Genomic DNA, 70302 nt, shown 5'->3' on the forward strand with positions numbered 1-70302 from the left:
GAGGCTCACTCCTGAGCTGTACATATATGAGCAGACCTAAAAGGATAGCAGTGGCTTTGAAAAGGGAATGGACCTCTGGGGTACCTGAGTGGCTCAGTCGGTTGAGTGTCCGACTTCAGCCCAGGTCATGATCTCACAGTTCCTGAGTTTGAGCCCCGCATTGGGCTCTGTGCTGACAGCCTGTTTTGGGTTCTGTCTACCTCTCTCTCTGCCCCTCCCCTGCTCATGCTCTGTCTTTCTCTCTCAAAAATAAAAAAAAGTTAAAAAAAATTTTTTTTAAGAAAATGGACCGGACCTCAAAACTACTGTCCACAGGAGGTGAAGCAAAATTTGTGGTTTGAACCTAAACAAATTGATTGCCTAATAAAACAAATAAATTATTATTTTCGGAAACTTAACAATAGCTAGAGTCTAAGGAACAGAGCATTCAAAGTGTTCAGGGTAAAACCTAAAGTTACTATACATACAAAGAACCAGGAAAATGGAATTCTCAAGAGAATTCTCAAGGGAGGAGACAACAGATACTAACATAAAATGACTCCATGTTAGAATTTTCAACGTCTTTTTAGAAGACTGGAAAAAAATATGCCAATCATATTTCATGAAACAAAGGTAAACGCAACTGAAAGGAACAGTAGGATAGATGTTTTCAGCAGAAAAATATAATTAAAAACTATAGAGTTTTAAATACTCTTTAGAGTATATAAAGACAATAGAGAAACTATCAAAAAGAACCAGTTGGTGGGGTGTCTGGCTGGCTCAGTCGGTGGAGCATGCAACTCATGAATCGGGGTTGTGGGTTCAAGCCTCATGTTGGGCAGAGAGATTACTTTTAAAAATTAAAACACTGTTTTTTTAAAATAATTTTTTAAAAAGTATTTGAGAGAGAGAGAGAATCTTTTTTTTTATTTAAAAAAAATTTTTTTTTTCAACGTTTATTTATTTTTGGGACAGAGAGAGACAGAGCATGAACGGGGGAGTGGCAGAGAGAGAGGGAGACACAGAATTGGAAACAGGCTACAGGCTCTGAGCCATCAGCCCAGAGCCTGACGCGGGGCTCGAACTCATGGACGGCGAGATCGTGACCTGGCTGAAGTCGGACGCTTAACCGACTGTGCCACCCAGGCGCCCCGAGAGAGAGAATCTTGAACAGGTTCCATGCTGACAGCAGGGCTCAATCTCATGACCCTGGGATTATGACCTGAGCCAAAATCAAGAGTGGGATTTTTAAAAAAAAAAATTTTTTTTACATTTTATTTATTTTTGAGAAACAGAGTGAGACAAAGTGTGAGTGGGGGAGGGGCAGAGAGAGAAGGAGACACAGAATCTGAAGCAGGCTCCAGGCTCTGAGCAAGCAGTCAGCACAGAGCCCGGTGCAGGGCTTGAACCCACAAACTGTGAGATCATGACCTGAGCCAAAGTCTGATGCTCAACTGACTGAGCCACCCAGGCACCCCAAGAGTGGGATGTTCAACTGACTGAGCCATCCACGTGCCCCAATACTGTTTTTTTTTTTAATTTTTTTTTCAACGTTTATTTATTTTTTGGGACAGAGAGAGACAGAGCATGAACAGGGGAGGGGCAGAGAGAGAGGGAGACACAGAATCGGAAACAGGCTCCAGGCTCTGACCTGGCTGAAGTCGGACGCTTAACCGACTGCGCCACCCAGGCGCCCCAATACTGTTTTTTTTTAAAGAACCAATTGGAAATTCTAGGATCCAAAAATATAACATAACATTTGAATTAAAAATTGTGTGGATAGGCTCAATAGCAGAATGACAGAAGAAAGAATCAGTGAGCTGGAAGATAGATCAATAGAAGCTATTTAACTTGAACAAAAAAAATACTGAAAAATGTGAGGAGAGTTTCAGGGGATCTATGGGACAATATTAAAAGTCTAAGGGGCCCCTGTGTGGCTCAGTCAGTTAAGCGTTTGACTTCAGCTCAGGTCATGATCTCACAGTTCATGAGTTTGAGCCCCACATGGGGCTGTCTGCTGTCAGCACGGAGCCCGTTTCAGAGCTTTAGTTCCCCTCTATCTCTGCCCCTTCCCTCCCCCCATCTCTCTCTCAAAAATAAATAACCATTTTGGGGCGCCTGGGTGGCGCAGTCGGTTAAGCGTCCGACTTCAGCCAGGTCACGATCTCGCGGTCCGTGAGTTCGAGCCCCGCGTCAGGCTCAGGGCTGATGGCTCAGAGCCTGGAGCCTGTTTCCGATTCTGTGTCTCCCTCTCTCTCTGCCCCTCCCCCGTTCATGCTCTGTCTCTCTCTGTCCCAAAAATAAATAAACGTTGAAAAAAAAAATTAAAAAATAAATAAATAAATAAATAACCATTTTAAAAAGGACTAATATTTATACTATTGGAGTCTCAGAAAGAGAGGATGATATTGCCATGGGAAAAAACTGAAATAATGACCAAACCTCCCCCAAACTTGAGAGAAAGGCATAAATTAACAGACTCAAGAAATGCAGTGATCCCCAAGCAGCATAAACTCAAAGAAAATCATGCCAAGAAATATCATAATCAAATTGCCAAAAAAGCACAACATATTATTCATAGTAGAAAAACAATACATATCACACAGATTTCACTTCAGAAATATAGTGGCTGGAAGACAGGGGAACAACATCTTTAAAATGCTGAGAGTAACTAACTGTCAACCCAGAATTTCAATCAGTGAAAATGACTTTCAGAAATGAATGAAAATTAAAGACATTCTCAGATAATGGATAATTAAGAGAATTTGTCAACAGCAGATATGTTGTACAAGAAATGATAAAGAAAAATAATACCAGAGGGGGAGTGCCTGGTGGCTCAGTTGGGTGAGCGTCCAACTCTTGGTTTCGGCTCTGGTCATGATCAGGGAGTCGTGGGATTGGGCTCCATGCTGAGCGTAGAGCTGCGTGGGAGTCTCTCCTTCTCTCCTACTGCCCCTTGCCCCTGCTCATGCTCTCTCTAAAAAAAATAAAAATAAAATAATAATAATAATAAGTTATTATTATTTTATTTTTATATTTTATGTTTATGTTTATAAAAACAGAGGTAAACTTGGAACTTCAAGAATGAGGGAAGAGCAACGGAAATGGTAAATATCTGGGTAAATATAAAAGACTAATTTTCTCCTCTTAAATTCTTTAAAATGTGATGACTGCTCTAAGCAAAAATGTTATCATTGTGTGTTAATGTTTTAATTGTATGAAGATGTAATACATACAACAACCATGACGAAAGGGGGTAGGGCAAAGGGGGTTATATGTTTGCAAGGCTTCTCCATTTTACTTGAAGTGGTAAAATATCAACTCTAAAAAGACTGTTAAAGATTATATGTTTTATAATCCCTAGAGCAACCACTAAAAACTACTACAAATAAATACACCCAAAAATCAAATAGCTAAATTAAAATGAAACACTAAAGAATATCCAAACAATCCAGAAGAAAACAAGAAAGGGGAACAGTGGAACAAAAGAGAAAGAGGGGGTGCCTGGGTGGCTCAGTTGGTTAAACGTCTGACTTTGGCTGAGGTCATGATCTCAGTATGTGGGTTCAAGCCCCTTGTCGGGCTCTCTGCTGACAACTGGAGCCTGGAGACTGCTTCAGATTCTGTGTCTCAGTCTCTCTGTGCCCTTCTCCCACTCACACTTTGTTTCTCTCTCTCTCTCAAAAATAAATAAACATTTAAAAAATTTTTTTGAAAAGAGAAAGGTGTAAACAGAAAACAAATAAAATGGTAATCCTAAATGTAGCCATATCAATAATAACGTTAAATGTAAATGATCCACACCAGGGGTCAGCAAAGTTTTGCTTACAGGGCCAGAGAAGTAAACATTTTAGGCCAGTGGGCCATATAGTCTCTGTCAATTACTCAACTCTGCTTTTGTAGTGCAAATGCAACTGTGGACCATTGTAAATGGATACGTGTTTTCTGTGTTCCAATAAAATGTTATTTACAAAAACAGCTGATCAGCTTGCAGGCTATAGTTCATGACTCCTGGCTTGAACTCATCAATTCAAAGACAGAGGTTGTCTGATTATAAATACATGTTTTAAAACAATATCCAACTATATACTTTCTATAATAAACCCACTTTTAAAAGTTTTTTAACGTTTATTTATTTTTGAGACAGAGAGAGACAGAGCATGAACGGGGGAGGGTCAGAGAGAGGGAGACACAGAATCTGAAACAGGCTCCAGGCTCTGAGCTGTCAGCACAGAGCCCGACACGGGGCTCGAACTCACGAACTGCGAGATCATGACCTGAGCCAAAGTCGGCCGCTTAACCGACTGAGCCACCCAGGCACCCCAACCCACTTTTAAAAGTAGGCTCCACGCATAGCATGGAGCCCAATGTGGAGCTTGAACTCATGACCGTGAGATCCAGACCTGAGCTGAGATTAAGAGTCAGATGCTTAATTAACCAACTGAGCCAGCCAGGCACCACTAAACCCACTTTAAATATAAAGGTATAGATAAGTGAAAAGTAAAAGGATGGAAAAAAGATGGAGAGACAAACAAAGTAAACATCACGACAAGAAAATTAGCAGGGATAAAGAGGGAAATTATGTAAAAACAAAGTGCTCAATTCACCAAGAAGATAAAACGATCTTAAATATACATGTACTTAACAAGTCTTCAAAATATGTGAAGCAAAAACTGATAGAACTGTAAGGAGAATCACGACAATTCTTTTTAAAAATACATTTCTTAATGTTTATTTATTTTTGAGGGGGAGAGAGGGTGAGCAGGGGAGGGGTTGGGGGGGGGCGGTGGGGAAGAAGATCTGAAGCAGGCTCAGAGCTAACAGCAGCCACTGGCAAATTCAATTATTGTTGGAGATGTCAATGTTTGTCATCTAGTAATATAGTAATAAGAAGTAGGCAGAAAATCAGTAAGGATATAGAAGACTTGAACAATATTATCAAACAATTTGACCTAGCTGACATTTATTGAGCATTTTAACCAACAAGAGCAGAATATGAATTCTTCTCAAATGCACATGGAACATTCATCAAAATAGACCATATTCTGTGCCATGAAATGATTTTTAAAAACCCCTATATTAAAAAAAACCAATATAATTGAAATCACAGAAAACATGTTCTCTGACCATAATGGAATTAAGCTAAAAACCAACAACAGATATATATACATATATAAAATCTCAAAATATTTGAAATATGTATATATACATATATATAAAATCTCAAAATATTTGAAAACTAAATAACACACTTCTAAATAATCTGTGAATCAGGGGCACCTGGGTGGGTCAATTGGTTGAGCATCCAGCTCTTGATTTTGGCTCAGATCATGATTCCAGGGTCATGGGACTGAGCCCTGAGTTGGGCTCCATGCTGAGTGTGGAGGCTGCTTGGGATTCTCTCTCAACCTCCCTCTGCCACTCACCTGCTTGCTCTCTCTCTCAAATAAGTAAATAAATAAATAATCACTGAATCAAAGAGGAAATCTGAAGGGAAATAAGAAATTATTGTGAATTGGATAAAAATAAAAATACAACAAATTAAAATTGGTGGGATGCAGCTAACGTGGTGACAAGAGGGAAATTAATAGCAATAAGATGCCTATAAGAGGAAAGAAGAAAGGTATCAAATAAATTATCTAAATTTCCAATGCAGGAAACTAGAAAAATTATCCTGAAGGAAGGAAATAATAAAGATACAAACAGCAATCAGTAAAACTGAAAACAAAAAAACAATAGAGAAAAATCAATGGAACCAAATGCAAGTTCTTGGAAAACATCAATAGAATTGAAAGTTGCTACGGCACAAAAACACACTCAGATCAATGGAACAGAATAGAGAACCCAGAAATGGACCCACGAACGTATGGCCAACTAATCTTTGACAAAGCAGGAAAGAATATCCAATGGAATAGACAGTCTCTTCAGCAAGTGGTGCTGGGAAAACTGAACAGCAACATGCAGAAAAATGAACCTGGACCACTTTCTTACACCATACACAAAAATAAACTCAAAATGGATGAAAGACCTAAAGGTAAGACAGGAAGCCACCAAAATCCTTGAGGAGAAAGCAGGCAAAAACCTCTTTGACCTTGGCCACAGCAACTTCTTACTCAACACATCTCCAGAGGCAGGGAAACAAAAGCTAAAATGAACTACCGGGACCTCATCAAAATAAAAAGTTTCTGCACAGCGAAGGAAACAATCAGCAAAACCAAAAGGCAACCGACAGAATGGGAGAAGATATTTGCAAATGACATATCAGATAAAGGGTTAGTATCCAAAATCTATAAAGAACTTATCAAACTCAACACCCAAAAAACAAATACTCCAGTGAAGAAATGGGCAAAAGACATGAATAGACACTTCTCCAAAGAAGACATCTAGATGGCCAACCAGCATCTCTCAACGTCGCTCACCATCAGGGAAATACAAATCAAAACCACAATGAGATACCACCTCACACCTGTCAGAATGGCTAACATTAACAACTCAGGCAACGACAGATGTTGGCAAGGATGCGGAGAAAGAGGATCTCTTTTGCATTGTTGATGGCAATGCAAGCTGGTGCAGCTACTCTGGAAAACGATATGGAGGTTCCTCAAAAAACTAAAAATAGAACTACCCTATGATATAGCAATTGCACTACCAGGTATTGATTCAAGGGATACAGGTGTGCTGTTTTGAAGAGGCACATGCACCCCCATGTTTATAGCAGCACTATCAACAATAGCCAAAGTATGGAAAGAGCCATTGATGGATGAATGGATAAAGATGTGGTATATGTATGTATAATGGAGTATTACTCAGCAATCCAAAAGAATGAAATCTTGCCATTTGGAACTACATGGGTGGAACTAGAAGGTATTATGCTAAGCGAAATTAGTCCATTAGAGAAAGATAAATATTATATGACTTCACTCATATGAGGACTTTAAGATACAGAACAGATGAACATAAGGGAAAGGAAGCAAAAATAATATAAAAACAGGGAGGGGGACAAGCCATAAGAGACTCTTAAATATGGAGAACAAACAGAGGGTTACTGGAGGGGTTGTGGGAGGGGGGATGGGCTAAATGGGTAAGGGGAATTAAGGAATCTACTCCTGAAATCATTGTTGCACTATATGCTAACTAACTTGGATGTAAATTAAAAAATGAATTAAATAAAAATAATTGTAACAGCAAAAAAAAAAATTGGAAGTCTCTAGCACTGAAAACAGTACAATTTTTTTTCCTTAACTTCTAAATCAATAAGAGAGTCTCCGTAACAATTTTCTATTGTTTCTGAAGTCTTGGCTAAAAGGGATTTTACTCAAAACAGCCTAATTAGCAAGCCTTTTTCATGCAAAAAAAAAATATTGTATAAGCAAAGGAATTTTTTTCTTTGAATTGTTATTACTTGCACTCACAGTGCAGTGATTACTTGCACTCATAAAAGATGAGGCATTTAGATCTTTCATAGTATTTGTAATAGTAAGTGGAACTGTTACATTTTTTTACTATTGCAGTAGATTTCATCCTGGCACTTAAAAGTTAGCTTGCGGGGCGCCTGGGTGGCGCAGTCGGTTAAGCGTCCGACTTCAGCCAGGTCACGATCTCACGCTCCGTGAGTTCGAGCCCCGCGTCAGGCTCTGGGCTGATGGCTCAGAGCCTGGAGCCTGTTTCCAATTCTGTGTCTCCCTCTCTCTCTGCCCCTCCCCCGTTCATGCTCTGTCTCTCTCTGTCCCAAAAATAAATAAACGTTGAAAAAAAATTTAAAAAAAAAAGTTAGCTTGCAGTTTGGGGGGCACCTGGGTGGCTCAGTTGGTTGGGTATCCGACTCAGTCTCGGCTCAGGTCATGATCTCAGGGTTCGTGGGATCAAGCCCAAAGTTGGGCTCTGCACTGACAGTGCGGAGCTTGCTTGGGATTCTCTCCACCCCTGTTTCCCCCTCCCCCAGTCGTGTGCGTGCATGCACGTGCTCTATCTCTCTCAAATAAATACATAAACTTAAAAAAGAAGTTAGCTTGCAATTTTGGAATCAAAAAATACTGTGGTAGTAGTAAGTTCATGCAGTCATTTGAGCTGAAAATTAATGATGATAGTATGGAAAGCCATTACAACTTCTGCTGTGATTCATTTATCTTATTTAGCTGAATATCTTTTTTTCTTTCTTTTAACGTTTATTCATTTTTGAGAGACAGAGAAACAGAGCGCAAGCAGGGGAGGGTCAGAGAGAGAGGGAGACAAAGAATCTGAAGCAGGCTCCAGGCTCTGAGCTGTCAGCGCAGAGCCTGACTCAAGGATTGAAGTCACGAACCATGAGATCACGACCTGAGCGGAAATCGAGAGTCAGATACTTAACCGACTGAGCCACCCAGATGCCCCTTCAGCTGAATATCTCAACAAAAATGTTAGTCTTTTATCAGTTTCTTTGGTACAAGTTGAGGAAATCATACATCTCTCATGCTTAGCTGTACTATGCTGGTTTATATCTGACTTCCTACCATTTTTTTAAATTTTTTTAAATGTTTATTTATTTTTGAGACAGAGACAGAGCATGAAGGGGGGAGGGGCAGAGAGAGAGGGAGACACAGAATCGGAAGCAGGCTCCAGGCTCTGAGCCATCAGCCCAGAGCCTGACGCGGGGCTCGAAATCACGAACCGTGAGATCGTGACCTGAGCTGAAGTCGGACGTTCAACCGACTGAGCCACCCAGGCGCCCCTTCCTACCATTTTTGATATTGAAGAAGGATCGCTACTGCTCAAAGAACTTCAAAAAGACGTTTCCTCATTTAATAAATGTCTACTGTTTAGTAAATTTACCACAAAATTTGCATGTTAACATTTGGGAGTTTAAACAAAAATTTAAAAATATATATATAATAGTAACCACCACAATTATAATTGGATTTGATCATCTCACAGTACATCAGTTACACATCAAATGCATAACAAACTGTGAAAGGCCTGTGAACTTGTGAACTAACAATAAATTGTAGTCGATATCTGCTGTAAATAAGGTAAACTTCATGTTTACCTGTAAGGGTGAACTGTACTTGTACCTTTTCCAGAACAAAGCCAGAGCTTTGGGAAGGTTTTGGGGAACCACATGTGCAGGGAAGGATTGATGGATATAGATAAGTGGGAGTGTAAAGCACTGAAGGACTTTCAGGGTGTTCCTACTCTCACTGGAGTAAGGCTGCTGTGAAGCCTCAACTTTCAGAATTGGCGGCTGGAGTGAGCACAGGCTGATTGGATGTCTTCTAGAAGCATGGGATTGTCACTGATTGGCTGACTTTTCAGGAGGGCTTATCATTGATTGGCTGGATTTGAGGACTGGGCATTTATCACCCAGTGACAATTGGATGTACTCCACAGTGTGTTTATTCATTCTCTAGTTGTGCCTAGAGAATGTGGAATTTCTGGATTACAAAAGATGCATATCTTTAAACTGTCTTAAATAATTCCAAATGATTTCCAAAGCTGCTGGATCATTTTTTAAAATATATTTTAAGAGTAATCTCTACCCCTGACATGGGGCTGGAACTCACGACCCCAAGATCAAAGTCACCCGCTCCATTGACTGAGACAGCCAGGCGGCCCTAAGGGTGGAATCATTTTACACTCTGACCAGCTGTGCATGAAGAAATCTCTTAAAAATATTTTTCATTATGGGGTGCCTGGGTGGCTGATCGGTTAAGCCACCAACTCTTGATTTCCGCTAGGGTCATGGTCTTATACTTCATGGGTTCCAATCCCGCATCAGGCTCTGTGCGGACAGTGTGGAGTCTGCTTCAGATTCTCTCTCTCCTTCTCTCTCTGCCCCTCCCCTGATTGCCCTATCTCTCTCTTTCTCTCTCTCAAAAAAAATAAACATTTAAAAATATTTTTTGTTACCATTCTGATATTATGTGGTGTTCTTTATAGTGATTTTAATTTGCTTTTCCTCAGTGAAAAATGAGGCTGAATGTCTTCACATTTTTTAAAGTTTTTTTTAATTTTAGTTTTTATTTTATCTTTTTTAATTTTTTTTTAACGTTTATTTATTTTTGAGACAGAGAGAGACAGAGCATGAACAGGGGAGGGGCAGAGAGAGAGGGAGGCACAGAATCGGAAGCAGGCTCCAGGCTCTGAGCCATCAGCCCAGAGCCTGACGCGGGGCTCGAACCCACAGACCGTGAGATCGTGACCTGAGCTGAAGTCGGACGCTCAACCGACTGAGCCACCCAGGCGCCCCATATTATTTTTTATTTTAGAGAGAGATAGAGAATCTTAAGCAGGTTCCATGCTCAGTGCAGAGTTGTGGGATCATGACCTGAGCAGATATCAAGAGTAAGATGCTCAACTGACTGAGTCACCCAAGCTCCCCAGATATTTTATTTTGCATTTGTTTTTGTTTTTAAGCAATCTCTACACCCAGCGTGGAGCTAAAACTCACAACCTCGAGATCAAGAGTTTCATGCCCTACCCACCAAGCCAGCCAGGTGCCCTGTCTCTTTCATTTATTGAACATTTGTCTATCCTCATCTGTAACTTGCCTGTTCAACTCTTTTGCCCATTTGTCCATGGAATTTCACAAGCTTCAGCTTGTGGTTGATTTGTAAACCCTCAGAAGTGTGGTCACTGCAGTGAGGCTATCACCGATTGGCTGATTTCCCGAGCACGTGTACAGATCCAAAGTTATTTCTAAACCGTGATTACTTGTTCACAACTTGGGAATTTGGCCACAAAACAGACTTTTCCTTTCTTCAATATGTATTTTTAATTCTCAGTCACCCCTTTTGGTTTTCTCTCAACCAAACTTACAGGAGACATCATAAGAGATGTTCCATATCTTTGTTTAAAGAGGTATGATTTTAAGGGACACCTGGGTGGCTCAGTTGGTTAAGTGTCCGACCTCAGCTCAGGTCATGATTTCATGGTTTATGGGTTCAAGCCCTGCATCCGGCTCTGTGCTGACAGCTCAAAGTCTAGAGCCTGCTTCGGATTCTGCGTCTCCCCTTCTCTCTGCCCCTCCCCCACTTGCACTCTGTCTTTCTTTCTCAAAAATAAACATTATAAAACAATATTTAAATTTTTTTTAACATTTATTCATTTTTGAGAGACATAGACAGAATGTGAATGGGGGAAGGGCAGAAAGAGAGGGACACACAGAATCCAAAGCAGGATCCAGGCTCTAAGCTGTCAGCACAAAGCCTGACGTGGGGCTGGAACTCACCAACCGTGAGATCATGACCCGAGCCGATGTCAGACCCTTAACTGACTAAGCCACCCAGGTGACTCTATAAAACAATTTTTAATAAAAAAGGAGGTATGATTTTTTTTAATTTTTTAATGTTTATTTATTTTTGAGAGAGAGAGAGAGAGACAGAGCTCGAGATAGGAAGGGCCAGAGAGAGAGGGAGACACAGAATCCCAAGTAGGCTCCAGGCTCTGAGCTGTCAGCACAGAGCCGGATGCAGGGCTCGAACTCACGAACCGCGAGATCATGACCTGAGCCGAAGTCGGACGCTTAACCGACTGAGCCACCCAGGCGCCCCAAAAGGAGGTATGATTTTAAGTAATGTTGCCATTTTAGTGATTTAAGAACCAATTACTGTGGCAAAAAAGTAGCTCCAGCTGTCAAATTTTTGCAATTCATTGAAAAATCTAAATACAAGATTTGGGGGCATCCTGACAAAGGTAATGCATTTCCTAGCACAAACTAATTAAACACAGGAAATGCCCTCTATATATAGGACACCTGGCAATCCTATTTTGGTCCCAGAGGCCACACACACAAATGTGTTTCATAGAATTGATGTACTATAGTATAAAGCGAACACCAACCAAACTGCCTGTCAGGTGAAGAAATAGAATAGAAGATGTGAGCAAACCTTTTCTGTAAGGGGCAGATAGTAAATATTTTAGGCTTTGGGAGACACCATAAAGTTGCTTTTCTTTTTTAATTTTTTTAAGTCTATTTATTTATTTTGTGAGAGAGACAGAGAGCGAATGAGGGGAGGGGTAGACAGAAAGGGAGAGAGAGAATCCCAAGCAGGCTCCACGCTGTCAGCGCAGAGCCTGACACGGGGCATGAACTCATGCACCGTGAGATCATGACCTGAGCCAAAATCAAGAGTCAGACACGTAACTGACCGAGCCACCCAGGTGCCCCATTCTCTCTTTTTTTTAATGTTTATATTCAAGAGAGCATGCATGAGCAGGGGAGGGGGACAGAGGATGTGAAGCAAGCTCCCCACTGACAGCAGAGAGCCCAATACGGGGCTCGAACTCACAGATCATGAGATCATGAGATCATGACCAGAGCCAAAGTCGGATGCTCAACCAACTGAGCCACCCAGGTGCCCCCATCATATGGTTTCTGTCACATCTAGTCAACCATTGCCATTGTGGTGAAAATAGCCATAGACAACATAAATGAACAACAGCAGTTGTATTCTAGCAAAACTTCATTCACTGACACTGAAATTTGAATTTTGTATAGTTTTCATGTCGCAAAATATTTTTTTTTGTTCTGGGGCGCCTCACTGGCTCAGTATGTTAAGCGTCCGAGTTTAGCTCAAGTCATGATCTCACGCTTTGTGAGCTGAAGCCCCACATCAGATGGCTCTCTGCTGTCAATACAGAACCACTTTTGGATTTTGTCTCCCTCTCTCTCTGCCCCTTGCGCACACGTGCATACTCTCCCTCTCTCGAAAATAACATTAAAAAATTTTTTTAAATAATAAAAAATAAATTTAAAAAACAAACTATTTTTGTTCTTTTTAATCATTTTATTTTAGAATTTATTTTTTTTAAGTTTATTTATTGGGGCACCTGGGTGGCTTAGTCGGTTGAGTGTCCAACTTTGACTCAGGTCATGATCTCACGGTTTGTGGGTTCAAGCCCCCCGTCGGGCTCTGTGCTGACAGCTCGGAGCCTGGAGCCTGCTTTGGATTCTGTGTCTCCCTCTCTCTCTGCCCCTCCCCCACTCATGCTCTGTCTCTCTCTCTCAGAAATAAACATTAAATTTTTTTAAATAAAAAATAAAAATAAATAAACATTAAAAATAATAAAAAATAAAAAGTTTAAAAGTTTATTTATTTATTTTGAGAGAGAGAGCACGAGTGGGGGAGGGCCAGAGAGAGAGAGAGAGGGAGAGAGAGAATTCCAAGTAGGCTCCAAGCGGTCAGCACAGTGTGAGATCATGACCCAAGCCTAAATCAAGAGTTGGATGCTTAACAGACTGAGCCACCCAGGTGCCCCTAGAATTTATTTTATTACTATTTTTTTTAGAAATAGAATTTAGTGATTCATCATTTACATGTAATACCCAGTGCTCATCCCAACAATCACCTTCCTTAATGCCCATTGCCCATTTAGCCCATCACCCCATCTAACAGCCCACCAGCAACCCTCAGTTTTTCTCTGTATTTAAGAGTCTCTTATGGTTTGTCTCTCTCTCTGTTTTTATCTTATTTTTCCTTCCCTCCCCCTATGTTCATCTGTTTTGTTCTCTCAAATCCCACCTATGAGTGAAATCATATGATGTTTGTCCTTCTCTGACTGACTTATTTCAGTTAGCATAAGTTCCATCTGCGTTGTGGCAAATGGCAAGATTTTATTCTTTTTGATCGCTGAGGAACATTCCATTGTGTATATATATATACTACATCTTTGTCCATTTGTCAGTTGATGGACATTTGAGATCTTTCCATACTTTGGCTATTGTCAATAGTGCTGCTATAAACATTGGGGTTCATGTGCCCCTTCGAATCAGCACTCCTGTATCCTTTGGATAAATACCTAGTAGGGCCATTGGTGGGTCGTAGGATAGGTCTCTTTTTAATTTTTGAGGAATCTCCACACTGTTTTCCAGAGTGGTTGCACCAGTTTGCATTCCCACCAGCAGTGCAAAAGGGTTAGCCTTTCTCCACATCCTTGCCAACATCTGTTGTTGCCTGAGTTGTTAATGTTAGCCATTCTGACAGGTGTGAGGTGGTATCTCATTGCGGTTTTGATTTGTATTTTCCTAATAATGAGTGATGTTGGGCATCTTTTCATGTGTCTGTTAGCCATCTGGATGTCTTCTTTGGAGAAATGTCTATGCATGTCTTTTGCCCATCTCTTCACTGGATCATTTGTTCTTTGGGTGTTGAGTTTGATAAGTTCTTTATAGATTCTGGATAGTAACCCTTTATCTGGTATGTCATTGGCAAATATCTTCTCCCATTCTGTCAGTTGGCTTTTAGTTTTGCTGGTTGTTTCCTTTGCTGCGCAGAAGCTTTTTACCTTGATGAGGACCCAATAGTTCATTTTTGCTCTTGTTTCCCTGGGACTAGGCATGTCCCAGAGACATGCCTAGTAAGAAGTGGCTGCGGCCAAGGTCAAAGAGGTTGTTGCCTGTTTTCTACTCTAGATTTTGATGGCTTCCTGTCTTACGTTTAGGTTTTGCATCCTTTTTGAGTTTATTTTGTGTATGGTGTAAGAAAGTGGTCCAGGTTCATCCTTCTATTACTATTTAAATTTTTTTAATTCCAGTATAGTTAACATATGGTGTTATATTCGTTTCAGGTGTACAATATGGTGGTTCAACAATTCTATACATGACTTAGTGCCCATCAAGACAAGCATACTTTGAATCCCCTTCACCTATTTCACCCGTCCCCCCACCTGCCTCCCCTCTGGCACCACCAGTTTGTTCTCTATAGTTAAGAGTTTGTTTTTTGACGTGGCTCTTTTTCCTTTGTTCTTTCATTCTGTTTCTTAAATTACACATATGAGTGAAATCAGATGGTATTTATTGTTCTCTCACTAACTTATTTTGCTTATCATTATGCTCTCTAGAACCATCCACATTACTGTAAATGGCAAGATCTCATTCTTTTTATGGCTGAGTAATATTCCACTGGTATATAAAGAATATATCACATCTTCTTTATCTATTCATCAATCAGTTGACACTTGGGCTACTTCCATAATTTGGTTGTTGTAAATAATGCTGCAAAAACATAGGGGTGCAAATATCCCTTCAAATTAGTGTTTTCATATACTTTGTGTAAATACCGTAGTGCAGTTACTGGGTTGCAGTGTAGTTCTATTTTCAATTTTTTGAGGAACCTCCACACTGTTTTCTACAGTGGCTGCACCAGTTTGCATTCCCACCAACTGTGCACGAGGGTTCCTTTTTCTCCACATCCTCGCCAACACTTGTTGTTTCTTGTGTTTTTAAAATAATTTTAAAAGGTTAGGGGCGCCTGGGTGGCGCAGTCGGTTAAGCGTCCGACTTCAGCCAGGTCACAATCTCGCGGTCCGTGAGTTCGAGCCCCACGTCAGGCTCAGGGCTGAGGGCTCAGAGCCTGGAGCCTGTTTCGGATTCTGTGTCTCCCTCTCTCTCTGCCCCTCCCCCGTTCATGCTCTGTCTCTCTCTGTCCCAAAAATAAATAAACGTTGAAAAAAAATTTTTTTAAATAATTTTAAAAGGTAAAAAGCTCTTACCTTTCTTAGCTCAAGGCCAAAGCCATGCAGAAACAAGCAAAGGCTAGATTTGGCCCATGGGTTGTAGTTCGCTGGCCCTTGATGACCAGAACTATAGAAACCCTCACTGGGCCCCCTCCTTGTCATATCATTCTCTCTTCCTGGGGCAACTACTCCCCTGGTTTTTGTTTTCCTGATTACCTTGATTTTCTTGCTCTTTACCACCCACATCTGTGAACCTGAACAAGAGTTTAGTTTGCCTCTTTTGAGAAGTATATGAATGAACTAATACATTATGTAATTTTGTGTCTTGCTTTTTCCCCTCAACATTATGTCTATGAGATGCGTCTATGTTGTGTGTCGCTGCAATCTGCTCGTTTTAATTGCTTTGCTGTATTCCATTGATAGATCACAATGTGTTTATCCATTCTCTTAGTGCATATCAATGAGTGTCATTTCTGGGTCATAGAGGACACATACCTTTAAACATTCCTAAATAATCCCAAATGCTTTTCCAAAGTGGTTGCATCAGTTTATACTCCCACCAACAGTATATAAAGTGTTACATTTAGGGAGCCTGGGTGGCTCAGTCGGTTGAGCTTCCGACTCTTGATTTTGGCTCAGGTCATGATCTCATAGTTTGCGATTTTGAGCCCCGCATCGGGCTCTGTACTGACAGCGCAGAGCCTGCCTGGGATTCTCTCTCTCTCTCTCTCTCTCTCTCTCTGCCCCTCCCTCACTTGTGCTCTCTCTCTCTTTCTCAAAATAAATAAAACTTTTTTAAAAAAGTATTACATTAAAAAATTGTTTTACCAATACGATATTATTGTGATGTTCCTTTTTTGTGGTTTTAATTTTCTTTTCCTTGATGAATAATGAGGTTGAACATCCTTCACATGTTTATTGGACATTTGGGCATCATCTTCTGTAGTGTGCAAGTTCAAATCTTTGCCCCCTTTTTTACTGGCTGCAAAGGATTTTTCAAAATATGTAACTATGGTCAGCCTTTAAAAAGTAAAAGGTTCTCTACTAAATTACAGTGCCTGGCTACTGTTGGGATATTGGAAGATCTGGCTACCCATATAGCAGCAATGGGTGGGAGCAGGGTAGTGACTGCTCCTCTAGATGGTACATTGGTGACCCCATGCCCTCTGTACCCACTGTCAGAATGACTTCATAAAAGGGTTTGGGACATGCTGGGGAAACCACTCCTGACTTTATCTCCACCTTCCCCTGCCAATTGGACTCTGCAAACCTGGAAGGGTTGGGGAGAAACGTAAGTGTTTCCCAAATGACAGCTAGATAGGAAGTTGGCACTAACCCCCACATTCCTCGTGCCCAACATGGAGCAGTGGCTCTCAAGCAGGTGCTGCAGTCTTTCTCCAAATGGCCTGCTCCCACCCAGACATTCATACATCCCTTGATGCCCCAGGGCCCTGCATGCCCCCTGACCTTACCATTGTACAAGGAGTTCCAGCTGTACCGCCTGGGTGTGATTGGTGAATATGTTTTCAGTTTAAGAAAGAGTCCTAACGGGAATATTGGTGGCTTGGATCCTCATTTAAAAACAGGGGCGCCTGGGGGTTCCTGGGCTACCCAGTCGGTTGAGCATTCGACCTCAGCTCAGGTCACAATCTCACAGTTTGTGAGTTTGAGCCCCGTGTCGGGCTCTGTGCTGACAGCTCAGAACCTGGAGCCTGCTTCGGATTCTGTGTCTCCCTCCCTCTCTGCCCATCCCTCACTAGTATTCTGTCTCTGTCTCAAAAATAAATAAAAACATTTAAAAAAATAAATAAAAAATAAAAATAGGGGCGCCTGGGTGGTTCAGTCGTTAAACATCCAACTTTGGCTCAGGTCATGATCTTGCAGTTTGTGAGTTCAAGTGCTGAGTTGGGCTTTGTGCTGACAGCTCAGAGCCTGGAGCCTGCTTCAGATTCTCCCCCACCCCTCCAGAACCTGGAGTCTCCCTCTCTCTCTGCCCCTCCTTACTCATTCTCTCTCTCTCTCTCTCTAATAAATATGAAAAAAATGTTTTTAATGTTTAAAAATTGAGCCCTATTTGGGACACCTGGGTGTCTCAGTCAGTTAAGCATCTGACTCTTGATTTTGGCTTAGATCATGATCTCACAGTTCATTGGTTCCAGCCCCGAATTGAGCTCTGCACTGACAGTGCAGAGCCTGCTTGGGATTCTATCTCTGCCCCTCCCCTGCTCACTCTCTCTGTCTCTCTCAAAATAAAAATGAACTTAAAAAAAATTGAGCCCTATTTTCATTAATAGAAATGTCTTAAAAAATCCATTAAAATTTCATAAATTTCAGTTCATGGGAAGAGCCAGCAAGGGTTCAGCTTGGTTTCATATCTGTAAAAGTAGTATTAGCAACTTGTAAACAATTGATTAAATGTTTTTTTGTTACTTATAAAAGGCTCTCTGAAGATAGGGATGGGGGCGTCTTAGAGATCAGAGCCAAGATCAAATGTGATTCTTACAAAAGAAAACTGATTTGATGGACTATGCCCTAGACAGGAAGATGGAAAGCTTGGCTCCCTTTCCACATATTCCTGATCTTAGTGCTTCTATGCCACGTTCTGGACTGGAATCTTGAGATCTGCATTCTGATTGTGTCACTTTGGCTGAGTCATATGTCCCCCACGGGTCTCAGTTTTTCCTTCTGCCAAATAAACACAAGTTCACAGGTTTGTTGAGAGGTCACAAGACAGTGAAAATGAAGTCTCTTTAAGGAATTAAATCAGCTCTTTCAGAACGTAACACATTTCAAAATTATCACACGGAAGTTGTTTCTTTGGAGCAAAGTAACACCTGTGTTAGTTGGTTTGGGCTGCCATAACAGAATACGACAGACCAGGTGGCTTAAACATCAGAGATTAATTTTCTCACAGTTCTGGAGGCCAGATCAAGACGCTGGTAGAGTTGGTCTTTCCCCAGGCCTCTCTCTTTGGCTTGCAAATTGCCATCTACTCTTGTGTCCTCACAAGTCTTCTCTGTTTTCTGTGTCCTGATCTGCTCTTCTTATAAGGACATCAGTCACACTGGATTAGGACCCACCCTAATGACTTCATTCTAACTTGATCACCTCTTTAAAGGCCCTGTCTTCAAATACAGCCACATTCTGCAATACTAAGGATGGGGGCTTCAAAATATGAATTTGAGGAGGACAAAACTCAGCCCATAACAGCCAGAGATGAATTTTAACTATTTGTCTGAGGTGGGGGAAGAAGAGGAGGGAGTAGTTTAGGTCTGGGATGTGTTAGTTTGCTTTGGGGAGACCTCAGCTAGGATGGGCAGATCGCTCAATGGTAGCCTCACCCAAGATGGAAAGATTGCTCAATGGCGGCTCATTGCTTGGTACAGGCTTTCTCAATGAAAATGCATCATCATGACTTTATTGTTTTGGTTAAAAATAATAACAGTAATGCCCAATAATTACAAAAAATAGGGGGGAGTGCAGAAAAGCACAAACATAAAAACTTTAAAACAAAATCACTTTAGGGGTGCCTGGCTGGCTCAGTCAGTAGAGCATACAACTCTTGATATTGGGGTTGTGAGTTCAAGCCCCATGCTGGGTGTAGGATTACTTTAAAATAAGGGGCACCTAGGTGGCTCAGTCAGTTGAGCATCTGACTCTTGATCTAGGCTCAGGTCATGATCCCAGGGTCGTGGGATCGAGCCCTGCACTGGGCTGGGCGCTGAGTGTGGAGCCTACTTAAGATATTCTCTCTCCCTCTGCCCCTCACCCTGCCTCTAAATAAATAAATAAATACATAAATAAATAAATAAAGTATTTTAAAAATAAAAATTTAAAAAATCACTAAATCCTAATACCAAGAAATAACCATTTTTCTTATGATGTTCCTTCTGCCCATGTACAAGGAGGCAAGATTGGTACATGGAGAGTCAGAAAGAGAGAAAGAAACAAAAGCAATTTATATTAATGGGCTTGCACTACACATGTTGGTTTAAGTGAAAGGTGTTGAGTTTTTGTTCAATTAAACTAACAGAAGAGGGGCACCTGGGTGGCTCAGTTGGTTAAGCATCCGACTTGGGCTCAGGTCATGATCTCATGGTTTGTGGGTTTGATCCTTGCATCGGGCTCTGTGCTGACAGCTTGGAGCTTGGAGCCTGCTTCGGATTCTGTGTCTTCCTCTCTCTCTGCCCCTCCCCTGCTCGTGCTCTGTCTCTGTCTCTCTCTCTCTCAAAAATAAAAATAAATGTTAAAAAATAAAGTAACATGGCACAAAAACAGACACATAGACCAATGGAATAGAATAGAAACTCCAGAACTAGACCCACAAACGTATGGCCAACTCATCTTTGACAAAGCAGGAAAGAACATCCAATGGAAAAAAGACAGCCTCTTTAACAAATGGTGCTGGGAGAACTGGACAGCAACATGCAGAAGGTTGAAACTAGACCACTTTCTCACACCATTCACAAAAATAAACTCAAAATGGATAAAGGACCTAAATGTGAGACAGGAAACCATCAAAACCTTAGAGGAGAAAGCAGGAAAAGACCTCTCTGACCTCAGCCATAGCAATCTCTTACTCGACACATCCCCAAAGGCAAGGGAATTAAAAGCAAAAGTGAATTACTGGGACCTTATGAAGATAAAAAGCTTCTGCACAGCAAAGGAAACAACCAACAAAACTAAAAGGCAACCAACGGAATGGGAAAAGATATTCGCAAATGACATATCGGACAAAGGGCTAGTATCCAAAATCTATAAAGAGCTCACCAAACTCCACACCCAAAAAACAAATAACCCAGTGAAGAAATGGGCAGAAAACTTGAATAGACACTTCTCTAAAGAAGACATCCGGATGGCCAACAGGCACATGAAAAGATGTTCAGCGTCGCTCCTTATCAGGGAAATACAAATCAAAACCACACTCAGGTATCACCTCACGCCAGTCAGAGTGGCCAAAATGAACAAATCAGGAGACTATAGATGCTGGAGAGGATGTGGAGAAACGGGAACCCTCTTGCACTGTTGGTGGGAATGCAAATTGGTGCAGCCGCTCTGGAAAGCAGTGTGGAGGTTCCTCAGAAAATTAAAAATAGACCTACCCTATGACCCAGCAATAGCACTGCTAGGAATTTATCCAAGGGATACAGGAGTACTGATGCATAGGGCCACTTGTACCCCAATGTTCATAGCAGCACTCTCAACAATAGCCAAATTATGGAAAGAGCCTAAATGTCCATCAACTGATGAATGGATAAAGAAATTGTGGTTTATATACACAATGGAATATTATGTGGCAATGAGAAAAAATGAAATATGGCCTTTTGTAGCAACGTGGATGGAACTGGAGAGTGTGATGCTAAGTGAAATAAGCCATACAGAGAAAGACAGATACCATATGGTTTCACTCTTATGTGGATCCTGAGAAACTTAACAGGAACCCATGGGGGAGGGGAAGGAAAAAAAAAAAAGAGGTTAGAATGGGAGAGAGCCAAAGCATAAGAGACTGTTAAAAACTGAGAACAAACTGAGGGTTGATGGGGGGTGGGAGGGAGGAGAGGGTGGGTGATGGGTATTGAGGAGGGCACCTTTTGGGATGAGCACTGGGTGTTGTATGGAAACCAATTTGTCAATAAATTTCATAAAAAAAAAATAAAGTAACAGAAGAAAAATAAATGGCTGTTGTATTAGTTTCCTTTTGCCACTATAACAAATTGCCACATAGTGGCTCAAAACAACACCAATTACTGCCTTCCAGTTCTGGAAGTCAGAAGTCTGGCATGGGTCCCACTGGGCTCCAATCAAGTTGTTAGCAGGTCTGGGTTCCCTTCTAGAGGTTCCGGGGGAAATTTTTCTTGCCTTTTCCAGCTTTGAGAGGCCCCCACCTCCCTTGGATCATGGCCTTCTTCCTCCATCTTCTAAGGTAGCAACTGTAGTTGGGTTCTTCTCACATCACATCCCTCCTGTCTTCTCCCGCTTTAAAAAAAATTAATGTTTTATTTATTTTTGAGAGAGAGAGAGAGGGACAGAGCATGAGCAGGGGAGGGGGAAGAGAGAAGGGGAGGACACAGAATCTGAAGGAGGTTTAAGGCTCTGGGCTGTCAATACAGAGTCCAACATGGGGCTTGAACTCACAAATTGGCAGATTGTGACCTGAGCTGAAGTTGGATGCTTAACCCACTGATCCACCCAGGTGCCCCCCTCTTCTACTTTTAAGGATACTTGTGGATATATTGGTTCCACCAGATAATCTAGGACAACTGCCTTATCTTAAAGTCATCTGATTATCAACCTTAATTCTCCTTTGCAGTGTAACCTAACATAATCCCAGGTTCTGGGGATTAGGATGTGGGCATCTTTGGGGTGGATGAGTCACGCTGCCTGGCACTAGATGCAAAATGTAACAAACTGCTGAACCTCAGCTACAGGTTTCATTACAACATCCTCTACATTTAAATCTTTCATAATTCCCTAAGTAAAAAAAAAAAAAATCATGAAAAACCTTTATCGGTTGAGATGCTTTTGTCTGCAAGTAACAGAAACCAACTTGAACCAGCTTGACCAATAAGAGAATGGACGAACTCACAAAAGAGGAAATGGCTTCAGGTGGGCTCAACCCTTGTTCCAGAGAGGCCAAAGGCCATCCTGCCAGTGAGCGACAGAGCTGCAATCCCAGCCCAGCCTGCCCAAACATTGCCCAACCAGGCTCTTAGCCATTGTCAGTCCACGCTGACCTGTGCCAGTGGGGACACACTTGCCCAGAGGGCTGCCTTCCTGAGTGAGTGAGTGAGTTGGAGCTGGCTGCCCATGTCTTCAGGCCTGGCGAGAGCCTGCACTTCTCAGGCACAGGCCAGCCCGCAGCCTGTCCATTAGGCACGACTTAGGGAGCCGTGTGGCCTGCGAACCACGGGCACATTGTCAGGCTGCCTTTTTCCCTATCTTTCCTCTGCCTGACTGGACTAGTGCCTGGGCCTCGGGAAGCCGGGGTGGTGCTGAGGTTTGAGCAGGCTCCACCCAGAACCTTGCCAGGCCCCGGGGGCCTAGAAAGGAGCGGGGTGGAGAAGGCTTGTATGCCATAAGCCTCAGTTCAGCACCCTCAGCAACTGCCCATCGATGTAGGGCTCGCTGTCCTAAACTGCTCAGTTTCCCCCATGATGCTACTGTTAGTTCTCATCTCCAAGTGCTTTACACATGCTGTTCCTCCTGCTGGCATATGCTGTCTCTTTTTCTTCTGCTCAGTTAACTCCTTATCCTTCAGATTTTAACTGCGATGTCACCTCCCTGAGGACTCCTTTCTGGTACCCACCACTGAATAATGGTATCCAGCTCTTAATCCCTGGAACCTGTGAATGTTCACTTGGTGGCAAAAAAAAAAAAAGAAAAAGAAAAAGGAGTTAAGGGTCTGGAGACGGGGAGATTATTTTGATTGTATGGGTGGGCCCTAAATATAACCACAACTGTCTTTATAAGAGGTGGACACTGGCGTGATGCAGCCATAAGCCAAGGAACGCCAGCAGCTGCTTCCAGCAGCGACCTCACCTTTCCCTTCTGTCCTTTTTAAAAAAAAAATTTAAAGTTTATTTGAAAGAGAGAGAGAGAACAAGCAGGGAAGGGGAAGAGAGAAGGAGAGACAGAATCCTAAGCAGGCTCGGCACGCTCAGCGCAGAGCCCAACTCCGGACTCAAACTCACAAACTGCGAGGTCAAGATCAAGAGTCAGACGCTTAACCGACTGAGCCACCCAGGTGCTCCATCCCTTCTGTCCTTCTTAAATCCACTCAGCCTCAGGAGTTTAGGACTATCAAGTCCAGCAGGGACCATTTTATCTAACCTCCTCATTGAACAAATGGGGGAAACTGAGGCACGGGGGGGGCAGGAATCTGTTCATATTCACCCAGCATGACATCAGCAACAGAGATAAGCCTGGAAACTGGACCTAGATGTGGGCCCCTGCTCTGTCTTACAAGGAGTCCCTTGTAAACACTCAGAGTAACTTCAAAGACAACTAAAATGACCTTGATCACAGAGGGAAGAGAGATTTTTGCCCCCAGCCATTGGTAGGAGACTTGAGTCAAGTAGCCTTTGGACCTCCCCCCTTCAAGACTCAGTGGGCCTTCCCTGTCATGTTGCTAGGTTCCACAGCCTAGACCCCATGTCCAGGTCAAGGCCACACGGCCACCAACATTTAGAGTGTATTTTGAGACCACTGAGCTCAACTCCTTCTGTACCAAAGAAGCAACAGGCCCAGAGAGGGCAAGGGACAGAACCCAAACCACACAGCAGCTCCAATGCAAAGCAAGGGCTAGAACTCAACTCACCTTGCCTCCAGTTCTGTGGTTCTATAGCCAATGTTTTCCACTGCCTCCCTATAATCCTTACCCCCATTCCCTCCCTTTCCACTACTCCATCCCCAATTTCTTCAGGTGGTAAGTGGAGGGCCCCTGTTCTTAAGGAGCATAAGTCCCTCCCCTGGACCAAGGGGATGGATTATGATTGGTTTAAACCAGTCATAGCAATTTTGCTTCCTTTGGATAGTGACAAACTGTGGAGGGAATCTGGTGCAGTTTTGGCTAATGAGATATAAGGGATATTCTATAGGGAGGGCTGTCCACACCAAATAAAAAGACAATGCCTCATTAGGAGAAAGCCTTTGTTCTGATCTCTTTTTCCTGCATTGGATGTAGATGTGACATCTAGAAGTACAGCAGCCATTTTGGGACCATGAGGCAAGAAACATGAAGAAAAAGGTCAGCAGGCTTAAAGATGGTCATGATGAAAAGTGAAGGAAACTTTGACTCCTCTTACAATATTATTGAACCTGAGACTGTCAATCTCAAATTTCCTGGTAATGGGAAAAAATAAACCCCTCTCACTGGAATGCACTCTGGCAGAGCTTTCTGTTCATTACAGGGGGAAGAATGCCTGAGAAAGACCCTTTTCACATAATCTCTTAACTACCTTTTGGGACAGCCAGGTTAGGTCATAGCACACCATTTTTACGAACAAGGAAACTGAGCCACAGAGCCTATGTGGTTTAAATGTCTTCCCTGAAGTCCTCACAAACTGGACCTGGTGGAAAGGCAGGCATTTTCCTTGGGGGTAAAAGTATACTTCCTAAGTAAACACTGCCGCAGCACATTGCACGGGGCCTATGTTTGTAGGAACATCAAATGGCCCTGAACGTGGCCATGGTTGGGAAGCCCTGGCTGCTGCCCCACTGGTTCTTCTGGGGCTTTGTCCTGGGAGAAGTGCTTGGACCAGTGGTGAGCAGGAAGCATGTTGGGTCTCAGTCACTCAGCAGCAGGTGCCACAACCTAAGGAGAAAAAGAAATCCTCTATTGGAGACATTTAGTGAAATCAGAGCTATCTTTAATCCATCTACGGAAAGGAGTAGGTGAATTATACCAACCCTTGATGTACCCTGAAGCCCCTTATTAAAGCCACGCCAATGGGGCACTTGGGTGGTTCAGTCAGTTAAGCGTCCAACTCTTGATTTCAGTTCAGGTCACGATTTCATGGTTCATGGGGATCGAGCCCACTTTGGGATTCTCGCTGCCCCTCCCCTGCTCATGCCCTCTCTCAGTCTCTCAAAATAAATAAATAAATAAACATTTTGAAAAAATAAAAACTAAATTAAAAAAAAAAATAAAGCCACGCCAAGCCACAGAGCAACAGAACCTCATTCTCCTGTAGATCTCTGAAGAACAGGGCTCTGCATCCAGGGCCCCCTGCAGTGGAGCCAGTGCAGCTTGGAGGTGCAGGTGATGTCCTCCCAGCCCCTTCACCCTGGCCAGAGCTCTGCCTGCTGTAAAAGAAGGAAGACCAGCTCCTAGAAGCCAGGAGGCCCTCCTGGGAGAGTATTCCCCCGCCCATGAGGTCCTCAGCTTACAGAGCCCATTTCTGCAGAGGATTTGATCCACACGACACTACATGTGTATGCAGGAATTCATTCTTCAATAATGGACCAATGCCACAATGTCAGCGGTTTCACTCTCTGCTGGAGCTGTAGACCTCCAAAAGATGGACCAAGAGCAAATGGAGAGAACACCCCTGTTCCTGAAGGACACACATCATTTTAGCTCAAGTCATTTGGGAGGACTGGTCGCGTAGCCCTACCCAGGTGCAAGGGGGTGCGTGTGTGGGAAATGTCATGTAATTTCTGGTTCGGCAGTGCTTTGCAACAACTCAACATTTGGGCAGATGAAGCATAACATTTGGGGACAACCAGCTGTCACTGTGACACGCTGTCAGATGGGCACTGTCTCCAAGAAACCTGAGGATCAGTACAGGCATGTGACTTGCTCAAGGTGACACAGATCCATGATTACAAACTAGGTGTCCACTCTCCCAGCTCCTTGCCCCATACCACCTTGACCAGCCAGCTCACTGCCTTGAATTTTAGGAAGAGTCCTAGGCCTGGTGCTTTATTTTACAAAGTGATTTCAGGGCACCTGGGTGGCTCAGTGGGTTAAGCTTCCGACTTCAGCTCGGGTCATGATCTCACAGTTCGTGGGTTTGGGCCCTGCTCTGTGCTGACAGCTCAGAGCTTGGGGCCTGCTTCGGGTTCTGTGTGTGTATCTCTCTCTATGCCCCTCCCCCGCTCATGATCTGCCTCTCTCTCTCAAAAATAAATAAATGTTAAAAAAAAAAAGCAGTTTCAGCTTAAGAACTTCACCCTAAAACTGTCTTGGCAAAGGAGATGGGACACAAATGATCCCCCTTTCACAGGTAAGGAAACTGAATAAGATCAACTCTGAAGAGAAATGAGAAACTCTAGGTCATAGGCACTGCAGACCTTCCAAGCAACAGATTATAGATATTTCTCTTCCTCAGGCATCCACAACACCCCTGAAAAGAGTCTGTCTTTGGGGTCTTCCAAGGCAATTAATAGTGAGCCCCACATTCTAGAGCTTGTCCTGTGCATGGCTCACGTGTGTTAAAAGATAAGATGAAGCACATTTAAATTTTCAGGACTTTATTGGAGCAGAAGTCAATTGGAACTAAGCAGGGCCAAACCGGAAGTGGTTAGGAAGTGGACAGGAGCCAGGTGCAAGTCTTTTATGGGACAAACTGGAAGCAAAGGGAGATTATTTGATTGGTTATAGCTGAAGCGGTTGCTCTTATAGGGGAAAGCCTACTTGGCTATTTGCAATTGGTTGTTCTTAAAAAATTTTTTTTTCAACGTTTATTTATTTTTGGGACAGAGAGAGACAGAGCATGAACGGGGGAGGGGCAGAGAGAGAGGGAGACGCAGAATCAGAAACAGGCTCCAGGCTCTGAGCCATCAACCCAGAGCCCGACGTGGGGCTCGAACTCACGGACCGCGAGATCGTGACCTGGCTGAAGTCGGACGCTCAACCGACTGCGCCACCCAGGCGCCCCTGGTTGTTCTTAAATTTCGATTTCTTGGATACAAGTTCTGGCTTAGGTTTTGGTTTGCTTTACTGAGGCTACGAAGGCATCAGAGCCCCCTCAGTCTAATGGCCTCCTTGTTTAAGTACTTTTAACAGGTGGTATTCAAACTTTCTCCTCTTTTCATTATTATTATTTTTTTTAATGTTTATTTATTTTTGAGAGAGACAGAGACAGAATGCAAGTGGGTTAGGAGCATAGAGAGAGGGAGACACAGAATCTGAGCTCCAGGCTCTGAGCTGTCAGCACAGAGCCCAACATGGGGCTCGAACTCATGAACCGTGAGATCATGACCCGAGCTGAAGTCCGATGCTCAACCGACTGAGCCACCCAGGCACCTTAATTTTTCTCTTCTTTTGAAAACAAATTTTTTAAATGTTTATTCATTTTTGAGAGAGAGACAGTGTGTGAGCAGAGGAGGGGCAGAGAGAGGAGACAGAATCCAGAGCAGACTGTCAGCACAGAGCTTGATGGGGGACTGGAACTCATGAACCGTGAGATCGTGACCTGAGCCAAAGCCGGTTGCCTAACTGACTGAGCCACCCAGCCGCCCCTAAAACTTTTTTTCCAACATTTATTCATGTTTTAGAGACAGAGTGCTAGCAGAAGAGGGGCTAAGAGAGAGAGGGACACAGAATCCAAAGCAGGCTCCAGGCTCTGAGCTGTCAGCACAGCCTGATGCATGGTTTGAACCCAAGAACTGTGAGATCCTGACCTAAGCCAAAGTCAGACATTCAACCAACTGAGCCACTCAGGCACTCCTAAACTTTCTCCCCTTAATCAGGGTCAACAAATGCACACCTCTAGCATCATTCCCTCCCCAATCTGTGTGACCCCAGGAGCGTCCTCTCATTCTGTGTGACATCATGAACGTGCACACCCATGTGTGTGATGCCAGAGGTGTCCCCATCCCAGTGTGTGTAACTCCAGCAGTGTCCAAAACTCAATCTGTGTGACCACAGTTGTGTCCATACACCAGTATGTGTAATCCCAGGAGTGCCCACCTCCCAAGTTGTGTGACACCGAAAGTGTCCACACGTTAGTCTATGACAGTGAGTATTCAAACCCTCATGTGAGTGACTCCAGAAGTGTCAAGTCCCCAGCATGTGTGATTCCATGACAGTCTGTTCTCCTTTCCGTGTGACCCCATTAGTGTCCAAGTATCCATTTGCGTGACTGCAGGGATGTCTACACCCAGTCTGTGTGACCCCAAGACAATTCACATCCTGGTTTGTGTGATCCCATGGCCATCCACACTATAGTCTGATCTCAGCAGTGTCCACTCCTAAGTCTACACCAGGGAGTATCCATCAATCACTCTGTGACCACAGGAGTGTCTGCACCTCAGTTTCTGACCTGAGGGGTGCCAACACATCATTTATTTGACCAGGTAACTGTCCCTACCTCAGTCACTACAATCCCAGGAGTGTCTACTCCTCAGTCTGTATAACACCATAGATGTTCACATCCCAGTCTATGTAACACAAAGAATGCCCAATCCACAATATGTGTGCTTTTAGGAGTCTCCATTTCCCAGTGTTTTTAACTTAAAGAGTCCCAAACTCCCCCTGTGACCCCAGAGATTTCCACTCTCCAGTGTGTGTAACAGAACCCTTGGAGTGTTCACACCTCTGAGTGACCCTATGTCTGTCCACACTCCAGCATGAGTGACTCCAGGAATGTTCAACCCCCCATCTTTGTGACATCATGTCTGTCCACACCTATCCATTCTTACCTCATAGTCGCCTACACCTTAGGCTGAGTCCAGGAGTGCCCACATCCCAGTCTGAATGACCCCAAAATCTCCACAATCCAATCTGCTATCTGACCCCTGGAATGTCCACACCCTGGCATGTGTGACCCTGTGAATGTCTATTAGCCAGTCTGGGTGACTCAGGAGTGTCTACTCCCTAGCATGTGTGACCCCAGAAGTGTCCATATGCAAATCTGTTTGACCCCAGGACCATCTGCTTCCCACTTTGTTTGACTACTATAGTGTCAACATGGTAGTCAATCTGACCCCAGAAGTGTCTACTACCCACTATGCATGACCTCAAGAGTGTGCAGACTTCAGTGTGTATGATTCAAGGAGTAAACACTCCCTACAGTGTGTGACTTCTGGATTGCCCAGACCCCCATCTGAGTAACCCAAGGCTGTCCACCCCCTAGAGTATACTACCTCATGTGGTGGCCACACCCCTATCTATGTGGCTCCACGACTGTTCACACTCCACTCTGTGTGACTCCAGAATTATGCACACCACTATCTCTGTGACCTGAAGGGTGTCCACACGATGGTATATTCTAAGACAGTACTGGATTCCTCAGCATTGCTACTCCCCCACACCCTCTGTGGATGTGACCTGAGAGTGGATGTTCATACCTAATTCAGCGGATCATTGTGTCCCTAGCTCTGGCCCACACCACCAAGTGACCTCTTCTATTCCTATTTCCCCTCACTCTCTCCAGTGGACCATTCAATTCCCATAGCCTCCTCCCCAACCACACACAAATATATATCCACATTCCCAAATAGACCATCCCAGCCCCAGACCCTGCAGATTTTGTAGAGAGCAAAGACCAAGACAGCTAGCCTCCCGCGACAGACTCCAGCCTGCAGGGAGTAGTGGAGAGGAAGCCAGTAAAGGCACCATTAATGGGAGTAAAACCTTCCAGGATCTTGTGAAACATTTATGGAAATCAACATTTTACACCCTCTTCCTCCCCAACTAGAATGTCAGCTCCATGTGGGCAAGGACATTTGTCCATCTAGTTCTTTAATGTCACCGCAGCACCTAGAACAGCAGTCAGTACACAGAACGCACTCATTAGGTGTTTGGTGAATGAATGAACCCTCTGACCCCTCAATTCCACTTCTAACTCTAACATGCATGTACATTTTCAGAGCTGTGTGCATAAGGCTGGTAGGAGCCAACAATTGGGACAACCTTGTAAATGTCCACCTATAATATAGCCAATGACTTTCACAGTGACATGAATGCTGGGGGTTCATATTCTACCACAGAGCACCCGCTGGGTGTGAGACAGAATGAGTGAGACCTGTGTGTGCCTTCCACAGGACAGGCTGTTGACAAAGAAAAGCAGGTGGGGGCTGGTTATGGTGACACGTGTGCGCGAGTGTAAGGAAACACCAGCAACTGTCCTCAGTGGTAATTTTTGCAGACTGGAGGATGTCCTTGTAGTCCATATACTGATGTACTGTTGAAACTTTTTATGCAAACCTATATTCATGTATTATAAGGGGAAAATCATATGCTAAAGTCAATAAGCATAGCACAGAGAACTTGTGTGTGTGTGGGGGGGGTATATCTGGGGTGTGCCTAGGAAAATTTCAAACTCACATGCCCCATGCCCCAGGAGCTAGACAAATAAACCACCACCACCACCACCACCACACACAGGGAACTCAGTTCAGGGTAAGGTAAACAACAGTGGGACTGATGAATGTTCCCTCTCAGCAGTGTTGGGAGAGGGCATGGTAAAGGGATGACTGGGGATGGGGAAAATCTGAGAGTTCACACCCTGAAAGAACTCAGAAACATTGCACCCTGGGACACAGAGCACTTAACAGCTTAGAGATCTCGGCTCAGAAACAGACCCATAAGCCAGAGTGGTCATATCTTAACCCAGATAGCTTTTAACTTCACACCCTGGACACAAACTCTGACTCCCAAATAGATCAGGGGTCTCATATTCTGGGGACACAAGCCTAAGGAGATCAGAAGTCTCGCACCCTAGAATAAAGATCCCCCCACCATACTTGGGATGGGTGATTTTTCTGTGTTATTACAAAGCAATCCCTTACACATACACCTTGTTATGGACCAAATGTTTGTGTCCCCCCAAATCCTTATGTTGAAGCCCTAACCCCCAGTGTCATGGTATTCAGAGGTGAAGCCTTTGGGGGGGTGTTTAGGGTTAGATGAGGTCATGAGGGTGGGGTCCTCATGATGGGATTGATGCCCTTATAAGAAACCAGAGCCTGCTCTTTCTCTCCACCATGTGAGGACACAGAGAGAAGGTGGTCCTCTTCAAGCCAGAAAGAGAGATGTTACCATAATGTGATCCTGCTAGCACCTGATCTCAGACTTTGGGCCTCCAGAACTGTGAGAAAACTAATTTCTGTTGTTTAAGCCCCCCAGTCTGTGGTGCTTTGTTATGGTGGCCTGAGCTGACCAAGTCACACCTTAAGCTTTTACTTTCACGGCCCTGAGTTTTATATCAGAGTTCTTATACTGCCGACTTCTGTTACTACCAGCAGTCCTAAGCCTGGGGCCCTCCCATTTCTGCCCCTTGATCTCTAGGCACTGAGCCAAAGGGTTGTCTGGAGGCTCCAGGGCAAAGACACCTAGCCTGCCATGCTGTGCCGTCTGCCCTCCAGGCTGCCAGCCAGGATGTGGGGCAGGACTTTGGAGAAGCAGGTGAGTGGGGTGATCCCAGGGGCCTGGGGCATAGGCGTTTGCCCCAAGGCTGGGAATTGCCTAGCCCAGGCCTGGTAACCGGTTTCCTTTCTCTGTGGGCTATCCTGAAGTGCGGACATCCATTTTCCCGGTCCTCCTCTCTCTTCCTCTTTCAAAGACAAGCAGAGGGCAGCAGAGGGACATGGAAAGGCCCTGTTCTAACTCAGTCAGACTGCAACACGTCTGCAGGAGTGGCCCTGAGCTGAGGGATGACTGCTTTGCTCCCTCAGGGTGGCTCCAGGGAGCCAGTTTGGCCAGGAACATCAAGATGGGGCAGTGTGGGAAGGGGCCAGAAAACAGGGCACTGACCTTGAACTTTGCCAGGAGAATTCCAGGGGCCCCTGACACCCTGAAGGAGACCTTGTAGAGGATTCTGTAGAAAAAGAGGAGGCAGGAGGGAGGACATCGTGTTCTGGGCACTCTATTATATAGAGAGATTTGCTGTGGGGAATAAGATGGATTACATTTCATGTAGTGCTTAGAACAGGGCTTGGCAAAGAGTAAGCCTTATATGATTACTATGTCCTGATGATCTTTTTATAAACCAGCCTCCCTCACCTCGCCTCAACAACCCTGAACTATCTGGCCCTTGCCTTCTCCACCTACTCATGCCTCACTCACTCTTGGATTCTAAACCACACTGGCCTTCTTCTGGGTCCTTAAGAGAACCAGCCCTGCTCATCCTTGAATTTGTGAGGATGGAGTTCCTTCTTTGCAAACCAGAATCTGGGGAGTGAGTCTGAGCTGGCAGGCACTGAAAATGGGAGGAATGGGTTGAGTTGATTTCCAATAGACTACCAAAATTGGGGGTTATGGCTAAAGCTGTGCTTAGTGGGTAATCTAGAGTTCTAAATGCAGAGATGAGGAAAATTGAAAACCAATGATCTGAGCTTCCTTATCAAGAAGCTAGAAACGGAACAGCAAATTTACGTTTATGAAAGTGGAAGGAAGGAATTATAAAGAGCAGAAACTGGTAAAATAGAAAGCAAACATACATTGGAGAAAATTGACAAGGTCATAAATTCATTCTTTGAACAGATTAATAAAATATTAGTAATGTCTGTTTTCTCTCAAATTTTTTTTTATAATTTTTTTTAACGTTTATTTATTTTTGAGACAGAGAGAGACAGAGCATGCACAGGGGAGGGTCAGAGAGAGAGGGAGACACAGAATCTGAAACAGGCTCCAGGCTCTGAGCTGTCAGCACAGAGCCCGACGCGGGGCTCGAACTCACGGAGTGTGAGATCATGACCGGAGCCGAAGTCGGACACTTAACCAACTGAGCCACCCAGGCGCCCCTGTTTTCTCTCAAATTTTTAACAGAAAAAAATATAAATTACCAATATCAGAAATGAGAAGGGGGTGCTATTACAGACCCTACAGACATTAAAAGGTTTTTAGCATTCTACTTTATTTTCAATGGAGCCCAAATGCCAGTCATTTTCTCATTATACTGCTTCTGTGTCCCAGTGGATCCTCTGTATCCACCAGGACAGTAAAACTCAGCAACATTGCTAACACCTCTTCCACTCATGAAAATACAACAGCACAGCATTTTTTACAGTTGGGGCTCAGTGAAATCAATTGTTTAAAATGTAATGGTTTGAATAGAATGGAACACAGTGGAATGGAATGAATATAATAGTATAGGGTAAAATGGAATGGAATGGAATGGAATGGAGTAGAGTAGAGTAGAGTAGAGTGGAGTAGAAGTCAGACTTTGTGCTAGGCGCTGGGCCTAATTGTTGTAGTAGATATCCACTAATTTAACAGATATTACTGAACATCTGCTAGTTGTTTGGGACACAGTGGGGAACAAAACAGAGAGAAATCTCTACCCTTATGTAACTTATATTCTAGTCCTAGAGACAGATAATAGCATATGCATTAGATATGCATAAGGCCCTGAGGCCAAAGATACAAAGATTGCCCTTATGAGAACAGGCAAAAGACAATGTAGCTTGGAGTTCAAAAGAAATGGATGGGGCTGTAGAGACTAAGGGCCATGGAAGGGAATCTGAAATTTAACAAGATGACCATGACAACATCATCATCATCGTTGACTCTTATAGTACTTGCTATGTGTCAGGCATGGTTCTAAGCCCTTAAAAATACAATTTTTTTTAATGTTCACAATAATCATATATATATATATATATATATATATATATATATATATATAATCATGCACATTTTACAGAAGGAAACCAAGGCACAGCAAGATTAATTAAACATCAGTCTGGCTCCCCAAATCTGTTCTATTAACCACTATATTGTGCTATAGTGCCAGACCACAGGCACCTTATAATCCTGCAGCACATGTAGTGTAAATGTACAAATTACTAAAGAATGCAAATCAAGAGAAAGGTCAGGTGGGAAGTGTGCTGAGGGCAGGAAGTAAGAAGGGGGGAGGTGTGCCCTCCCTCTAGGTATCAAGGTGACTCTGGAAATACACATGCCTTAGAAACATTTATTTCATCTGAGATGCTCCCTTCCAGTCCTGGCATAGCTGAGGAGTGAGAAAAAAGGGTACTGAGTAAAATTGGCCAACAGAGGGCTTGTACTTTTAGGGGTTGGGGCTCCTCTGTGTCCTGTCATTCCTTGCAAAAGATATGAATTCCAGCTTGGGGACAACAAGAGAGGGTTTTTTCTTGGTCTCCACTTCTCTAAACTTCATCTCTAGCCCTCTAGAGGGGGAAAGAGAATAAGAAAACAGTAGAGAATGATCATGGCAGACTCTTGTGAATCTACACATGGGTGATAAGACTCTCAAGTTTTTTCCCAGGACTTTTCCCTGGAAATGGGGTTGAGGAGGAAGTATAGTCATTGTGGAGATGAGGGGAGCTGAGAAGGAAACAGGAAATTTGGGTGTGACCAGTGGCAATGTGATCTCTTTTGAATTTTTTTTTAAGTCATGGAGGAACAGCAGTCAGACTCCTTCCCCATGTCTTATCCATAGACTGGACCACATTGTGATGACAGTAAAGAGTATCAAAGACACCACGATGTTTTATTCCAAGATCCTGGGCATGGAAGTCACAGCTTTCAAGGTAATCACTTTCCCATATGCAAATTGCAAGTGAAGTAGAATTTGGTTATAATATTTTTCAGCCCCCTTCCCCTCAAAAAAACAAAACAAAACAAAACAAAAAAAAAACAACAAAAAACAACCTCAGAGGAAATCTATGAGAAAAATGCAAAGGATCAATGTAGGAGATTCCAAATTCTAAATAGTGGAACTTCCAGAGACAGAATGGAGAAAAAGGTAGGGAGGAAACTGTCATAAAAGTAACGCAAGAGAACTTTCCAGTCTTTGTGTGGAAGAGTATCCAGCACATTGACACTTACATATGTTCTTGGGAAGTTACAGAACATCAAAGTGGAAATGAATATCGTAAGAGCTTTCAAAGAAGTTAAAAAGAAAAGTAGTTAGGGGCACCTAGGTGGCTCAATCGGTTAAGCGTCCAACTATTGATCTCAGTTTAAGTCACGATCTCACAGTTCATGAGTTCGGGCTGTGCATCGGGCTCTGCACTGATTGTGTGGAGCCTACTTGGGATTCTCTCTCCTTCTCTCTGCGCCTCCCCTGCTTGTGTGCTCACTCTTGCTCTCTCTCTCTCAATAAATATTTAAAAAAATTAAAACTATATTAAAAAAAAGAAAAGTAGTTCAACTACAAAGGGAAAAGAAATATGCAGATACCAGATTGCCCATGAGTCACATCAGAGACCAGAAGACAATAGAACAATTTCAAGATTTTTTTTAAACTTTATTTTGAGAGAAAGAGAGAGAGATCATGTATGAGCAGGGCAGAGGCAGAGAGAGAGAATCCCAAGCAGGCTCCACACTGTCAGTACAGAGCCTGACCTGGGGCTCAAACTCACGAGGCGTGAGATCATGACCTGAGCCAAAATCAAGAGTTGGATGCTTAACCAACTGAGCACTTAGGCACTCCAAATTTCAAGGTTCTGAGGGGAAAATTTCAACTTAGAATTCTATGTGCAGCCAAACTATTAATCAAGGTGAGTGTAGAGTAAAACATTCTTAGATATATGGGTCTCCTGGCTGGCTCAGTCAGTAGAGCTTGAGACTCTTAATCTCAGAGTTGTGAGTTTGAGCCCCATGTTGGATGTAGAGAGTTTACTTTTTTTAAAAAAATGTTTATTCATTTGAGGGGGGGCAGAGGATCTGAAGTGGGATACATGCTGACAGCACAGAGCTATATGCAGGGCAGGAACCCACAAACCATGAGATCATGACCTGAGCTGAAGTCAGACGCTCAACTGACTGAGCCACCCAGGCGCCCCTAAAATTTTTTAAATATTTTTTAAGTTTAGTCATTTATTTTTGAGAGAGAGAGAGAGAGAAAGAAAGAGAGAGAGAGAGAGAACAAGTAGAGGAGGGGCAGAAAGAGAAGGGGACAGAGGGTCTGAAGCAGGCTCTGTACTGACAGCAAAGAGCCTAATGTGGGGCTCAAACTCACAAACTGCTAGATCATGACCTGAGCCCAAGGTGGATGCTAAAACCAACTGAGCCACCCAGGCACCGCACAAATTTTTTTTTTATTTTTAAGATAGAGAGATAGAGAGCAAGCAGGGGAGGGGCAGAGAGAGGGAGACAGAGAATCCCAAGCAGGTTGAGTGCTGTCAGCTCAGAGCCCCATGTGGGGCTCGAACTCACAAACTGCGAGATCATGACCTGAGCCAAAATCAACAATCAGACGCTTAACTTACTGAGCCACCCAGGTGCCCCAGGGAGGTTGTTTTTAATTAAAAGCCCCATTTTACCTTTTTTTTTTTTAACCTTGGAGGTTGTTCTCAGTTGTTCTTCCTTCCCAAATAGGGCGAACGGAAAGCATTGTGTTTTGGAGACCAGAAATTTAACCTCCATGAGGTGGGAAAGGAATTTGAACCCAAAGCTGCTCACCCAGTTTCTGGCTCCCTGGACATATGTCTGATCACAGAGGTACCTTTGGAGGAAATGGTCCAGCACCTAAAGGTGAGTTGGACATCCATTCTTTTTGAGAAGCTGCTGCTGGTATGGTGAAAACAGAATGCATGACCCAGCTGGGTGTTCCTCAAACTTCAGACATAACAGGTTTTGTCATATCCAGATCATGCCTGTATACAACCATTTGCTCGTTCTTTTTCCTGACATCATTTTTTCATGTAAACAAATACATTTACATCACTCTTGTAAAGAATACAAACCTAAATTCTTTTTACATAAATGCATTTATGTAAAAAGCAAATGTTCAACCAAGTACATGAACAGACCATTATATCTTGACACAAAGGGAAGTTAACTGTAAAAACAAACAGCTATAAAAACACCAGTCATTAGATTCTATCCACTTCCTTTCTCTGAACCCTCTGGGCTTGATGTTACAAAGGGAGATTTGGCAAATGGTTGGGGAGGTGCTAAGGACTTGGTAGCATCCACCAGAGACTTTCTTCTTGATAGAATCAGGATTGAAATAGGGGGCACCTACCTGGCTGGCTCGGTAGGAAGAGTATGCAACTCTTGACCTTGGGGTCCTGAGTTCAAGCCGCACATTGGGTATAGAGATTACTTAATAATAAAAACAAACAAACAAACAGGCACTTGGATGGCTCAGTTGGTTAAGCATCCAACTTCAGCTCAGGTCATGACCTCACAGTTTGTGAGTTCAAGCCCCTTGTTGGGCTCTGTGCTGACAGCTCAGAGCCTGGAACCTGCTTCTGTGTTTCCCGCTCTCTCTGCCCTTCCCCCACTCATTCTCTCTCTCTCTCAAAAATAAACACTTAAAAAAAGGAAAAAGAGGATTGAAATAGGATTAAAGAGGGAATATTTAATTTGGTGTATTTCTAACACTTAAAATGGTTTAATGTAAAGGAAGCATTGGTTCCCCTTTTGGGGAACACAGAATAAGGTCTTGCATATATTTCTTTCTTTGGAAAGTATCAGTGAAAAAGTCTAGTTTGGAAGTAAAGTGGGGGAAAGCATAGGGGCTAAGAATATGGACTTTGGCCCAGACTACCTGGGTTTGAATTCTGGCTCTGCCACTTACTAGATAATACTAGGCACCATTTTATCATCCCCATTTTACAGATTAGGAAATTGAGGTACAGAGCAGTTAGGTACCATGATCGAGGCCACACAGCTGGTAAATGGCCAGAGTGAGGGAGGGGAGAATGGAAGGAGATGAAGTCAGAAAGATATCAGGGGTCTTCTAAGAATTGAATTTTGGTCTCATACATGGACTGTGATGAATGACTTTTGTGTTCTCCTCCCACTTCAGGTTTGTGATGTCCCCATTGAGGAAGGTCCAGTCCCCAGAACAGGGGCCAAAGGACCCATTATGTCCATCTACTTCCGAGACCCTGACAGAAACCTGATTGAGGTGTCCAACTATATCTCCTCATGATTGAGGCTGGCCCTCTGCCATTCTGTTCCCTGTGATGTCTCCCTCTCCCTTTCTGCCTGCAAACTCTCACCCAAGCCCAGAGATCTCCAAGGACTGAGGACTTCAGCACTTCATTCTTCATACTGGGGGGACCTGAGTTGGGTTTGGGACCAAAATTACATGTCTGAATGTCCTCCATCCAAGGCTCCCCTAATAAATTAACAACCTCTCGATTAATATGAGCTCTTCATTATTATTGTCTCAGTGCTATGTATGAATGTTTGTCCAGGGTGTGAGGTCTCTGAGCTGTTTGGGGGTCAGTGACCAGGGTATGACATCTCTGAGGACCAAATCCAGGGTCATCCCCTTGGGATTCAGAGCCCCTGACAGATTGTCCTTGTTAGCGAGCCCATCCTTTCTCATCCTTTTGGAATTCACCTCATCCCTTCCAAGTGCTGCTTCCTGTGTCCTCCACCCCATAGGCTTCACTGAACCTCAAGATCTCTGTGAGTCCCACGGAACCTTCAAGGACCACCCCAAGTGATACTACCTCCTCCTGGAATGCCTTACCTGATCTCACCCCCAGGGTATGTGGTGCTGTCTACTTTTGGATCTGGTAGGTCCAGATTCATCTTAACTGAGGCTCAACTCCTGACAGAGTAGACAGGACTGGGACAAATTTCATCTGTTTCTGCCTCCCCCTCCCAACACCATCCATTCAATCAACTAATAAACACATATTGAGCACCCACTCTGTGCTTGGCCCTATTCCAGACATTGGGGAGACAGTGTTGAACAAAAAGGATAAGCATACCTAGGTTTGGGGAGTTGTCATTCTAGTAGAAGAGACAAAATAAATAAAATTAAGTAAGGAAAATATGGGGCACCTGGGTGGCTCAGTTGGTTAAGTGTCCAACTCTTGATTTTGGCTTAGGTCATGATCTCAGGGCTCAGGAGATTGAGCCCCACAACGGGCTCATGCTGACAGCACAGACCCTGTTGGGATTCTCTCTGCCCCTCTCTCTGCCCCTCCCACCACTCGTGTGCATTCTCTCTCAAAATAAATAAACTTAAAAAAAAAGTAAAGAAGGGCTGCCTGGGTGGCTCAGTTGGTTAAGCCTCTGAGACTCGATCTCAGCTCAGGTCTTGATCTCAGGGTTGTGATTTCAAGCCCCACGTTGGGCTCCATGCTGGGCATGAAGCCTACTTAAAAAAAACAGTAAGGGAAATATGAAGTATATTAGAGGATGATAAATACTTTGGAGCAAAAGACAACATGGAAAAGAGGGAATGCAGATAGAAATTGCTGGGGCAGTTTCTAACGTGTAATAGGATGGTGGGGGGAAACTTCACTGAGAAGCCATTTGCATGCAGATCCAAGATGAGGGAAGGAGGTGCACCAATAGCTGGAGGAAGAGCATAACAAGCAGAGAGAACAGGCAGTGCAAAGGCCCTGAAGCATGAACGTGCCTGGTGCATGAGGAACAGTGAGGCGAGTGCAAAGTGAGCAGTGAGTGGAGGGGGGAGCAGCAGGAGGTGAGGTCAGACACGGGGTGGGAGACTGATCGTGTAGGGTATCATGGGCCACGGAGAGAACTCTGGCTTTTACTCTGAGTGACAGGGGAGCCACGGAAGGGTCATGAGCAGAGGAGGGCCATGATCTGACAGGATTTAACAGGCTCCCTCTGGCTGCTGTGAAGAAAATAGGCTGTAGGTGTGAGGGCAGGAACAGAGGACTGTGAGGGGGAGGCTACTATAGTGGTCCAGGCAAGCGGTGCCGGTGCCGTGCCGGCAGGGGAGGTGATAAAAGGTGGTTAGATTATGGAGATACTCTGAAGACAGAGACTGGATAAGTTCACCAAAAGAGAAACTGTCAACTAGAGAAGAGGTCCAAAGACATTTAGAGTTCTGAAACAAGGATTAACCAGCAAATGAGGCAGGCAGTGAGGAAAAGGAAAGAGTACAGCGTCCTGAATGAATGAGTGATGGATAAAGGAGCATGTATGACAGTCTTTTGATGTGAGCAAGCCTCTAGTCTTGTGGACTCTAGTCTCTAAACAGTCCCCAGCTGGTGGTTCAGCCAGACCCTATGAGTGAACCCCCAAAGAGCCCCCCCAAACGAAAGAGAGGATGTGTAAGGATGTGAGTTTCAACATGTGAAAGGCTTTGCCAAAAGCTGTAGCAGGCTTCCTGCCTGTTTTTAATTTTTTACTATTTATTTTGGCAATTAAATACGTATTAAGATAACATAAACTCTAATACAGATTTTCAGCATAATACAGATAGCACACATTTCTCCTAGTAACAGATGATAGCCAGATGAATCACAACAGTAGAAGAATCTAGAACAATAAATTTTGTTAGTAGGAGTCTTCCTAGAAGTCAGCAAACCTAACCCACTCACAGATGAGTAAACTAATGACCAGAGAAGCTGGCATTTTCTACAAATGTTTAGGGCACTGACCATGTGCCAGGCACTTACTTGGTGCGGGTCATGTAAAAGTAAACAGAACATGGTAACTGTACTCAAGGAGCTCATAGCCAGGCTAGTGGGCAATGGTGTCCAATAAGAAAGAAATTAACACACAGTCTAATCAGTATTGTGAGAACAGCATGCTCAAGCTACAAGATGCACCCAATCCAGGTTCGGGAGCAGCTCTGCAAAGGTCAAGCGTGAGCTGACCTAGGAAGGATGCACAGGAGTTACATAGATAAAGAGGCAGTGAAACAATGTTTCCCTGGTGAGGGAAAGCATAGTGCATTTAGTTAATCAAAGGAGTTCAAGTACAAGGGAATTCCAGTCGTGGACTTTGGAGACAACAATCTACTGACTCCCAGTTCAATGCTATTTTTAGAATACTATCTGCCTTTCTAGGTCTCCTGACAAGTCTGTGATGATTAAGCACATATATCAACATTCTTGCATAGAAAAAAGGAAGCATACGTGGTTCATGCTTACCTACATAGAGACATTAAGATTTTCAAACGATCTTGCTTAAGATGTCTCTCTGAGGGGCGCCTGGGTGGCTCAGTCTGTTAAATGTCTGACTTTGGCTCAGGTCATGATGTCACAATCCGTGGGTTCAAGCCCTGCATTGGGCTCTGTGCCAACAGCTCAGATCCTGGAGCCTGCTTCAGATCCTGTGTCTCCCTCTCTCTCTGCCCCTCCCCTGCTCATGTTCTCTCCTCTCTCTCAAAAATAAAATAAAAACATAAAAAATTTAAATAAATAAACATTAAAAAAATTTAATAAAATAAAATGTCTCTTTGAGGGGCACCTGGGTGGCTCTGTTGATTAAGCATCTGACTCTTGATTTCGGCTCAGGTCATGATGTCACAGTTCATGGGATGGAGCCCCGCATGGAGTTCTCTACTGACAGCACAGACAGAGCCTGCTTGGGATTCTCTCTCTCCCTCTCTCTGTCCCTCCCACATGTGTTCTCTCACTCTCAAAATAAATAAACACTTTTAAGTTTCTATTTGAGGAATAATTATTCTGTATTATAGCCTTTCATTTCCTCCCCAAACTTACATCAATCAGATCATGTCACAAAGCTCTTAAGTCTGGAAGAGATTTTTGAGGAATCACTTTGTCGGTGGCCAAGGGAGCAGGAGACAGGGCAGGGGAAACAGTCACCACCCTGGCACAGGCAATAAAGGGGCCATTATCTGCAGAGAACTCAAAAATTAATAATAAAACTGATTAAAATCATTCTGCATTTTATCATCACCACAGGGCAGCAATTCAGCAATTCTCAGCAATGTCAGTAATGAGACCCTCCTCCCTGCCAAGGCAAACTGCTCGTGCTGATGCTCACCCCACGTGTGCCACCACACTTAGATACACCTGCATATGCAGAAAGCACAGCACCCACACAAACTATACAAACGTCTGCAATCTCCATCTTAGCTATCTCTTCTGTTCATATTACTACACATTCTCCATTCCACCCCATTCTGTATACGTAGCTTGAGTAGTCAAAATCATACATACAAAAAAAAACCCCACATCAATGTTTATCTTCCTTCAATTATGATATTTATCGCCAATGACGTTTCTCATTTCTCAAGTCTCAAATCCCTCTTGAGCTGGGGATGATGCCCAATGCTGCCACTTCTGCATTCATGGGCTTACCAGGTGCAGTTCACACTCATCCTCTCTGGCTGGGCCACTTGGCAGGTGCTTAGTGGGGTAAACATCCAGGGGTCTTTAATGCCCAGCTGCATGTTGAAAAACTGCATGCACAGTATCACAGTTTTGGTGAAGGCTTTCTGGACAGGATAACCATTTTTAACTGTATAAATGCCAACTCAGATTTCATATGATCTAGCTGACTTTCTGTCAGACCACTTCTGGACCTTGATCTGATCCTGGGGCCCCCTATGGAGAACTAGTCGTCAACTAGTCCTCAAAGGTGGCATTCTGAGGAATGTCTAGAGGGTCCCAGGGGTCCATCAGGGTGATCTTGGCGCACTGCTTGGTGGCTTATTCAATCTGAAACATCACTCCATCCTTATAGAACAAAATTTTTCAAATAATCTCTTGCAGGGGATTAGCACCTTCTAATGGTTGATCCCATCATAGGAGAGCAGGGCATGGCTACTGTACCTGCTGCTCTGTAGTACAGAAACTAGTGGCCCTCCTACTGCTGTGGTGCCTGGCAAGGGTACAGGGTCCCTGGGGCACTGCTGGTTGCCACCTCCAGCACTACCACAGTCAGGCTACAGAGGCCACCCAGACCCAGAGGCCACCCAGCAGCTAGGCACCCAGGGCCGCCTGGGCCACGCTTCCTATTTTTAAAAGACAGCTTGCATAAATAAACTTAAAAGCGGGGGGAGGGGTGCCTGGGTGGCTCAGTTGGTTAAGCGTCCAGCTCTTGGTTTCGGCTCAGGTCATGATCTCATTTTGTGGTTTTGAGCCCCACATAAGGCTCCGCACTGACAGAGAGGAGTCTGCTTGGGATTCTCTCTCTCTCCCTCCCCTGCTCTCACTTGCGTGCTCTCTTGCTCTCTCTCTTAAAATAAATAAATAAACTTAAAAAAAAAAAGACAGCTTGCCTTGGACCCAGATGTCATATGCCTGGAGATAGATGATTTATGAAAGGAAGAAAGGAAATAGAAATGAGGGAAAGAAGGAGAAAAGGAGGGAGGAAGGGAGGGAGAGTGGGCGGCAGGTGGGTAAATGAATGAATATGTACATAGATGAATGGATGGATAGATGGGTGGGTGGGTGAATGAATGGAAAGATGGACTAATATCCTCTGCCCCCGGAGAAACTCTTTCACATGTGTGTGCACAGACAGAGAAGTATGAGTTTGTAAACTGCAGGTGTGCTGTAACACAGAAAAGTCTGGAAACAACCTAAATGTCCATCAACAGATGAATGGTTAAACAAACCATGATACATCCATTCCATGGAATACTACTCAGCCATAAAAGGAAATAAACTTATGAGGTCAGCACTAACCTAATACCAAAACCAGACACAAACACAACAAGAAGACTATATACCTGTATCTCTTATGAATATAGATGCAAAAATCTTCAACAAAATACTAGTAAATAGAATTCAGCAATATATAAGAAGGATTATACACCATAACCAAGTGGGATTGATCCAAGAAATGCAAGATTTGCTCAACATAAGAAAACCAATGTAACATACCATATTAATAAAGGACAAAAACCACATGATCTTCTCAACAGATACAGAAAAAGCATCTGACAAAATTCAATACCATTTCATTTATAAAAGTACTCAACAAACTAGGAACAAATGAGAACTTCCTCAACCTGATAAAGTGAATATACAAAATGGGGTGCCTGGCTGGCTCAGTAGAGCATGCAACTCTTGATCTCAGGGTTGTGAGTTCAAGCCCCATGTTGGATATAGAGATTACTTAAAAAAAAAAAAAACTACACTGAAATTTTTAAAAAGTGCATCTACAAAAAACCTATAGCTAATATCATACTTCATGATGAAAGACTAAAAACTTTCTCTTAGAGATCAGGAACAAGACAAAGATGTCCCTTCTCACCACTTCTATTCAACAACATACTGGAGGTCCTAGTCAGGGCAATTAGGCAAGAAAAAGAAATAAAAAGCATCCAGATTGGGGGAAAAAGAGAAGTAAAACTATCAGTATTTGCAGGTGACATGATCTTATACAGAGAAAATCTTAAGGAACCCACAACAAAACCATTACATATATATGTGAGACTACGTTTTATGTATATATGAGCCCAGCAAGGTTGCAGGATACTAGATCATACAAGATTTAATCATATTTCTATATACTTGCAACGAACAATCCAAAAATGAAGAAAACAATTCCATTTACAATAGCATAAAAAAGAATAAACTACTTAGTAATAAATTTAACAAAAGATGGGTAAGACTTGTATACTTAAAAACCATAAAACACTGTTGAAAGAAATTAAATAACACTGAGGTACCTGGGTGGTTCAATCAGTTAAGTGACCAGCTTTGGCTCAGGTCATGATCTCACAGTTTGTGGATTCGAGCCCTACACTGGACTCTCTGCTGTCAGTGCGGAGCCTGCTTCAGATCCTCTCTCTCTGCCCCTCCCCTGCTTGCTCTCTCTCTCTCTCAAAAACAAATAAACATTAAAAAATTAAATAAGACTTAAATAAATGAAAAGATATCATAAATTCATGGATTGGAGACTTTATAGCATTAATATGGCGATACTCACCAAACTGATCTACAGGTTTAGTGCCATTCATATCAGAATCCAAGCTTGCAACAAACTGATTCTAAAATTCATATGAAAATGGCATGGACCGAGAATGGCTACAACAATCTCGTAAAAGAAAAACACATTTGGAGGACTCACACTTTCCGATTTAAAAATGTACTACACGGCTGTAGTGATCAAGGTGATGTGGTACTGGCATAAAAACAGATAAATAAATGGGGCACCTGGGTTGCTCAGTTGGTTGAGCATCCAACTCTTGGTTTTGGCTCAGGTCATGATCTCATGGTTTCATGGGCTTCAGCCCCATGTCAGGCTCTGTGCTGGCAGCGTGGAGTCTGCTTGGGATTCTCTCTCTCCTTCTCTCTCTGTCCCTCCCCTACTCATGCTGTCTCAGTCTCTCTCAAAATAAATAAACTTAAAAAAAAAGATATATAAGTCAATGGAATAGAATTGAGAGTCCAGAAATAAACTCATACATTATGGGCAACTGATTTCTGACAAGCGTGCCTAGACAATTCAATGGGGAAAGAACAATCTTTTCCACAAATGGTGTTGGGACAACTGGATATCCACATGCAAAAGAATGAAACTGGACCTCTATTTCACACCATATATAAAAATTAACCAAAATAAAGAGAAGACATGAATGTAAGAGCTAAAACTATAAAACTTTTAGAAGAAAACATGCATAAATCTTTGTGACCTTGGACTAGGCAATGGTTTCTTAGATATGACACCTAACACATAAGCAACCAAAGAAAAACTAGATAAATTGGACTTCATAAAAACTAAAAGCTTTTGCACTTCAAGGGGCAAAAGAAAGTAAAAGAGTAACCCAACAGTTGGAGAAAATATTTTCAAATCACATATCTGATAAGGGACTAGCATCTAGAATATATAAAGAACTCATACTACTCGACAAAAAGATAACCCAATTAAAAATGGCCAAAGGATCTAAATAGATATTTCTCTATGGAAGACCTACAGATGTCCAACAAGTACAAGAGAAGATGCTCAACATCATTAGTCATTAGGGACATCAAACCAAAAACACAATGAGATGTCACATCACACCAACTGGGATGACCAGAATCAAAAAGAGAAACAATATATGGGGCGCTTGGGTGGCTCAGTTGGTTAAGTGTCAAACTCTTGATTTGGGCTCAAGTCATGATCTTGCAGTTGGTAAGTTTGAGCCCCATAGTGCAGAGCCCACTTGGAATTCTCTCTCCCTCTCTCTCTGTTCCTCCCCCTGCTCTCTCTTTCTCTTTCTCTCAAGATAAATAAACTTAAAAAAAAAAGAGGGGGCACCTGGTCAGATAAGCATCTGGCTTTGGCTCAGGTCATGATCTCATGGTTCGTGAGTTCAAGTCCTGCATCAGGTGAGCTTGAGCCCCCCTTTGGGTGAGCTTGTTCTCTGCTTCAGTTGAGCTCATGCTCTGATTTGGGTGAGAATGAGCCCTGCTTTGGGTGAGCTTGAGCCCCACTTCAGGTGAGCCTCACTTCTCTCTCTTTCCCACTCTCTGCCCCTCGTGGGATTTTCTCTCTCTCTCTCTCTGCTCCTCGATCATTTGCACCCTCTCTCCAAAAAAAAATTAAAAATGTAAAAAAAGAGAAACAATACCAAGTGTTGGAGAAGATGTCGATAAATTAGAATCCTCATACAACTGCTGTGGAGAATCCTTCTGCAATTTCTCAAAAAGTTAAACACAGAACTGCCGTATGGCCCCACAACTCCATTCCTAGATATATACCCAAGAGAACTGAAAATATACGCCCACGTAAAAACTTTAACATGAATGTTTATAGCAGCATTATTCACGATCCCCAAAATTGTCAACTTATTAGACGAATGGACAAGCAAAATGTAGAATGTTCATACAATGAAATATTATTCAGCCATAAAAAGGAATGAAGTTTTGACCTATGCTACAACATGAATGAACCTTGGACACTTTATGCAAAGTGAAAGAAGTCAGTCACAAAAAGCCACATATTATATGATTCCATTCATATGAAAAGTCCATTATAGGCAAATCTATGAGACAGAAAGTAGATTAGTGGTTTCCAGGGATTGAGGGGAGACAGACAATATTATGAGGAATGCCTGCTGATAGGTACAGGATTCTTTTTGGGATGATGAAAATGTTCTGGAATTAGACAGTGGTAGTAGTTGTATAACCTTGTGACTGTACTAACCACTGAAATGCACCCTTTAAAAGGGTGACTTTTGGGGTACCTGGGTGGCTCAGTTGGTTGAGCGTCCAACTCTTGATTTCAGCTCAGGTCATGATCTCATGGTTCATGGCATCGAGCCCCACGTCAGGCTCCATGCTGACAGCACAGAGTCTGCTTGAGATTTCTCTCTCTCCTTCTCTCTGCCCCTCCCCTGCTCACACGTGCACATGCACTCTCTCTCTCAAAATAAATACTTAAAAATAAGTACATAAATAAGTAAAAGGGTGAATTTTGTGGTATGTGAATTACATCTCAATAAAAAAGAATTAACTACTAATACATACAACAATGTGGATGAATGTCACAAACATTAAGTAGAACAAAAGAAACATAACTATATGGTTCCATTTATATGAAGTTCAAAAGCAAGCCGAAAACCCCACTATTGTATGCTGTTTATGGATACATACATATGGAGTAATAGAATAAAAATATACATGAGGAAGATAAACACCAAACTCAAGGTAGTGGAAGGAGAAAGGAAAATAGAATTTGTGTAAGAACTTTAACTGTATCTGTAATAACATATTTCTTTTAAAAGTATCTGAAACAAATGAAGCAGAATACTAATGTCTGACAAGGGTGAATGGTTGTTAAAGTATCCTTTATACTTTTCTCTTAAAAAAATGAAACGGGCATCTGGGTGGCTTAGTTGGTTGAGTGCCTGACTTTGGCTCAGGTCATGATCTCGCATGTTCATAAGTTTGAGCCCCACGTTAGGCTCTCTGCTATCAGCGCAGAGCCCGCTTCGGACCTTTTGTCTCTCTGTCTCTCCCCAGCTTGCACGTGCTCTCTCAAAAAACAAACATTTTTGAAAAATGAAAAAGAAAAACCAACAGTTCGGTTCTGAGACAAACATTTGACTCCTCAGCCAGGCTTTGATGTTTCCTCTCTGCACTACTGACACCAAGGAGACTTAGGTTCTGCCCCTGCCTTGGTGGATTCCAGTCTGGAAGAGGCACAAATAGTCCACATGCTATGGGCACAGAGAAAGCTCTAGAAGATGCCAGGAAGAAGGGAATCAGTCAAGGAAGCCTTTTAGGAAGAGAGGATGTTGGAGCTGAGTCTTAAATGGAGGCCTGACAGAGAGGACGCTTGGCCTGGACACCCCACCCCCACCCCCACCCCCACCCTTGTGGGTCTCTCCCAAAGCCTGGCCTGGCCCTGCCGATTCCCTTATCTGCCCACTCCCAGCTGCCTCCCTGCTGGCTGAACTGTCGCCCACAGACTTCTGGGCCTGTGCCCCCTCCACGGGGATGGGGGAGGGAATGGGGTGAAGGTTGCCCTCAGAGCCTCAGGGTTTCTGGCTCTTGATGGAGGCAGGGCTCTGAGGCCCCCACTCCCCACCCTTTACTTCCCTTCCTAAGCCCTTTCTCTGCTCCAGTTATGAAGAAATAGGCTGCGTCCAGTGGCCAAACTCTTGTCTGAGATGTGCCTCCAGCCTGTCCTTCCTGAGGAGGACAGATTTCCCTACCTTGCTCCCAATACTGCAACTGCTGTTTCTAATGAAAATAACAATGAGAAGAATTACCATTACAGAGTTTGTCACTTATGGTGTGCCAGGCAGGACCTGTGTTGAGTGGCCCCTCGACAACATTCGCTGTGGGTTCTATGATTGTACCCATTATCCAGGCAAAGAAAGTGAGGCTCAGAGGGTGGCCAGCCCAGGAATCACACAGCAAATCAGTGTCAGAGTTGAGACAAGAACACAGGGCCTCGGACAAACATCTTCATTCTCTGAGCCTACTCCCAATCTGGAAGATGCGGGCAATTATATGCACTTATACCACCAGGACCTGGTGAGAATGGGATAAAATTAGGCACGGAGAGCATTTCGCACAGTGCCTGGGGAGGCTCAGCCAACAATACTGCTGTTGTTATTACTGTATTAGTGCTAAGAGAAGTATTTGTATCAGAATTAGTATTCGTATGGCTGTGGCTAGAATTGGAATAATAATTATTAGATTTAAAATTAGTATTACTACCACTATTAAGATTAGCATTAGTGCTAACATCAATATCAGAATTAGGATTAAATATCAATTAAAATTGATATTGGTGTTGCATATTATCAGCATTATTACTAGAATTAGTAGTGCTAGTAAAAAAGGTTCAAGTACTATCCCTTGTATACAGTAGGCACTCAGTAAATAAATAAGAATACCTAACATTTATTGAGATTTCAGATTCAAGTGAGTTAAAATCACTTAATGGATTAAATCTCATGTAGCTGTCCCAATCACCATATGGAGTAGCCACTATTATTACCCCATCTCTACAGATAAGGAACTGAGGTCCAGAGGGGCCAGTAACTCGTCCAAGGCCACATGGCCAGTCGGTGGTTAGGGCAGTCTATAAATGAGGGCAAGTTGGCTCCAGAGTGGAAGTCCTGAAAGCATTGCCACTTAAGTCCCAGGGGTCTTCATACCCCTTCTTACTCATGAAGGCTCAGCACAGGACGTGGCACACAGTGGGAGCTCAATAAATGCAAAGTCATAGCCCTGCTCTCTTTCCTCCTCTAACCTCCAATTTTGCTTATAAGGACAATGAAGCCCGTGGAGGCAGGCTGGGGATGGCAAGCTCCTTGTGGGGTAGCCAGCGGGTGAGCAAGCCCCACGGGCCCAGGGATGCATCATTGCCCTGTGCCCTTGGCAGGTCTCAGTCTCCCCATCTGTAGAATGGATGGTCAGGAGAGTGCTCTGTCCTGTGGAGTCCTGGGGCCACAACTGGGTAGTCTCACCCCTGCTCTATGGGGTAAGTTGGACACAACTTACCCAAGCTGTGGGTCCCAAGTTGGACACCTACTGTGTGCACGTGCATCCATTGATTTTACATGGAGAAAGTGCTCAGAACAGGACTGGCCTGGGGTCTATGTCAGCATGAGACACTGGTTGTTGTCACTGTTGTTACTATTTGGGGAGGGAGGAAGGGCAGAAAGGTAGGGACTGAGGTGCAGAAGTTCTGGAGGTCCCTCTCAGCAAGTTGAGGGTAGAGCCACAGATCACAGGGATCACGTCAACCCTGTCCCACCCACACCAGCACCACCTGCCCAGGGTATACCCCAGCCTGACACCTGGTCTCATGGACTTCCTCTCAGACTCTGTGCATACCTCTCTGTCTCTGTCTCCCTCTCTACAATATCATCTTTGTCTCCCTTCTCAGTTTCTCCACCTGTGTCCTTGGCCTCTGTTGCTTTCAGGCCATATCTTTTGCCTTCTGTCCTTCTCTATGTCTCCTTCTCTTTGCGTCTCCCTCACTGTTTTGGCTCTCTTGGTGTCTCTCTCTCTCCTCTCTGTCTTGCCTTTCTTTCTGTGCCCCTCTCTGCCTCCTTCCAGCTCTGTCACTTTTTCTGTGTCTTCCCATTTCCATCTCTTTCTGTCTCTCTCTGTCTCTTGCTCTCTGCCCCCTCCCTTCTCTATCCCTTCAGTTCTTCCCTTCCCCCACCCTATCCCACTCCTCAAGAACCTGCAGAGAAACCAACCCTGGGTCCCACTTGTTTCCCGCCTCCAAAGCAGCATGGCGGGCAATAAGTTGAGGCCACTGCCCCTGGGTGGCCCCCCGAGCCCCGCCCCCCATCCCAAGACAGCCTGTTACCGCGGAGCCAACAGCCACAGTCTCCTCCATCTGATAAGACTTATCTGCTGCCCCAGGGCAGGCCGGAGCTGGCGTAAGCCCCAGTGGGGCACTGAGTGTGCCCCTGCCTCCTGCCAGTCCTGGCCTGGGCTGGCCCCCAGGCTGAGCCTGGGTTGTCAAGATGTCCCATGGCCTCTGGTTCAAACCCCACCGAACATCTCTGAGCCTCATTCTTCTTGACTGCAAAATGGGTACAATCACATCCCTCCTCTCCCTGTGGCCAGGAAGATTCACATACATAAGGGCCAAACCTGAACCTGACCTAGCACACAGTAGGAACTTTGTACAGTCATAAAACTGTACAGTCATAGGCTTAGTACAGTCATAAAACTGTATCTGCTATTGTCACTTTATCTTGGCTTCAGCCTGCCTTTGTTTGGCTGGACACTGTAGTCCATGGGAGCCCAAGTTGAACAGGGTCCAAGAATCCACAGGGTGGGCAGATGGGGCACAAGAAGGCCCCACTGCCCAAGAGGTGCCCCACCAGCAAGGAACCTGCCCCCTCCCCTCGTCCGCTCCACCCACTGGGGCACCAGCCACTCCCTGGGGAGGAGGGAGGAGGGAGAGGGGAGGGAGGGAGGGAGGGAGGGAGGGAAGGAGGAAGGGAGCCTCAAAGGCCAAGGCTAGCCAGGACACCCCCTGGGATCACACTGAACTCGCCACATCCCCAAAGCGGCTGAACCCTCTGCACCAACCAGCCCAGGTCAGTCTCAGCACCCCCCCGAGAGCCCCCAGCAAGGCAAACCCCAGGCCTGCTATCCCTCACCTCAAGGCTATTCCTCCAGCCTACTCTAGGCTCCCCAATCTACCGCTGGTCCCCAAAGTGTCTACCACCCCTGAAACCCTTCACAGCTCCTTAAAACCACCTCTGTCTTTCCAACCCCCCATCTCTACCCTGAACCCACTCCCCAAAACCCACCTCCTTCTGCCCTGATTCCCATCCTCTCCTTCCAAGATATCTGTTCCCCTGATGCCTTAATTCTGCTCCCCATACGCCATCTCTTATCCCCCAAATCCCATCTCTGCCCTGAATCTGCTTTTCACTCATCTGGAGTTGTTTCTATCTCTGAGTTCTCCCCCAAAGCTCACTTGTGCTCCCCCATGTCTGTCTCTGCTCCCCATGCCCTTGTCCGCTCCCCATCCTGTTTTCTGCTCCAAATTCTCCAGTCCCCTGAACCCTAACTCCATCCTCTTATCCCCATCTGTGCCTCTCAAACCCCGTTTTGTTCTGTGTGACTTCTCTGATTCCCCCAAACCACTACTCTCCACCAACCCCTGGCCTGCACACCAAAATGTCTGTCACTCCAAACACCAAGTCTACTCCCCTAAGTCTTTTCTGCCAAATGAATCCTCATGCCTAGCTTCCCTAAACCCCAATCCCAACCCCAAAATATGTCTCTGGCCCTCCCAGATCTCCTCTGGCCCCAAATGTTTCTCCACTACAATTCCATCCTGGTTCTTAAACTCCTCCTCTGCTTCCATAACCCATCTCTATCAGACATATTCTGCCTGTCCAAGCCCATCTCTGACCACTAAACTCCATCTCTGCTCCAGCGAAACCCACGGAATTCCCAAACTTGTCCATGACCCTCAGAATCCATCTTTGTCCCCCAAACTACATCCTAACTTCTCAACTTTATCTGACTCTCAAGCTTCACCTCAGATTCCCAATCTTGTCTCTGCTTTTCTAACCAATTTCTGATCCCACAATGTGACCTTTCCAATTTGTCTCTCCTCCTCAAACCCCATATCTGCTTTCCCCAAACTCTATAGCTATACCCCCAACCTCTCCCTGACTCAACCCCCTATCTGACTCTCAAATTCTACCGCAAAGCCTCCCAAGACTCATCTGCCCCCAGACCCCATCTCTGTTCCCTTCAGTCCCAAGAGACCCTCCTTTGAGGGCTCGGATAGGGATGTTACCTGGGGTGAGGGGCTGGGCCAAGGGAGAGGTGAGGGTGCCAGCCTGCTGCCTGCTGCCCGTTGGGGCAGCACTTACTCTAGTGGGGCAGCTGATAAGGAGCTTTCATATCCCCCAGCCTCGAGATAAACTTTATCTCTGTCCGGAGAGTGATAACTGGGGTGGGGGGGAGGGCGGGCTGGGCCCCTGCCACAGGAGGGGTGGGCAGCCTTGGACCCGCCAAGGTGCTAGGTGCAGTGATGTGGCACAGTGGGGCTGGGGGGAGGTCATAGGGCTGGAGGGTGAGGTGAGGATGAGGGGGGATAAAGGAACAGTGGTGACAGAGATGAAAAGAGCAAGAGACAGGTAGACAGAGAAGGAAGGGAGAAAGAGAGAGACATGGGGAGAAAAAGAGACAAAGAAAAAGAGCAAGAGACAGACATGAAGAAAAAGAAAGGAGAAACAGAGAAAGAGATACTCAAAGGAAGAGACAGAGATGGAAGGAAAACAAAGGAGACCCAGGGGAAGAAAAGAGCAAGACAGGAACGGAGAAGGAAAGATACTCACAGACAGAAAGAACCACAGAGAGTCAGAGAGGAAAGAGATGGCATCTGAGAAAAAGAGGCAAGATACCTTCTTCAGGCACAGTCAGCCTGGGGCCTAGAAGTTAGTGGCAGACAGAACTACAGGCTAATCTATTTGCCAGCACAACCCCCACTGCTGAGCCCAACCTTTAGCATGTTCACACAGCAGGTCACATAGGCTGGGTGTCTGAAGATGGCCTTCTACTCTATCTCCGTCATTCCACCCCAAGGACAGGGAAACTGAGGCTTTCAGAACCATGGGGGCAAGTCAGGGGCAGGGGTAGGTTTTCTGGCTCCTCACCTGGGCTGTGTGGAGTGGGGTATGGGCAAAGATGTGGGACTAGTAAGACAGACGTGGAAATAAGGCCAGAGGGCTGAGAGAGTGAAAGCAAGAGTGAGATCAAGAAAGGGAAAGAGGAAGGAGACAAGCAGAAAGAGACAGAGTGGGAGAGAAGCAGAGACATTCAGAGACTGACTAGAGAGGGAAGGAAAAGAGAAACAGAAGAAGATAAAAGACACAGAGATAAAGATGGAGAGAGACAACCAGAAACAGAGACATGGAAATAGAGAGAGAGGGAAGGAAAACATCATATGTTTACAAAAGCACAGAAAGAGAGAGGGCAAGATACATCATGGTAGCATAGAAAGATGGGAGAGAAATCTAGAGGGCCAGGCTGGACAAGAGAGAGCGTCACCAGGAAAGAGACACAGGGACATAGATATACACACAGGGAAGGACAGAGACCAAGCCGCCATCTCACAGGTCTTAGCTGGGCCCCTGTCACCACCTCCTATCTGGCAGATGGGGAAACTGAGCACTGGGGCTGGTGGGGACTGAAAGAACCCGAAAGCAGAACTATGGCAGACCTCCCCAGGGCAGAGGGTACGAGTAGGGGGAACACCTCCCACCTGTCCCCCTCCTCAGAGGAAGCCAGTGGCCTTGGGGTGATTTCAAAAGTTGGGCGGGGATGGCAGAGATAAGCAGTGGGGGGTACTGACCCCCCCATGGCAGGGAGGAACTGAGGGGGCCCTCTGTCTGCAGACCCAACGGAGGTTAGGGAGGGAGGAGTCAAGCCGGAAACCATGGGTTTCTGAGAAAGTCAGAAGATGCAACAGATAGGGATGAAGTTGGGGAGCACAGAAGGGTGAACCCCAAGGTCCTAGGGGTGACAAGCTGTTCAAGGGACTCTGGTCCTGCACCCCAGTCCACCCCACCCAGACTCTTCTAGAGGGGAAGGAGACAGAGAGGATGGTGGCAGGGGGAAAGAGGAGTAGGAGGGGAGAAAATGAGGCAAGGAGAAAGAGAGGAACAGAGAGGAAGAGAAGAAGGATGAAGGAAAAGGAGGAAAAGAGAGAGGAGGAAGGAGAGAGGCAGGAGGGAAAGAGAAAATAAGGAGGGGCGGAGAGGTAGAAAGGGGAAGAGGAGGAGGTGGGGGCTGAGGAAGGAGGAAGGAGAGGAGGAGGGGGAAGAGACAGAAGTAGAGAAGAGAAGTGGGACCAGGGAGAGGGGGTGAGGGGAAGGGAGAGGAGGGGGAGGCAGGAGTGGGAAAAGAAGGAAGAGGGGGAAGAGGAGAGGAGAAAGAAGGGAAATTGTGGGAAAAGGGAAAAGAAGAGATGGGACGAAGGAGAGAGAAGAAAGGGAAGAGGAAGGAGGGAAGACAGAGGGGAAGAAGGAAGGAGGAGATGATGGAGGGAAGGACGGAGACAGATGTGGGCCAGGGAGGAAGACAGGAGGGCTATGAAGATTGAGGGAATCGAACAGGAAGGGGAGAAAGGAGGTAAGGAGGAGTGGGAAGGGAGGGAGAATTTTGCAGTCTGAAGAGCCCCTCCTGTTCTCACAGGACAAACCCGAGGCCCCATGGAGTTCCCTGGCCTAGGGGCCCTGGGGACTTCCGAGTCCCTGCCCCAATTTGTGGACCCTGCCTTGGTATCCTCGCCACCAGAGTCGGGTGTCTTCTTCCCCTCTGGGCCTGAGGGCTTGGATGCAGCGGCCTCCTCCACTGCCCCCAGCACCACCACCCCCGCGGCTGCAGCACTGGCCTACTACAGGGATGCTGAGGCCTACCGGCACTCCCCAGGTAACTTCTTTGGGTGGCTGTCTTAGCACTGGCTCCATGCTGTCTGGGCTGCCATGGTGACCCTTAGCTGGGGCAGAATCCCACTAGGAGGTCATCTTGAAAATAGCTGGAAACCTTCACATGGATGAGCTAACCACTTCCCCCAGCTAGGTCCAGGCCAGGGAATGCCAATGCTCCCCATCTCCTGTCTTGGGGTAGCCATGTTGGAAAGCAATGCTAGAAGCAGGCTGTGGTAGCCCTAGTTGTCAAGTGATCCCCGGGGCTCCAAATCCCAACAGTCACCCTCAAAGCCCATTTGGAAATAGGTGGAGGCTACTGCAGCTGTCAAAGTGACCAGGGGGGCTCAGGATCCAGGAGTTACCCAATGGCCAGCAGCTGTTCTGGTTGCCTGTGGGAAGATTGGAAACTTGGCCACTATGTTGGGGTTCTTGGGCACCACTGCATCCTGACAGCAGGATGGCTTCAGACTGATCCCTCCTTCCTTCCCATACCCACCCTCCATGACAGTCTTTCAGGTGTACCCACTGCTCAACTGTATGGAGGGGATCCCAGGCGGCTCACCATATGCTGGCTGGACCTATGGCAAGACTGGGCTCTACCCTGCCTCAACTGTGTGCCCCACCCGCGAGGACTCCCCTCCCCAGGCCACAGAAGACCCAGAAGGCAAAGGTGGCAGCAGCTTCCTGGAGACCTTAAAGACAGAGCGGCTAAGTCCAGACCTCTTGACGTTGGGGCCTGCACTGCCTTCATCAATCCCTGTCCCCAGCAGTGCCTATGGGGGTCCTGACTTTTCCAGTACCTTCTTCTCTCCCACCGGGAGCCCCCTCAATCCAGCGGCCTATTCCTCTCCCAAGCTTCGTGGAACGCTGCCCTTGCCCCCCTGTGGTGAGATCTCCAAAAAGGGAGAGGGAGGATGAGGTAGGGTGGCATGCAAAGCAAAGTTGGGCTGAGCCTGGGATCCCCCATCCCCTTTGTCCACCCCATCAGAGGCCAGGGAGTGTGTGAACTGCGGAGCAACAGCCACTCCACTGTGGCGGCGGGACAGGACGGGCCACTACCTATGCAATGCCTGTGGCCTCTATCACAAGATGAATGGACAGAACAGGCCCCTCATCCGGCCCAAGAAGCGCCTGGTAAGACCCCAGGCCTGTCTGCCTCCACCTAGGAACTGTTGTTCTCACCCTGTGCAGGGATCCCCGTCCTCATGCTCTATGAGAATCCATAGCCCCCATCCCTTCCCCATCCATACAGGAACCCAGCTTTGCATAGGAATGCCTATCCTCAACCTACCTTCATAGGCTACATGCAGGAACCCTGTCCTCTCCCTGCACGGCAGTGTTTTCTTCCTTGGCTTCACACTGGAATCACCTTAGGATGCTCTGAACCACAGGGGCCTGGGCACTCCCCTAGACGTATCTATTTCATTGGTCAGGGGTGCTGCCTGGGCATCAGGTTTTCAACTCCCCGAGTGATTCCAATGTATGGCCAAAGTTGGCCATCACTGATGGAGTCTCACCCCCAATACCAAAATCCCCTATTCTGGTCGGGAGGCCCCGCTCTTGCCCCATTCAGAACCCACAGTCATCACCCTGCAAGTACATCTGTTCTCGCCCTGCACAGGAAGCCCGGCCTTCAACCTGACCCTTACCTCTTGGGTCCTCCACCCCGCAGTGGGTTGATCCTCATATTCTCTCTCCCCCAGATTGTCAGCAAACGGGCAGGTACCCAGTGCACCAACTGCCAGACAACCACCACGACACTGTGGCGAAGAAATGCCAGTGGGGACCCTGTGTGCAATGCTTGCGGCCTCTACTACAAGCTACACCAGGTTCGCCCTGCCCTGCCCTGCCCCTCAGAGCCTCCCTCCTCCCTGCTCCTGTTCCGCCCCCACCTTTGCTTCCCCTCATAACCTTCTCTCTTTTCTTTTCTCCCCCCTCCTTCCTTCTCTATTCCCCTCCTCCTTGGTCCTCAACCCTCCCTGCTCCATTTCTTCATCTCCTCACTCCCTTCCACTCCCTCCTGTCCCTCCTTTATCTCCCTCTTCCTCCTCCCCAGCCATCAGCTGCCACTCCCCTGCCTTGTAGCTCCATCAACCCCAGAGGCTTTCCCAAGCCCAGGGCTTCACAACCTTGGGGTTTCTTAGGACAATACCTGCACCACACCAGGGTCATGCTTCCCTAGTCCTTGAACCAATTCTCTATCCTTAAAGAAGTGCAGTAGAGATGGCCTCCCTTGTCAAGACACAGAGGCAAAGATGTGGAGTTGGGAAACATCCATGGCCTCCCTTTTGGCAGGTGAACCGACCACTGACCATGCGGAAGGATGGTATTCAGACTCGAAACCGCAAGGCATCTGGAAAAGGGAAAAAGAAACGAGGGTCAACTCTGGGAGGTACTGGAGCAGCTGAAGGACCAGCTGGTGGCTTCATGGTGGTGGCCGGGGGCAGCGGTAGTGGGAATTGTGGGGAGGTGGCCCCAGGCTTGACACTGGGCCCACCCAGTACTGCCCATCTCTACCAGGGCCTGGGCCCCGTGGTGCTGTCAGGGCCTGTCAGCCACCTCATGCCTTTCCCGGGACCACTGCTGGGTTCGCCCACAGGCTCCTTCCCCACAGGCCCTGTCCCTACTACCACCACCACCACTGTGGTGGCCCCACTCAGCTCATGAGGACACAGATCATGGGCTTGGGGCAGAGGTGGTGTCCCTCTCCTATGTAGCCAGCAGTCTGTACAACCCAACCCTCTGGGCCCCAAGACATCCCCCAGCCTGGACCTTCAAAGCTTTTGTAAAATAAAACCACTGGAGTCCTAAAACTGGAGATGTGAGTCTGTGTGGGACTGAATAAAGGGCAATGGTAGATAGGGTGCATGGCACTGTCTGGGAGTCTTTGATGACAGCGTAGGGCTACAATGTATGGCCATGTGAGGCTGAGGCAACATATGTGACACTTCACGACGGTGCGTTATGATGTGCAGTTGTAAATAGTGTATAGGAAACTTTGTGTGACAGCTTCTGGGTTGTGAGATAGTCACACACCACGGCATAAGATGCAGTGTGTGACCAAGGGGGTGAGGCTTTGCAATATGGTGTGCATGACACCAGGTGACAGAGAGAGGCAGGGCACAGGTGACTGCATGAGAGGATGTGGAAGTGCATGTGTGATGGCAAATGCAGAAGAAACATGTGGTGTTGTGCTGGTGTGACTGTGCACCGCTGTGATCTTTGAGACAGTATGATGGCACACGTAGGGGGCATAGAACGTGATCGAGAGGTGCCTGGGTGGCTCAGTCAGTTAAGTGTCTGACTCCTGATTTTGGCTCGGGTCATGATCTCACAGTTCATGAGTTCCAGCAGAATCGGGCTCTGCGCTGACAGTGAGGGATTCTTTTTCTCCTTCTCTCTCTGCCCCTCCAAAGCTTGTTCTCTGTCTCAAAAATAAATAAATAAACTTAAAAAAAGAGAACTTGATTGATAAACACTTTTGGAATGTTGAACAAAGACTCTGTGGTGGGGTGTGGTGGCATAACAATGTGATGATGAAGGTCCACAGGGCAGGGTATCTCTGTGGGGCTGGTAAGTATTCCTACGCAAGTCTCTGTGTGTGTGAGCATATATCATGTGGTATGTGCCATGTCACAGTGTCTCTGAGTGCCTGACGATGTAAGCAGCTCTGTGTATACTTATTCACAGAAGTATAATGGGGCGCCTGGGTGGCGCAGTCGGTTAAGCGTCCGACTTCAGCCAGGTCACGATCTCGCGGTCCGTGAGTTCGAGCCCCGCGTCAGGCTCTGGGCTGATGGCTCAGAGCCTGGAGCCTGTTTCCGATTCTGTGTCTCCCTCTCTCTCTGCCCCTCCCCCATTCGTGCTCTGTCTCTCTCTGTCCCAAAAATAAATAAACATTGAAAAAAAAATTAAAAAAAAAAGAAGTATCAACATGTATGGTTTCAGTTGGTCTAAATGATGGACCCCCTTCCAGAGAACAAAAGGCATGTGCAGGACAGGAAAGGGGGAGGGCTGGGGCTGGAATGGTAGCTGGCAAGAAGGTCAGATGGCCAGTGCAGGACCATGGGGTTGTCCGTGGGCCTTCCCTGTCATTCATCTCTTATCTCTCTCGGCCCAGCTCAGCCTGCAGCTCTGTGGGAAATGGAAGAGAAGGAGAAGGGAAGATTAGGAGAACAAAATAGCATCTGGGGGTGAATATTTAGACCCCATAGGTGGGGGAGCTCCCCGTAGTGCCAACTCCCTCTCTAACACACCTACTCACCTGGGTGAATGGCTCTGCCCAGAGTGGGATCTGTTCTTCCAAAAAGGAAACCCTTACATAGGAACATGCACTGAGTTGGGTGGCATCCTAAGCCAGAGAGGTTAAGTGGCTCATTTGAGGCCACACAACTGGTGACACGGGGCCAAAGCCAGGCTCTGAGCCTTAGTGTCCATACTCCCCAGCAGCTCCTGACAGCAAGCAGCACCACTTGCTGAGTGTTTGTGTGGATCGGGCAATGGCTGGGAGGCTTCAGTTGCTTTAGTTCATGAACGCCTGCAAAAAAATGCTCCAAAGAAAGGATACTTATTTTACATTTTCATTTTACTAATGAAAAAGTAAGGCTCAAAACTAGAGTAACTCCCCCTGACCACACTGAGTTTAAGGAGTGGATTTTGGATGGGGCCGCTTCCCCTGATGTGAGTCTTGCTCACACTTAACTGGCCTCTCTCTCCCTCTCATCACTCACTCCTCAATATACTCAGCTGAATTTGCTTTTGGGCTGCTTCTCTTTATGGCTTTCTCCTAGAGCCCCAGAGAAAAGGGCTGCAAGGAGCGGGGGGGGGGGGGGGGGGGGGGGGGGGGGGGGGGGGGGGGGGGGGGGGGGGGGGGGGGGGGGGGGCACATGTCCTAAACACAGTAGGGAGTAAGCAGTTGTCCTTAGAACAGCACTTATTTAGCTAGTCGCCATGCCAGCCCACTGCGGAATCACAGCAGGCTATGCTCATTACAGGGGCTGTCCAGAACTGCCCTGGCCTTATAAAAGCCTCCTGCCTGCCTGGTCACCCCATAGAACCTCAGCCCTGTCACCTTGTAGGAGCCCCTGTCCTCGTCTTGAACGGAAACCCCTTTCAGAACCTGTGCTGGAAATGTGCCTGCTCCCACCTTGTTCAGGAGCCCCAGTCCTCACCTCCTAGAAGAATGGCTGCCCTAGTCTGATACTCTAAGGGAACTCTTTCTCTATTTAGCAACAGGAAACCCATCATGACCCTGGATAGGAATATCAGCCCTCACCTTGAATAGGAGGAAACCCCGTCCTCCCATGGCACAGGAACCTCTGACTTAACCCTAGTTAGGAATCTGTGAACTCATACTGTAAGGAAGCCCTTTTACCATCTCTTTAGAAACACCTGTCCTGACCCTCTTCACTAGCCTCGACCTCTCTATAGGAATCCTGCCTTGACCTTGCACAGGACACCTCTGTCTTCACACTGTATTGGAGCCTAGCCCTCCAGATAACATTTTAGAAACGCTTCAATCACAATAAAATCTAGTTCTGAAAAGGTTTTTTTTTTTTTAATTTTTATTCTTGAGAGAGAAAGAGGATGAGTAGGAAAGGGGAACAGAGAGAGGGGGACAGAGGATCCAAAGCAGGCTCTGTACTGACAGCAGAGAGCCCGATGCCGGGCTCAAACTCACAAACCATGAGATCATGACCCGAGCCAAAGTTGGACACTTCACCGACTAAGCCACCTAGGCTTAGTAATAAAAGGTGCCCCAATAAAATCTGGTTCTGAACCCCTACCTGGCTCTCTTTGCAGAAATTCCATCTTCAACCTCTCCAGGAACTGACTGAATATACGATCTCTTGCCTCCATTGTTGACAATGAGCGCCCCCACCCCCATGTCACTCTACACAATTCCTGATCTCACAAGAACCTATGTTCCCACTCTTAAAATGAACTTTAGTCTTGAACTTACATAGAAATCCCCTTCCTTAAAAAAAAAATCCTTTCCTGACCCTCTACTTCAAGCCCAGACCTCATCTTCTACAGGTACCTATAGCCTCACCTGGCACAGGACCCCCCCCCCCCCAACACACACACACACCGTACAGGGCTTCCTATCCTTACCATGTGTTAGCTCCACAGCCCTGAGCCTCTACAGGAAGCCTTGCCCACAACTATACTGGAACCCTCTGACTGGACTCTATAGAAAACCTTTTCCTATCAATAGAAACCCGTAACTCGACTCACAGGAACCTCTAACCTTGCTTTCTGGAAATACTCTCTTGACTCCGAACAGGAAGCCCTGATGTGACCCTGACAGCCTTGGCCCTGGCCTTGCCCTGGAAGTCCCACCCTCACCCAGTACAGGAACCACTATTCTGACTGTGGCTACTACACTGGACATTGCAGCTCTTTGGGGTTTATAGAATCCTGTAGCAGGCACTGCTATTGGCTCATCAAACCTGTTTTCCTAACCTCATTCACTTTTCTGACCTCCTTTATGGTTAGATGTGGACATGTGACAGAGTTCTGATCCATGGCATATGGGCAATGATATACACCTCTTCCAGGCCTGGCCCATAAAAACCTCTCATGGAATCCCCCACTCTCTCTCCTTCCCCATATACCAGTTGAATAGTGAGAACCCCAAAGACTCAGAGGAGAGCAGAGCCACAAAATGGAAGCTACCTGAGTCCCTGAATGACCAGTAATAAATATTCACATTGGACTTTGTACGAGCAAGAAATAAACATTTATTTGTTAATCCTCTAAAATTCTGGGTTACAGGAGCTAGCATAATTTAGCCCTATTGATAACAATTTCTTGATTGAATCTAGACACGAACACCTGTTCCTATGGTCTACATTAACACAGCTCTGAACCTGTACAGAAACACCTGTGCTGACCCTGATCTGGACCACCTGGTCTCTTTGTAGCACACTGTCATAATGCAGTTTAAGGAGTACCATCCTGAACTTGTATGGGATCCTCCAGTCTGGAGCTCTCCAGAAACAACTGTCTTGTCCTGTAGAAACCCCTGCTTGGGGGCGCCTGGGTGGCTCAGTTAAGCATCCAACTTTGGCTCAGTCATGATCTCACAGTTCGTAGGTTCAAGCCTCACATCAGGCTCTGTGCTGACAGCTCAGAGCCTGCAGCCTGCTTCAGATTCTGTGTCTCCCTCTCTGTCTGCCACTCCCCTGATTGCTCGCTCTCTCTCTCTCTCTCTCTCTCTCTCTCTCTCAAAAATAGATAAACATAAAAAAAATGAAAAAGAGAAACCCCTGCTTGGTTCAGTAGAGGAACAAAACTATAGAAACTACAGGAATCCCTGTCTTCACTATGTCCAGGAACACTATGTCCAGGCTGACCCAGTAGAACACCAGAAGTGACCTGATCCTGTCCATGAATCCCAGTCCTCACACAAAAGGAGTACCTCTCCTCAGGATGCATGGAAACTCTGCACTCCTCCTGTAAAAGAATCCCAGCCAGATAAAGGAAATCAAAGACTGACACTCTACAGTAGGACCAGAAAACTACAGCCTTCAGGCCAAAGCCAGACTTCAGCCAATCTCTACATTTTTAAATGGAAAGAAAGAATATGCCAAAGAGGGCATTATAAGGCCTGCAAAGCCTAGAATATTTACTATCTATCTGGCCCTTTACAGAGAAAGTTTACTGACCTCTGCTCTTCAGGAACCTGTCTTCTGACTATACAGAAAAATGGGCCATGGGTCTTACAGGGTTCCCTACTCTATTAGTCTGCAGGCATCAAAACCCCAGAATGTTCCCAGTGTATCAAATGTCTTCTTTGGTGTATGTGGGGGTTTAAATGTCTTAGGACTTGATCCTCTTCCACTGGGACAAAAAAAAAAAAAAAAAAACAAAAAAAAAACAACCCATGTTCTGGTAGGAAAAGAGTGGAAGGAAGGAGAAGGGTGGAACTGGGGTTTTCAAAATGGTCATAGGGCCAGGCTACTGGGCGATGGGGCTGTCAATCTGTTTTTGTTAGTCAGCGATGCTGAACCCCAGACGGCTTATCTCTTCAGCCCCAGCCTACAGCCGGGTAGGAAATGGTGAAGAATGAGAGAGGGAGATTAGGAGGGCAAACGGGCCTCCTGCGGGGCTGATATTTACACATCTAGACAAGGCATGTGAGGGAGCTGGAGGGGCACACGGGTGAAACTCCCCCTACTTCCCAGGCACACATTTTATATTAGAATTTGGGGGCAGAGGTTGCCCAGTGGAGGGAGCTGGAGAAAGAACTGCTGTGCAAGAACAACTCCCCTCCTTGAGTCCATTCCAGCCCCGGGCACTATTATCATAATTTGCCAGATGAGGAAACTGAAGCACAGAGATGTTCAGCAACTTGCCCAAGGTCACATGGCTAAGTCGTGTAACCTCAGTTTCCTTATCTGCGAAGCAACATTAATAATAGGAACTACCTCGGGACGCCTGGGTGGCTCAGTGAAGCGTCCGACTTCAGCTCAGGCCATGATCTCACAGTCCGTGAGTTCGAGCCCCGCGTTGGGCTCTGTGCTGACAGCTCAGAGCCTGGAGCCTGCTTCGGATTCTGTGTCTCCCTCTCTCTCTGCCCCTCCCCTGCTCATGCTCTGTCTCTGTCTCAAAAAAATAAAATTTAAAAATAATAGGAACTACTTCACAAAATTGTGACTTACGATAATGCCTGTCACATATTACATGCTATCATCACAATTATTTGCCCCCCACTAAGAATCCTTCCATCCTACCCCCCCCATTTTCGTGGCAGAATATCCATAGCTAACATTTATTGAGTGTTTCCTGTGGACCGCCTTAGTTAATATTAACTCAGAAAACCCTCACAATATTTAACATCATCACCACACCCATTTTGGCCGCCACCAGCCCTCGTCCAGTTTCAACCGCGCTCGGGACCCAGCCGCCAGTCCGCCTGCGCTACGTCATCACAGCGCGCCACGCGGGAAGCCGCCGGGAGAAGACGGGACGCCCCTTCCTAATTCTCTCGCTTGTTTGCTTGCTTGCTCTCGAGTCATCGTACGGCACAGTAGGCTCGGGTCCGGAGGACTCCTAAGGTGACTGGACAAGGACGGAGGCACAGCACCTACGGCAACCAGGTCGACGGCGGCAGTGGCTGGGGGAGGGGCGAGCCTGAGGACCGCCTCGAACCGCTGGCGCAGGCTTACGCAGGCGCCGCACGGCTAGCGTCGGCGCTTTGACGCGCTGACGGCATTTGTGAGCTCGCGGGAGGTGTGGCCTGCAGGAGAAGCGCAGCCCTGCTTTCCGGGACGCAGTGTGGGCGGGATTGGGCGGGTAGTAGGGAAACCGGCCCAATGGAAAAGCGGACCTCAAGCACTCGCTGCCCGGCGGGTCGCCAGACATTTCGCAGCGTGAGCCATGGGCGGAGTTTGAGAAAAGGGCCGCGCCCAGTGAGTGGAGCTGAAGCGATTGGTCGGCGTCGACAGCAGGGGGCGGAAAGGGGGAGGGGACTGACGGTAGGCGGCCCGAAACTGGCTGTAGGGGTTTGATGGAGCTTTAGGGGTAGGATTTGGGCAGGGGGCGGGATCTTGGAAAGGGACAGTCCCCTGAGGAGTGGGGCTTGTGGAAACGTTAGGGGCGGGATCTGGCCAAGTGGAAGGTGTGGGTCTGGCCCGATAAGGGGTGGAGTTAAGTGGATCGTTAAGGGTGGAGTCCGGGCCGGAGCTGGGTCTGAGTCTGGCTGAGTGAAAGGGTGGGTGATTATCCTCGGAGATTAGCTGGAAGGGGCAGATTTGTGAAGGGGTGGGGTCTGGGCGAGGCTTGGAGGAATGAGAGTCTGGGAATGGGGCTTGGGGGAGCGGAAGGGGTGGTGATTAGCTGAAAAGGGCCGGCCCTAAGACGCACTGAGCCTAGGGGTTTATTGCTCAGCGAAGGGGCAATACTTTTCGAGGGGAAAGAATAGTGTTAAAGGGGTGGAGCCTGGTAGGATGGGCGGGACCAGGTGGAATTGACAACCCAGTGGAAGGAGAGGGCCTTGAAAGGGGCGGAGCTTAGAAGGCAGTGGGGAATAGGATAGCAGAAGGGATGGAGACTGTATAGGGGGCGGGGCCTGGGAAGGGGCTGGGGTGTGGGGTCCTCCGGGCACTCCAGCTGGTTCATGGTCACCTCCATCCCACCGCCCAGAACCGCGTCAGGGGTGAAGTCTCCCCCACCATGACCTCCACGGGCCAGGATTCCACCTCAACCAGGCAGCGAAGGAGTAGGCATAACCCCCATTCGCCCCCCCACGACTCCAGCGTCACCTCGGTGAGGCCCCAGACCTGCCCGATCCGGGGGGAGGAGCAGTGGGCCGTGCACTGGAATCTGACCCTTCTCTCTGTTTGGCAGAAGCGAGGTGTTAAGAAGGGTGCCATACTCTCCTCCAGCCCTAGTCTAGCAGAGGTAAAGAAGAAAGGCAGAATGAAGAAGCTCAGCCAAGCAGCAGAGCAAGACCTAATCATGGACCTGCGAAGGCTGGTGAGAGTGGCCTGGCCTCAATGGATTTCACCTCTTGTGACAATCAAAACCCTGTGATTCACCCTCCTGGACAGTATAGTGTGTTCCTTCTGACTCAGGCCCTGAATGGATTGGTGTCTCCCATTTTTTTCCCTGCAGGATCTGAACCTTGAGGCCAAGACACTGTCTGGCACTGGTTTGGTGTTCGATGAGCAGCTAAATGAATTCCACTGCCTCTGGGATGACAGGTGAGGCTGGCTCCTCCAGGCTGTCCCCTGGAGGGACACAAACACACAAATAGACACACTTAGAGCCCATTAGCAAGAATGAATCCATTCTTATGCTAGCCTAGAGACTGGAAGCCCATGATTTAGAGAGGTGAGGCGTAGGCTTGAAAAGATTCCATTTAGCCAACACTTACCGAGTATTCACTGTGTTCTGGGAGTTGGTAACACCGACATCAGACAAGACATACAGGGTGCCTTCTAATGGAGCTTATAGCTGAGTAGGAGAGCCAATCATTAAACAGCCAACAGTGGTGTGAGGTGTTTAATGAAGGATGACCTAAGACCAGGGTATTCAAGAGTGTTTAATAGAGGTCCCTAGACTAGCATCCAGGGTTCACAGAAGGCTTTGTTGAAGAAAGGACACTCATGCTGAACTGGAAGAATTATACCTCCCATTTGCACACACATGTCAATCCATCAGCAAATTCTTTTGGCTCTGTGTTGGAAATGTATTCAGTATCTGACCTCTCCTCACTGCCTCCACTGCCACCATCACCATCACTCCCCTAGACTTCCGGAGGCCTCCTCACTGGCCCCCTGCTTCCATCCTCAGCCCTCAGCCCTGCTGTCTGTTCTTCACAACGAAGCCAAAAAAAATATATGTTATCATTTTTTTTTTAATTTTTAAAAGTGTTTTTATTTATTTTTAGCGTGAGGGTGGGAGGCAGAAAGAAAGAGGGGGGCAGAGGACCCAAAGCAGGCTCCATGCTGACAACAGAGAGCCCGATGCAGGGCTCAAACTCATGAACCATGAGATCATGACCTGAGCCAACTGAGCCACCTAGGCGCCCCCTCTTTCTTTTTTTTTTAATTACATTTTTAAATTGAAGTACGTTTGACATACGATGTTATGTTAGTTTCAGTGATGTTCTCTTTCTTAAAATCCTTCAGGATTTTGCTGTTGCCCTCAAGGTAAAGTCCACATTCTTCATTCTGGCCTCTAAGGTTCCACATGATCTGGCTCCACACCACTTCTGTGACCTCATTAGCCAATCCTCCCCCTCACTCGCTTCTCTTCATTTCACCCACACTGGTCCCCTTGCTGGGCTTCCAACATGCCAGGCCTTCTCAGCTTGGGTCTTTACCCTGGCTGGTCCCTTTTCCAGAGATTCGTTTCCACCTTCTCCTCTCCCTGTTAACATTCACCTCTCAAAGAGACTTCCTCACGGAGGGCTTTGCCTGGCCACCCACCTGATCTTTGGGATATTCCCAGCTTGTGTCATCGTTCATTCACTGTCATACTTAACGTATTTAGCAGGTTAGTATTGGTCTCCTCTGTCCCAACAGAAGACTCATGATGGCAAAAGACTTCACTATTGAATACATACCTACCATCTTCTGAAGAGCTAGGGACACCACAGTAGACAAAACAAACAGAACCCCTGCCTTCATGGGGATTGCATTTTGAAGGGAGAAGACAGTAAACAAAAGGCAAATGTCGAGTGTGTTAGAAAGAGGTGCTGCATAGAAACACTGATGCAAGAAGGAGAGTGGCAGAAAATGTGGTTGAGGGGAATCCATTTTTTTTAAGTTTACTTATTTTTGAGAGAGAGAGTGAGCAGGGAGGGCAGAGAGAGAGGGAGACACAGAAACTGAATCAGGCTCCAGGCTCCGACACGGGGCTTGAACCACAAACCATGAGATCGTGACACTAGCCAAAGTTGGACGCTCAACCGACTGAGCCACCAGGTGCCCAAGGGGAATCGGTTTTAAATAAGATGGTCAGGGAGGGCCTCGCTGATCTTTGAGCAGGGGTCTGAAGGAGGTGAGGGAGTGAACCATGGAGACATCTGGGAGAAGAGTGGTTTGGTTTTTTATTCATTTTTTGAGAGAGAGAGAGAGAGAGAGAGAGAGAGAGAGAGCAAGGGAGGACAGAGAGGGAGGGAGAGAGAAAGAATCCCAAGCAGGCTCTGAACTGTCAGCACAGAGCCCGATGTGGGTCTCGAACTCATGAACTGCAAGATCTTGCCCTGAGCCGAAATCAAGAGTTGGGTGCTTAACCAACTGAGCCACCCAGCCACTCTCCTGGGAGGAGAGTGTTTTTAAAAACACAGGGAAAGAAGATAGCTGAAAAGTACTTTGGTTTGGGTGAGGAACAGGGAGGAGACCAGTGCAGGAGAAGCAGAGTGGGGGGAGAGCCTAGCATCTGAGAGGCTATGGGGCAAGTGTTTCACAGCCTTCTGGGGCATGGAGAGGACTTCGGCTTTGACTCTGAATGAGAGGGGAATCATGAGAAAGTTTTAAGTACAGGAGAGACGTGACCTGATTTGGGTTTTAATCAATGTCTGGCTGCTGTGTGGAGGAAGGGCTTCTGGGGGAGCGAGCGCAGAAGCAGAGGGGCCAGTGAGGAGCTGAGTGTAGCAGCACAGGTGGGAGGTTCTGGTGGCAGCAGTGGGGGCGACAAGGAGAAGGGCAGGTTCTGGATATATTACAAGAGCAGAGCCAACAAATGCCAGGGATGACTCTGAAGATTCTGGCACAAGCAGCTGTGGAAGGATAGATGAGGAAGATGTACAGGAGCAGATGTGGTGCTCACCAGTGTCCCTGTGTGTGTGTGTGTGTGTGTGTATGACTGTGTCTCTTGTCAACCCAGCTTCCCTGAAGGCCCTGAACGGCTCCATGCCATCAAGGAACAGCTGATCCAGGAGGGCCTCCTGGACCGCTGTGTGTCCTTTCAGGTGAGTCCCCCCCAGCTGACACACTGGGTGGTGGGCGGAAGCTGGCAGAGCCTGGGTGTGGCCAGTGCCTTAGTGCTTTATTTCTTATGTCTCCCTAGGCTCGATTTGCTGAAAAGGACGAACTGATGTTGGTTCACAGGTGAAGGCTTCGGAACTTTGTAGGGATGGGGAGGAGGCTGCCAGGGCATGCTGGATTCTTTGGGAAGGAATGTCATGGGCCCTGTGGCCTTGGGCAAGTGGCTGAGCCTCTCCTAATCTCACAGTCATTGCCGATCACATAGGAACTAGTAAATGGAAGCTCTTCCAGAGGGCCTGCTAGGTCATCAGCCCATGATAGGCTGTTGTTGTTATTATAGTCTAGTGTGTAAACATATGCTGGATGTGTGGACAGGGTGATCAGGGGTTTCCCCCATGGAGCTGTAGGAACCCAGAGTAAGGGCTCTCGTGTGATGTGATTCAAGGAAAGCTAGCTTGGCAGAGGGGATATATCTGAGCTGAGAAAAAGAGTGAGTCAGATGAAGAGGGAAGCTGAGGGAAGGGAGGTATAGACAGCTGGAACAGTATGGCCAGTGGCCTAGGAGTAGGATTTATTGTGGCTAGAGCAGAGGGCAAGGGCTATTACTAGAAATTAAGCAGGCTAGGGAAGAAGGAGGGGATGTGTCCTATATCCCAGCTATTCCCTTTCATTGACATTTGAGGGGGCCTGACTTGACCAGGGCTCATATGGGGAAGGGACACAAACAGGCCCAGGAGGGAGGCAGGCGCTTGAATCTCATTCTGCCTCTGTCGCCAGCCTAGAATACATTGATCTGATGGAGACGACCCAGTACATGAATGAGAGAGAGCTCCGCATCCTAGCAGACACCTATGACTCAGTTTATCTACATCCGGTATGGATGAGAGCTGTGAGGACGGAGCATGGTGGCAATCCTGGGGTTTCCCATCCCCATGCCCATCCCATCCGGGGGAGGAGCAGCTGAGTGGACAGGACTGCCCTCCCCCTTACTTTCTCTATGGCTCCTATTGTCTCTTCAGAACTCCTATACCTGTGCCTGCCTGGCCTCAGGCTCTGTCCTCAGGCTGGTGGATGCTGTCCTGGGGAAGGAGATACGGAATGGCATGGCCATCATCAGGTAGGACCCACCAGCATTTGGCTTTGTATATTTGAAATAAATTCTTTCCCTCAAATGTAAAATGTATTGGTATGGGTAGTATATTCACATGGTTCAAGAGTCAAAAGGTACAAAAGTGGGTACAAAAAGTCCTCAACCCCCATCCTCCCACACAACCTGCTTCCTCTCCTGGAGGTAGTCATTGTAACCAGTGACTCATGTGTCCTCCCAGAAACATTCTGTGCCTGTTCATGGAGTAAATGCCATATTCCATCAATGCTAAGATCTAGATTTTATCATCTTGAAATCCCAGTTCATCTTAACAATGGTATCTCAGAATTCAGTTAGCAGCATCTTGTTTTATCATTGGCATGTGAAATCATTGCACATCTTAGCATCGTTGGCATCCTAGAATTGATGAAATGCAGAAGATACAGCCTTTCCCCTCTCTCCCCTTTTTTAGCCACAAATGGAGTTGCACTCAACATGCCCCCTTCCATAAACACGCTTCCTTCCATACTGTGCATTTTTCACTTCTACACTTTGGAAAGCTTTCCTCTAACAGTAGATAGCTTAGACCTGCATAGAATGCCACTGCAAATGCACAGGAAGTTAACCAGCCCCCTAGCGATAGGCACTTTGGTTCTCCCCAATCATTTGCTGTTTCCAAAACACGTCATGGCAAATATGTTATTTCACCTTTTTTGTTATATGAACTGTGGGCTACATCCCCAAGAGCAGAATGGGTGTGAGGGTGTCTGTATTGACAATTTTTACTTTATTTATTTATTTATTTATTTATTTATTTATTTATATTTTGAAGCTTTGATTCCAGTGTAGTTAACATAGAGCATTATATTAGTTTCAGGTGTACAATATAGTGAAGAAACACTTCACAAATTTGTGTGTCATCCTTGTGCAAGGACCG

The 70302-nt window shown here is 45.9% G+C and overlaps 3 protein-coding genes, 1 long non-coding RNA gene, 1 other non-coding gene and 1 pseudogene across 10 annotated transcripts in view; 3 read left to right on the plus strand and 3 right to left on the minus strand.

Moving 5' to 3' along the window:
* Window positions 1-24043: 24043 nt before the first annotated feature.
* Window positions 24044-32341, minus strand: LOC122477416. The gene is made up of 2 exons (XR_006295693.1): window positions 31610-32341; window positions 24044-24721 (listed from the first exon to the last, which is right to left on the minus strand). It is a non-coding gene; the product is annotated as an uncharacterized LOC122477416 (long non-coding RNA).
* GLOD5 (glyoxalase domain containing 5) lies at window positions 31164-38620 on the plus strand. 2 transcript variants are annotated; one of them, XM_043570387.1, is made up of 4 exons: window positions 31164-31261; window positions 34213-34350; window positions 36143-36298; window positions 37581-38620. In XM_043570387.1, the coding sequence occupies exons 1-4, from the start codon at window positions 31199-31201 to the stop codon at window positions 37704-37706; spliced, it is 483 nt and encodes a 160-aa protein (XP_043426322.1). In that variant the 5' UTR covers window positions 31164-31198; the 3' UTR covers window positions 37707-38620. The 2 variants fall into 2 exon arrangements, with proteins under 2 accessions (XP_043426322.1, XP_043426321.1); XM_043570386.1 differs by lacking the exon at window positions 31164-31261 and having other exon boundaries at window positions 34039-34350.
* A 2485-nt stretch (window positions 38621-41105) lies between these two features.
* On the minus strand, window positions 41106-51274 carry LOC122477054 (annotated as a pseudogene).
* Window positions 50879-57649, plus strand: GATA1 (GATA binding protein 1). The gene is made up of 6 exons (XM_043570291.1): window positions 50879-50978; window positions 54601-54837; window positions 55345-55722; window positions 55825-55970; window positions 56540-56665; window positions 57132-57649. The coding sequence occupies exons 2-6, from the start codon at window positions 54618-54620 to the stop codon at window positions 57501-57503; spliced, it is 1242 nt and encodes a 413-aa protein (XP_043426226.1). The 5' UTR covers window positions 50879-50978; window positions 54601-54617; the 3' UTR covers window positions 57504-57649.
* Window positions 57650-63623: 5974 nt separating this feature from the next.
* Window positions 63624-70302, plus strand: part of HDAC6 (histone deacetylase 6) — a 23226-nt gene continuing 16547 nt past the window's right edge. Inside the window, exons 1-8 of one of the 5 annotated variants that reach the window (XM_043569699.1) lie at window positions 63624-64252; window positions 64986-65108; window positions 65190-65318; window positions 65457-65545; window positions 68178-68262; window positions 68361-68401; window positions 69056-69152; window positions 69298-69395. In XM_043569699.1, coding sequence (XP_043425634.1) covers window positions 64157-64252; window positions 64986-65108; window positions 65190-65318; window positions 65457-65545; window positions 68178-68262; window positions 68361-68401; window positions 69056-69152; window positions 69298-69395 — 758 coding nt within the window. In that variant the 5' untranslated portion in view covers window positions 63624-64156. Of the gene's footprint in view, window positions 64253-64302; window positions 64365-64423; window positions 64555-64985; window positions 65109-65189; window positions 65319-65456; window positions 65546-68177; window positions 68263-68360; window positions 68402-69055; window positions 69153-69297; window positions 69396-70302 lie in introns of those variants that run through there. The other 4 variants (XM_043569703.1, XM_043569700.1, XM_043569701.1 and 1 more) reach the window with 4 other exon arrangements.
* The window catches only part of LOC122478079, a 107-nt gene continuing 56 nt past the window's right edge, over window positions 70252-70302 (minus strand). The window contains exon 1 of the small nuclear RNA XR_006295844.1: window positions 70252-70302. This exon is cut by the window's right edge and continues 56 nt beyond it. This is a non-coding gene — a small nuclear RNA (U6 spliceosomal RNA).

This window comes from Prionailurus bengalensis, chromosome X (genome assembly GCF_016509475.1).
Source record: "Prionailurus bengalensis isolate Pbe53 chromosome X, Fcat_Pben_1.1_paternal_pri, whole genome shotgun sequence".
Lineage (NCBI taxonomy): Eukaryota > Metazoa > Chordata > Mammalia > Carnivora > Felidae > Prionailurus > Prionailurus bengalensis.

What these genes read in the sequence shown, in the direction of transcription:
- GATA1 (XM_043570291.1), top strand. Translation starts at nt 54,618, where the DNA reads ATGGAGTTCCCTGGCCTAGGGGCCCTGGGGACTTCCGAGTCCCTGCCC. An exon ending in GCTGCCCTTGCCCCCCTGTG is followed by an intron (nt 55,723 to 55,824) that starts GTGAGATCTCCA and finishes CCACCCCATCAG; the next exon opens with AGGCCAGGGAGTGTGTGAAC. An exon ending in TCTACTACAAGCTACACCAG is followed by an intron (nt 56,666 to 57,131) that starts GTTCGCCCTGCC and finishes CCCTTTTGGCAG; the next exon opens with GTGAACCGACCACTGACCAT.
- GLOD5 (XM_043570386.1), top strand. Translation starts at nt 34,135, where the DNA reads ATGAGGGGAGCTGAGAAGGAAACAGGAAATTTGGGTGTGACCAGTGGC. An exon ending in TGGAAGTCACAGCTTTCAAG is followed by an intron (nt 34,351 to 36,142) that starts GTAATCACTTTC and finishes CTTCCCAAATAG; the next exon opens with GGCGAACGGAAAGCATTGTG. An exon ending in AAATGGTCCAGCACCTAAAG is followed by an intron (nt 36,299 to 37,580) that starts GTGAGTTGGACA and finishes CTCCCACTTCAG; the next exon opens with GTTTGTGATGTCCCCATTGA.